Source organism: Pteropus vampyrus, unplaced genomic scaffold (genome assembly GCF_000151845.1).
Source record: "Pteropus vampyrus isolate Shadow unplaced genomic scaffold, Pvam_2.0 Scaffold653, whole genome shotgun sequence".
Lineage (NCBI taxonomy): Eukaryota > Metazoa > Chordata > Mammalia > Chiroptera > Pteropodidae > Pteropus > Pteropus vampyrus.
In genome coordinates, this window is record NW_011889434.1 from 448,662 (window position 1) to 510,374 (window position 61,713).

General features: G+C 39.9%; 1 protein-coding gene across 2 annotated transcripts; it reads left to right on the forward strand.

Moving 5' to 3' along the window:
- The first annotated feature begins 31,939 nt into the window (after nucleotides 1–31,939).
- On the forward strand, nucleotides 31,940–47,231 carry PLP1 (proteolipid protein 1). Of its 2 annotated transcripts, none has more exons than XM_011385085.1 (7): nucleotides 31,940–32,146; nucleotides 40,436–40,622; nucleotides 41,102–41,363; nucleotides 42,442–42,610; nucleotides 43,091–43,164; nucleotides 43,972–44,037; nucleotides 45,131–47,231. In XM_011385085.1, exons 1-7 carry the CDS (start codon nucleotides 32,143–32,145, stop codon nucleotides 45,200–45,202), a joined length of 834 nt encoding a protein of 277 aa, XP_011383387.1. In that variant the 5' UTR covers nucleotides 31,940–32,142; the 3' UTR covers nucleotides 45,203–47,231. The 2 variants fall into 2 exon arrangements, with proteins under 2 accessions (XP_011383387.1, XP_011383388.1); XM_011385086.1 differs by having other exon boundaries at nucleotides 41,102–41,258.
- Nucleotides 47,232–61,713: the final 14,482 nt, after the last annotated feature.

The following is a 61,713-nucleotide window of genomic DNA, read 5'->3' on the forward strand; positions in this document are numbered from 1 at the left end:
GTATCAAATGGTGTTCCTGTACCCCTAGTCCAAACCGCTTATTTATCCTAGCCTGGGAGTAGACACTTTGCTCACTTTTTAATCCTTCAAAATTGTATTCTCAGCTTCTAAGATCTTCATTTACCCTCACTTATATGTTGCTTTGTGTATACTCTCAAGTCCTTGTGTCCATGTTTGATTCTCCCAGATAGATGGCACGTTTCCCAAGGGCAGATTCTGTGTCACAAACCCCACTAGACTCCATTTTTAGGGCTTTGGATCACAATGGGAGCTTGGTAAATGTATCTCGACTTACTGTTCAAAAATTGAGGGCCGTGGGAAAGGTCCCTGCAATGTAACACTCGCATAATGTAGGACAGGAGAAAATTGGCTTATTATATAGAAAAAAATAAGATTAAATGCTTGTTTCATGCCATATTTAAAATAAACTTGAGTGGTATTAAAGACAAACATAAAAAGCAAAACTATACAACTCAATAGAAAGTGTAGGAGAATATCTTTGCAGCACTGGAGGGAGGAAGGCTTTTATTTTTATATTTATTTATTTATTTTTATGGTGACATTGGTTAACGAAATCTAGTAAGTTTCATGTGTACAATTTAGCAGTAAAGCATATATATATACACATGTGCGCGCGCACACACACACACACACACACACACACATATATATTTCAATCATTGTGTGTTTACCACCCATAGTTAGATTTCTTTCCGTTACCACATATTCGACCCCTTTTACTACATCTACTTCCCCTCCCCCACCCTCTGGTAACCACAAGAGAAAGGCTTTTTAAGATGTGGAGAGCAAAAATCATAAAGGCAAAAGTGTCTGGATTTGATTAAATTCTATTAAAAGTAAAGATTTATTTTCTACAGAGGACACAATGAGCAAATCAAACAGAGAGGTAACAGACTTGGAGAAAATATTTGTACTATATACGAGCAAAAAAGGTTGATATCCAGAATATGTATGGCAAGAAAGAGACTGGGAATCTGATGGGGAAAACAGCAAATGTACGAATAGGCAATTTACAGGAGAAGCTCAAATAAGCGAGTTATAATTATCTAAAGAAATGTTCAACCTCATTGTAATTAGGGAAAAACAAATTAAAACAGCAGGAAAATACTCTTTTACACCCATCAGATTCTCAAAACATTAATAAAGAGTAAGCTAATAAGTGTTGGTAGCAATGCAGGGTGACAGGGATCCTCACACATTGCTAGGAATTATTGGAGAGGTTGGAAGTCTTCAGAAAATTTAAGGTAGTACATACCCTATGACAGAGCAATTCCACTTCTGGGTATATAAATCTCCCAAGAAATGCTCTCGCAGGTACACAAAGTGGTTTGTATGAAAATGCTCATTGCAATATTGCAAAAGAGAGGAATTGGGAACCATCTAAATGTCTATAGACAGGGGAATGGATAAAATGCAAAATATGTAAATCATGGAATACTATTCACTAGTCAAAATGAACACACTACATCCATGTATATCAACATAATTAGCTCTCTATAATTGCGATGCTGCATGAAGCGATGAAGTAGAAAAGGATAAACAGAATAATATCATTTATGTAAATCAAACACACAAGAGTGGGTATCCACCAGGAAAGGAGTTGGGATTGGGAAGTGTGATAAAGAGAGAAAGAAATAAAGTAAATTATTAAAAATAGAAATAAAATAAAACAAAGTGGGCCATGCATGAAGTAATGATAGTGTGACTCTAACAGAATTCCAATCAACGCCATTCTTTGTATCTGAGGCACAACCTCCCTACCCACCTCGGGGAAAAAAAAAAAGGAAAATACAAAGAAATGGGAGAAGGTGTAGAAAAGTGCCCAAGATAGTGCTTGGCAATCAATACTTTCTCAGCAAATGTGGATTTACTTTGTCCTGATTCATTTTTTTTCTTTGAGAGAGGAGCAGTGGTGAGTAGGGAGTACAAAGAGCCCAGAAGCCAAACACATTGGCATTTGGACCTGTCTGTGGATGCCAATTGGCCTACCTGGAGGATGTGCCCCTGCTAGAGGACACCAAAAGTGAAACAAAGGCATGTGGTTTCCTGAATGTGTTTCATAAGGATGTGAGCTCCCTTTGCTCCTCAGGTTTGCTCCCCAATCCCACATCTTTGTACTGAGAACTTGACTCACGGAGCCCAATCAGTAGAGTTACCAGCCTGGCAGTCCTAGACCCAATGAAACTAGCCTCCTTGTTCGCTCAAGGGTGGAGAGAAGCTTTGCCTCTTCTGACTGAGCCAACACTGCACCTGCCTAGAGACCCCCTGGTGGCTCTGAGAGATGGTCTCCATAGCTCAGGAACCTGATGGCCAAGATACCTGACAGCTGGTTTAAAGAAACTGCCCTCTTTATATAGAGACACCGGATAAACTCAAAGGCAGTGATACTGTTGAAGAGACTTAGCCCACACACTGAGCTGAAGGGTCCCTAACAGGGAGGCACTCAGAGAGCCTGTTTTTCACTTGCTCCAGCCTTGATTTCTGCTGGAGGTCCACCTTCTCAGCCCAGCCTGGCTCAGCTTGAACAGGGTCAGTTATGGAGGTATTAGGCTTCAGGGACCTGCTGCCAAACCCAAGGGCATGGTTTCGGAAGAGCAAAGTGTGAGACTTGAGTAGTGACAATAGAGGCAACCAGCTAGGAATCCCTCGTCTCCAGTCTGGCTCTAACATATTTTGTAGCCAAGGGAAGATGTTTCATTGTAGAGGTCCCAAGACAGAACCAGGCCAGTGTTCTAAGAACCAGGTGAATGGTATAGAAGGAAAAGGAATAGACAAGTATACATGGAGGCCTAAGGGGGAAGGGCTTCTGGAAAGAGCAATTGTCTATTGTTCATTGTTTTCTCGCTCGCTCGCGCTCTCTCTCTCTCTCTCTCTCTCTCTCTCTCTCTCTCTCTCTCTGTCTCTCTCTCTCTCTCTCTCTCTCTGAACTAAGCTTCTGCTTGCTGGGATTTTCACTGGGCTAGTGTCAGGATTTGACATTGACCTTGGTTTTTGTGGTGCTAAGGGATATGAAGGCCTGGTCTGACCAAGCCACAAAACTGCTTGGCTGTCTGTCTGGGGGAAAAGGGACTCAGCCACATGGTGTCCATCCATATTTATACACACTTATCTCCTTGCTTTCATTTTGTCTTTGCATCCACCTCCTCCCCTCCCCCAAGCTATGGGGCTTTCAGTCCTCCTGGCTCATTCCTCTACATCTGTTGTCTATCTGTCTGTCTCTTTGCTTCCAAGGTCAGGCAATTGAGACTTGCTGATTTATTGTTTTTGTTTTTGTTTTTTTTTTTTTTAAATTTGTATTTCAAGGTTTTGCAGGCTGCCTGCCCAGGAACACAAATGACATGGGGAGTGCCAGTCAGCTCTGAGTACTCTTTCGCCAGTGTCCTTGGAGGATAAGGAAGGGAGGACGTGGTGGTGCCAGATGATAGGGGGATATTGATGGTTATGTGTTCCAAACCTCACTTTCTCAGTTTTTGTTATCAACTGCCCCTTCTCCTCCTCCCATTGGACTCCTTCTGAAAAGAGAAGCACTGAAGTTAGTGGGAGGGTGCAGATGGAAAGAAAGAATTACTAAGTGCTATGAAGTACTTACTGTGTGAGGTTAGTACTATTATCATTCCACAGTTTATAGTTGAAAATACTGAGGTTTAAAGAAGATAGATAACTTTTCTAAGGTCTCATGGATAGTAATCTGTGAAGCTGAGAGTCAAAGCCAGGTTTGTCGACTGCAGCGGTGCCCTTAACCACTCAGTTGCCTTGTCAGGAGCACTAGGTTATGCTCCTGGCTATGCCACTAATATTTGTGGCTATTAATGCAAAATCCTCTTTGGGCCTTAGTTTCTTCTGGTGTAAAATGAGAATGACAGTTGTTGTCCTGCCCAACTGCTAGGATTGCTGTGAAGATCAAATGGGTTAGGAGATATGAAAGAATAAAAAAACATTCCTCCTGGTGAGAAGATAGGAAATAGAATGAACGCTAGTCTGAGCTGGACTGCTGGGGTTCCAGTCATGATCTCTGGTTCTGTGACCTTGAGTAAATGACTTCAGGTCTCTGGGCCTTAACTGTAGAAAAAAGGAGGTGGCCTTGAAGGTCCTGTCCAGTTCTATGGGTCTGTGATCATTTCCCGTCTCTCAAGTCTTAGGCCATCTGCCTCCTGTTAGAGTGAAATGGTCCCACTCAGCCTTTTTTCTTCACTGTGCTCACACTGACTGGACCTGAAATAGTTTAGAATGAACACAACCCAAACAGTCTCCATGTCTCTTGCTCTCCCCCTTTTACCATCTACCACTGCAGTGTTGGTCCTAGGTATCGCCCTCCTCACCTGACCTCCTTGTCATTAATGGGAAGAAAGACTGTGCCTTGATCTGACTCCTTATAGCTCAGTACAGCCCTACTCCTAGATTCTCCTGAGGAAAAAATAAATGACATTGGCTTCACTTGATGTTATCTGGTACAGCTGTTGGGGATACGGGAAAGTCCTAGTCCTAGGCTTAGGCTGTGAAACAGCTTATAGTAACAGAGGCTTGACTCATTTGCAGTCTTAAAATGCTATACTCCAAGTCATATCTTGAATTCATGAAGTACCATTTTTTTGAGTATTTACTATATGCCAAATTCTCTTCTGGGCACTAGGAAGGAGATTCTCACAGGCTTACTCTCTCCCTGGTGGGAGAGGCAAACATGTCTCCTAGCACATGCAGCACTTTGTTTACTTTACAAGAGCATTCAGAACCTTATCTCAACAGATTCTCAAAGCTTCTAGGAGATAAGCAAAGCAGTATCATGTTCATTTTGCAGATGTGTAAATTGAGTCATGTAAGTATATGTGAGACCATGCGCCTGTAAAAGTAGGACAAGAGTAGGTGGCAACTGCAGAGATGTGTGATGATGTGAGGTGGACAGGTTCTAATGACAGGGTGGTGAGCCATTGGAAGAGAAGGACTATGGGAAGGCTTTGCTTGATGGTTAGCAAGCCGAGTCTCAGAGAACTGAGGGTTCAGTCACCAAGACTGTACATTTATGCAGAGGAGTCAAGGCCTAGGGAACTGACAGAGCTTGAGCGCTGCTCTCAAGTAGCCAACTGGTTGAGAAGTTGTATGGAGTCCTGCAGAGTAAGTAGAGTCAAAAGAGAATGAGGCTGCCTCTGGATATCCCTGTTGATTCTGTCTTAGGAAGGTTCCAGAAAGAAGCCTTAGGATTTGATTGGGAGTCCAGGAGGCTAGCTTTAAAGCTTTGCTCACAGAGTCTTGAATAAGTCAGTCCTGCTGAACAGCTGAGTGTCTTCTCAGCATCTGCCCTCACTAGGGGTGCTCCCTGAGCCCCAGGAGCTCTATAGGTCACCCAGACCCCAATGCTCCGGCCTCTTTTAAAAGCAGAGCTGGAGGGCATGTTTGCCAAGCTCCCTCTCTAATAAGCAATCTCTTCTCTGGCAGCCCTGCTCTGCCCTTCTGCTGAAATAATTAAGCACAGAAGTATGTGCATGTGAGTGTGTGCATATGTGTACAGCGGGGAGGAGCTTGGGGAGAAATTATATTGCCTGGGGAGGAGAGGGGATTTTCTCCCACCTTCTAGTTACATTACTAGCTGCCTCCTTCTCCATACATCTAACTGAGCTACCCTCCCTCATTTCCTTTCCTGGCCCTCCTAGGATTCCTAGGAGGGGCTCCCTGTTCTGTGGCCTAAGGCTACACTGGCTCAGGGCCTTACTATGGCAAAACAGTAGGATTTCCTCTTAGGTAGATGAAGCCCCAGGTAGCCCTGAGTGGAGAGGGCTAAATCAGGAGGTGGAAGGCAGGGGTGGGAGGTGGGTGGGGGGTGGGGGGAGGGTGTGTGTGTGTGTGGGGTCATCTATACATAGTGGTTGGGAGCATGTAATTTAGAGATAGATTGTCTAAGTTCAAACCTTGGTTCTTATCTTACCAGCTGTATAACCTCTCTGTGCCTCAGTTGTCTTGCTTCCAAATGGGGATAATAACAATACCTTCTTTATAGGGGTATTATTTTCCCTTGCCCATCTTCCACCCAAAGTCAAGGCAGGATGTCATGGATCAGGGACTATACTTCGGTCAGCCATACTCTTCCAAGGCTGGAACTTGTCTGCCCTTTGGGAATGTGTTATCTGCCCCACCAACATCCAATGCTATTGATGTCATTTTAATCTGTCTCCTAGGCAGGAGTCCTTAACCTTAGGGCTCCACCTCAGATCAGCATTAGATTCTCATAGGGGAGCACTGGTCTCTGGTGCCAAAAAAGGTTGGGGACCACTGTTCTAGGAGACAGGCAGGTTAATTTGTTCCCAACTCCCGAGCTGCAGAGATACATATTAGATGCCTGCCCTGATGAGGGGCCATGACACATTTCTAAAGATTTCTCTCCAGGGATCCCTGACTCAGCCTCAGCCCAGTGTAATCAGGACTGAAGTCTTGAAGACCTCTAGAAGTGCTGCCTGGGTTAGCTTCAGCATTGTAATTCCTTAAAGGCTTACAGCCCAGTGATTTACCTCACACAGAGGAGATTCAGGATGGAGGTAGGTGCCTCTGATCATCCTAGCCAAGAACAGCAGGAAATGCCAGAGGGAACTGGGGAGGAGGTCATGGCCTGCAGTGGCTGAGGGAAGGTCATCCATGTCCCCAGCAAGAGCATTCTCCCCACTGACACCCATCAATGTAGCCCTCTATAGAGGTTTCCTCAGGAGGTTGATCAGCCTAAGAGAATAAGAAAGTCTCAAATCAATGAAAACTCTAGCACAGAGGGAAGAGGAAAAACAGTTGAGAGATCCAGGCCAACTATGAAGAAGCAAATTAAAAATAGCTGAGCTTTTCATTTTTTTTTTTTTTTAAATTTTGAGGGTGGGAACTGAGGAGGGTGCTGGAGCTGGACAGGATGCAAGAAACATTTGTTCTGCCTGACCCAGGAAGAGATGAGTGAGTGTGAATTATTTTCTAGATCACTGCCAGGAGTGGTCACCTATCACCACAGATCAAAGCTTCCCTTGCCACTAGAATTATCTTTGTAGTGAGCACATCCCATCCCCAGCCCTCTGCTTACAGCTATTACAACTTCCTGCCTCCCCAAGGCCTGGGCATGCCCCTTTGCAGGATTCAGTAGCACTACATTGGTTGATACTTGAAGAACTGACATTTAGTCCCTGCACACTGAAGTTGGCATTAGATGGGACACTATGAGTAGAGAGTGGCAACAGCCTTGGCCCATCCCAGCCATTGAGTCAGCTCAGAGGACTCCAGAGGAGGTTAGAACTGAGGGCTTGAGTCTAGAAGAGGGACATTATTCACCTCACTAAGCCCTTTAAAGGAGCAGTTCCCCAGTAGAGAATCCTTTCATTTGAGGCTTTGGCATTTGTCTAGGTTAGGATGAGGATAGAGCAGGGAACAGCTCCTCAGGGTGAGGTAAAAGAAGGCTCTGCCAAGAAGACACTGGCTGGGAGGGAGCTTGGAGGGTAGAAATCCAGACGAGGTGCTCTCCAAGTCAAGCCAGCTCTTAGACTCTGGGGATGTGAGACAGAATTAAAGAAAGGGAACTACTTACTATTTATTAGGTCCTTATGAGTATGCATCAGGCAGAATGCCAGGGCTTTCCTGTAATCATAATAGCTATCTTTTAATGAGTACCTACTGTGCGTCAGGCACTTTATGTACATGATCTCACTTAATCTTCATAACTATTTTCTGAGTTTGACATTGTTGTCTCCACTTTTAAGTTAGGAAACAGAAACTCAGAAAAGTTGCCCAAAGTTGCATAGCTGGTACAAAACTGAGATTTCAATCTAGTTTTGACTGACTTTGAAGCTGATGCTCATTATGCTACACAGCCATCCTTCAGAGTAACCTCCTCAGAATCTTTGTACCAGGAAATGCTCTATGAAAAAAGAATTTCTTGATTATATTAGTTAGGATATGATGAATATGATAACAAACATTTTCCACAACTCATTAGTTTAATGCAATCGATTACTTTTTTATCCAGGTCACAGTCCAGTGCTGCTTAGAAAGAGTTGGGCTGGGCTGGGCTGGTGGACTTTGATCTACAGTCATCCAGGGATCTGAGCTTATTTCATAGTATATCTTGGCCACTTTTATGTCTTTGAAGTCTTTTACTGGATCCTCTACATTCTGCCAACAGGCAAGGGAAAAAATATAGAGGAGGCACACCCATTTTTAACTGTCTCAGCCTGGAGAGGATACACATCACTTCTGCTCACATTCCAAAGGTGAAGACTGACCATTTCATTGAAAAGGAGCCTGGGAAATGTAATTTGGTAGTGGGTCCTGTAAGAAGAGGAAATAGGTTCAGTGAGCATCTGTATAGCCTCTGCCACACTGATTCCATACTCTATAGTGTAATTCCCCAAAGTATCAGCTCTTCTGAGTACTAGCTTGTGACCCTGGATGGGTTACTTGACCTCTCTGTGCTTCCATTTTTTCACGTATAGACTGAAGAGAACAGTAGCATCTACCTTATGTAATAATTACACGAGAATTAATACATGTGTAGCACTTAGCACAGAGCCTAGCATATAGCAAGTGCTTGATAAATAGCATCTAGTTTCAAACTATTTCTTCCATCTTTTAGAGAACAGAATGCACATTAGCATATTGGAAGTTCCGAGAAGTCTCAAAGTAGAAACACTTTTTTTATTTTTAACTTTGGTTAATCAAACTTTTCCTAAACATATTTGCCTGCAGATCCCTTTCTTTTACATTGCGTCTTTCAACATCCAGTGGAACTGGAATCCTCTGAAACATGCTTCGGGAAAGTCTCCTCTCCTTCCAGTGAGGGACTCCAATAAAATGTGTCAGTACTTTGGAGAGGTTTCCATTTGATGTTATGAATGCTTTCTTTTTTATTCATTATCTACTATTTGGAGGAGAGGCAGAGGGAGGTTCATTTTTGAAATGCCAGCCTGTGTCAGCTGGGTTGCTGAGGACAGGAAAAGCGATATTGTGTTTTTGTTGGGGGTGGGGATTTCTAAGAGGAGGAGCAAAAACTGAGCTGGTGGCTCTGGTGTTTGTGGGATAAACAAGAGGATGGAAGTCCAAATGGACCAACTCAGCTCTTCACTCTAACCTTCCAGATTAAAGCTAAGAGGATCAGATCTTAAGAATGCCATATATCATTCCAATGATTCTATTACCCTCTTAAATCTATGAGTGGAGATGGGAAAATGTTCTCTGATTATCTAATAAAGGCCAGCCATGAACAAGGCACCCTACTAGGCTAGGGCTTTGTGGGGAGAGGATATCTGGTCCTTATAGCCCTTACACACGGGCTATATACAGCACACTCTCTGCCCCTGTCAGCCACAGTGTCCTTTTGGGAAGGCCCTGAATATAGTCATGGGCAGTTCATAAACAGCCATCTGAAATGATTTGCCTCCCTCCTCCTTCTGGCTGTTTCTTAAGATTCCAGACTCTCCTCCTTGTCCCCATCTTTCTGGCTTCCTCTGTTGCCTGCCTGGCCAGGGAAGAAGCCTCTCTCATCACATCTGAAAGCAGGAGTGGTTAAGAGCAGCTTTAGCTCTACTCTCACTGCTATAAGCTGCCACCTGCTCACCAAGCCATCCCAAGTGAAGGTATAATCTAAATAAAGTGCCCTTAAACAGATGCAGCCTCCAGGCAAACTCCCTCGCTCCCTTAATACACATTTCAGATTGCTGTCCCTACACCCTTGCTGCATAAAAATGGCTGGAAGTTTGTACCTTGTCTCCCTCCCTTTCTCCCTCATCACTACCCCCTGAGGCTTTCTTGACCAGTAATTATCCAAAAGCAGACATGCCTAAGTCAATGAATGCTCCCTTTTCTCCATCAGAGGGCTCTCAGGGTTGTGTCTCATGTCCACATCAGCCAGCACATCTGCCCCTCCCCACAAGCTTTCTTTAGCATCTCAACACAAGGCATCAGATGGGAAAGAGAAGAGGAGGCAGGGGACGTCTCATGGGAAGAGGTTAAGGTAACTTCCTCAGGGCATAAGCTATATCTTAGACCCCTCTGAATCCCCTTTTTCATCCCTGTGCCCAGCACAAGGTGGGCAGGAGGATAACAGCAGTAAGAATTCATTTCATCCTTGCTAGATGACTGACATCCGATTCTCCACTGTCAGAGGCTCTACAGTGGCAGCTCTGACTACTTCATTCACGCTCCCTTGCAACCCCTGCAGTGAGCTATCAGCCTCACCAGGCCTTCCTCAGCTCCTCAGCCTGGAAGGGGCCTGAAGAAAGAGGTTTGCCTGGTTTTGTTCTGTGCAGATATGGTTGGATGATTCTGGTAAACAGGCATAGACTCCAGGACAAATCACAGGACACATCAACATACAGTAGTCTCCCATTATCTGTGAATGCCTGAGTGAATGCCTGAAATTGTGGGTAGTATTGAACCCTATTTATATTATGTTTTTCCTATACACACATAACTTTTCACTTAAAGGAAGCACTTTATGGCTTCTTTTTGACATATCTGAATTGCCAGCATCACTACTCTTGAGCTTTAGGGGCCATTAGTAAATAAAATAAGGATGACTTGATTACAAGCACTGTGATACCTTGACAGTCCATCTGATAACCCAGATGGCTACTAAGTGACTAAGGGGCAGGGAGCGTCTACAGCATGGAGACACTGGACAAAGGAAAGATTCAAATTTTGGGTGGAACAGAGCCAGGCAGTGAGAGATTTTATCATGCTACTCAGAACAGTGTGCAATTTAAAATTTATGAATTGTTTATTTTTGGAATTTTCCATTTGCTATTTTGGACTTCGGGTAACTGAAACTCTGGAAAGAGAAACCACAGATAATGGGGAACTACTGTACATCACAACCCAACCACTTTTATACTCACAACCACACAATTTAATGAGCAACTACTGTGTACAAGGTTAATGAGAGTATTTGAAGTGGCCAAGAATATTCATGGAAAGGATGATATGTCAATATATCAATTAAGAGCAAGATGCAACCTAATGGAAAATAAAATTTTCTGTAGAGGAATTGCCAGGAACCTAATGGAATTTCCCTTTAGGCACTACTGCAAAGAACAAGTCCTGGGTTCTTGTGTAGGTTTCTCTGCTTATTAGCTGGGTAATCTCAGGAAAGTTATTTAAATTCTCAAGTCTCAGTTTCATTATTTACAAAACGGTGGTGATTACAATTTCTCTTTTGTGGGATAAAAGTGAGAGAATGTATATATTAGTTATTGCAGTGAGGGAGAATGCATCATAGGGTATCATGAGGTGCTTCAGGATTTCAACTTAAGTAATTTTGGAGAGGAATTAAGGAGGTGGGGCTTTATTCTGAATTGGCTGTTGTCAGAAAGCAGGAGTAACTCTACAATTGGGTATCTCAACAAGTCTTGTCAAAAAAGAGGAAAGGTTAGGGCAAAGATAAAGATGTAATCAAAGAACAGTAGTCACTCATGTTACCTGGAGCAGGGGGAAGTTTGGTTATTTCTATGGCTTAGATAATGTTCATGTTTTATGTTCAGATATGTTGTTGTTGCTTTTTTTCCAGGCCACCACTCTCCCAGCTGAGCTATTTCTGTCCTCACAGGGGTCTTTTTTTGGTCTTGATCCGACATGGTCAGAGTGGCCTTGTTTAATGTTATGTTCTTTAAAACTGTTTAGCAGGAGAACAGCAAGGCCCAACTGATGATACCAGCCCAGGTCCTAACTGTCAGAGGTTTCTTGTTTCTTTCCTAGTGTCTCCCTTAAAGCCAAGAGGAAATGAAGTCAGGGTGCAGGATATTAATCAATGATGTCCACATTGTCACCTGTGCCAAGATTCTGCTCACCAAGAGTAGTTTGGAGAATGCAGTCTGTAGTAGGACTAGGGTTAGTCTGTTCCACTCATTATGTTGCAGAATGAGTTGTTGAGTCCTCTGATATAACAATGATTAGGTAGTAGCATTTGAAACGCTAAACAGGATGCATCAGCCAACTGTAACAGTAACAATTATGAGAAATAAAATGATGATTAGTCCAGAAAACAAGTGGCTTATCTCTCCAGCTGTTTTACTTATCTCGTAGTATACAGGCACAGCAAGAAGTATTTGCTTCTTGACTAACTGAGAGGAAATCAAGGGTAATGCGATTGTCTATAATAGCTCTGGCTACTGGATTTAGACTAGTTTGTTGGGCTTTCAGAGTAGAAGTTATGTTATTTGTGACTTTTTCTAGGGTCAGAAACACGTTTTGGACCATCTTTGCCGGCTGTATTATTCCTAATGTGGGTATCACAGCTTGGATAATATACACGCATGAAGAGACAATCAATTATCCCTTATAGGAGTTCTCCAAAGTATCTTGTGCATGCCTCATTTTGGAGGTAATTGAGTAAGTTGGGGGTAATTTAAAAATTATTTCTAGAGAAACATGATCCTCTAGAAGATTGGTAAGTTTAAACATCTGAAAGTTTCTAAAAATTATCCTGAATACACAAAATAAGTTAGTGTGTGATACTGAGGTCTGATGTCTACACATGAAGTAGTACCCTAGTGGAGCACAGATTGTATTGAGAGCAAAAGTATCATTTGTGACAATAGCAGTGCACTCATTTTGTGTTCCTCTAAAGTTAACAGAGTTTTTTGAGTCAAGGTAAACAGTTCTTACAAAGCAGGCTGAAGTGTCTCGGAAGGTCTCCGTAAGATATGAAGAATTCCCCAACAGAAGTAGGCAATTGTAGGTTTTTCCTTTTTCAAATGAATGGAGAAGCCTGATTAGGTTTCAAGTGTCACAGCAACTGACAGTGTGAAGGGGAAAGCAATATTTCCTAGGAGATTAGGCCACTAGCTGAAAAGTGGTGTTTCTTGTCAATAAAAGAGTTTGCATAGCATGTGGAACCACTGAGTTTAGTGGAGATCTAAAACTAAGCTAATTGAAGTTTTACAGGTTTTTCTATTGCTATTATTGCTCTTAGAAAAGCTGCTATGTCTTAGCTACTTGATCTATTGAAAGACTGAAATAAGCAATACACCTCTGATCATTCTCATATAATGAAGTTAGTATCCCTAGTGTCTATCCAGAAACTCTATGAACAAAAAGGGAAAAAGGTTTTGTGAATCTAGCGTCCTGGAAAAATTTTTTGGTAGGCAGATACTATATCAATCTTTGTGCTTAAATACAGTATGTTTCTTTTAATTTGAAAGTTATTCAACATGGAAAGATATCTATATTTGCATATATATGCAAACTCCATTTTTAATTTGTTAGGTTATCTTAATATTAAGTTTGGTAAACAAAGTTCTCATAATGGTCTGACATAATTACAAGTTGGAGACATTTAGACAAATCTAATTATTCTTATTGTGTTTTATAGGGTGAAGGAAAATCTTTGTGTTACCTGATGGCCATTTCAGGAAACCCAAAGATCATTTAGGCATAACAAACATCTTAATAGTTTTATTATTCTGCATTTGGGAATGGCAAAATTAAGAATAGTTGTTAGAAAGGACAAGATATAAGTCATAAATATGTAAAGCAAGAAATATTTATAGTTAACATTGTAAAATCAGTCTACTAGGAAATTAACTTTTTTTAAAAGTAGGGAATCTTAAAAAAAAAAATTTTGAAATATGTCACAAAGCTCCAATAGTTAACAGAATAATTTGGTGACAAAAAGTAACCTCTACTAATCTGGGCATACTACATAAAAAAAGTCATTCTACATAAAAAAAAGACCCAAATTTTAAATTTCCTTCTTTGCTATATTATCATGTAATAATTTGGAGTAAAGACTTTATTAATATACTTATATATATGCATTTATGCATATACAGATATATAAATATGATAATAGATAATAATTTAACACTTTTAATATAGCTTTAAATATTATTAACTTATTAATATATTAAGTAAAGTATACATCACATTAAATTTATCATATAAATAAACTATGACAACTTTTTAAATAAGCGAACTGAAAACAATATCCATTATCTTATATATATATTTCTATTTCTCTGTAATTATTGTACCAAGTGTAGCTAACCATTTATATTAATCCTTACCTTTAATCAAAGTGACCAATTTTTCTTTCTCAAAACATAAGAGAAAACTAGAGAACAGAAAATAAAGAATTGTTTGGCTTTTTTTCTCTACAAGCAATTATATTATAAAATATCATCAAAAACTTTTGCCTATTTTGTTAGTTGATTGCCATTTTAAAAAATAAAGCTTTCTTTGTATCTGGTTTATTTATTTATTTTCAGAACTGTCAAGATAGCCAAAGATTATTTATAATAAATTTAAGTCTAAGGTCTTAATGTTAGCTAAGAATCTAGAAATTATAATTTAGTTAACACACTGAATTCTTATGATTTATAGCATTTTAAGAATTTCATAAAATTAAACTTTTAAAAAGATGTCAATTATTATCATTCTATTTAATTGAATACAATTTTATACATATAATTTTAATTTAAAAAAGTTATGGAAATAGTAGTAACTTATTTAATTCATAAAACAAATGCAGGAAATTTAGAAGTTTGAATTATGAGAAATTTTAATCTGCTCTTTTTAAAAATTTTATTTTATTAGTTTCAAGTATATAGTACATTGGTCAGACATTTATATAGTTTATAAAACAATCTGCTAAAAACACCGAATCACATCAAAATTCTTTTTTTTTATCTTGAAACTAAAGCCTCTTATTTTCTTACAGTGGTAGTAATAAGGCTATTATGTAAATATACTTTCAGTGCACACAAAAAGTAACAGTTTAAACATTTAAAAATATTTTAGACAAATTTGACTTTATTTAGACTAGATATTCCTAGAGTATATACAAAATAACTAAATTATTTTTGATAAGTTATTTAAAATTTCACAAGATAAGAAAAAGAATTAAAATGGAAGATAAAAAATAGAAATAAAAGAGCCAGCTATAGTCAAATATGTAATTATCACAGTAAAGAATATTTATGTTTCCTCTCAAAGAGAAGAAAGTTAAAATGCAAAAATACAGATTTTGAGGTATACATATACAAAAGAGAGTGGCATATAGCTGGTTTTGATATAACATGGATCCTTGACAAGTTTATCAAGCCGTATAATTAAAAAAGTCAGCATTTCTTAATCTTCCAAGTATGGAAACTGAGGAGGTGATATCTCCTACATTAAACAACCTGATCTCTTTTAGACAAATATGATAATCTCCTCAGGAGGATTTCTTTTGCTTTTTGTTCTAAAGTACTTCTCTTGTTCATGTTCAAATCTCCTCAAAGGGGCCACTGCAATTTTAAATTGTCCTTGCTGAATTGTGCCTATTAGAGAGATAAGCATACAAGTTAGCATTATGGGGAGAAAACATGAAGGAAGCCGGTGTTTAGCTTGGAATGAGTACATTTTTAGACTGAGAAAACTCCATGAGAACTCAACTGTCTGTGAAGATGGTGTTGGTGTCTCCAGAGTTTGGTCAAAGGTCAACCACTACTAATTAGTGGCCAAGCCAAATCCCCCGATTCTTGGTAGATGAAACTAAAGAAAGCAGGTCTCAGGGACAAAAACAAGATTGAAAAGCTTTTGTAAGATTTTGAAGTGATAACCTGAGATAAAATTTGTCTGAGGGACACTGGTCTGAACTCAGTCCCCAGGGCCAGCTCAAGGACAAGTTTATTGAATCTATGCCATCCTCTCCCTATAGATTTTTCCTCTTATAAACAAATAACATTAAAGACACTAGACAAGCAGACAGACTATAGAAGCATGTGTTAGTCTAGAAAACAATTTCACTAAGGAATAGATGAATAGATGACTAAAAATACCCCAAGGGATCTCATTCCTAGAAAAGCAAAATAAGCCCCAAGCTGAAGGACTTCAACGAAAATATCAGAGCTCAGTCCAACATGAACTTACCTCCCAGATATGGGTAGATTGGCACCTTAAACAGGTAGACACAAGGGGTCTCAGGCGTGATCACTATTACTAAGTGGAGGATCTGGGCCCAATGCAGTGGGAGCTTCAGCTGAATCTCAGTGAACCTCTGTTTCTGTCATTGCCCTCCAGTAAAAGACTACCAGGAGCACACCTAGGGTTGAGGGAGTTGGGCTTATTGCTCATTGCTGTAAAGTAGAACACACACCTTAGGTGACAGTGAGGTGTTAGGGTCTCTCCCTTTGCTGCAATGAGCAATAAATCTAACTTGATCAACCCCAGATGTATGACTGGTAGTCTTTGGATGAAGGACATTGGCATTGCATGAAATCGGAGAGCCTGCCTTTTGGCTTCTGCCCCTTACTAGCTTTGTGACTTTAGGCAAGTCACTTGAGTTCTCTGATACTCAGTTTGCTTGTCTGTAAATAGGATATAGTAATAGTATCTACTTCTTTGGGCTGCTGCAAGACCTGTAAAGTTTATTTAAAAACAAAACAAAACTAAAGTGTGACAGCTAGGTTGTGTGCGAAGTGGCTCCTAGGCTGAACAACTCAGGAATTCAGTGGCCTAGTGAATATGTGTGCCTGTGATTTTGCTGTAGACAGAAAGGGCTGCTCTGCTGGCTGTGGAACTGGCCTGAGGGAGAGGCTTAGAACTGATGGGAAACCCTTTTCCTCCTGGTCAGGGACCCCTCCATCTGAGAGCAATTTCTTCAACCTCCGTTCTTTGGAGGTTGTTAATTGTTTGGAGTACACAATTTAGCACTTTCTGATATATTCCCTCTGCAGCAAAACTCTTGAATAATGAAAAGAACACTAGACTTGGACTAAGAAGAACTGGGTTTGAATCCTAGCTCTTCCAGTGCTAGCTGTGTGCTTTATTAGACTCAATTATCTCATGTGTAAAATGAGTATAACAATCCTATCTCATGTATTGTAGCATTAACAAGTATGCATTTGTGCAAGAGGAGGGGGTGATAAAATGACATCAATGTTTCTCTTAAGAAACAGTCTTTTTAAAGGAAAATATTCTCATAAGCCAATTTAGGGAAGTTAAAGCTCCGATGGAAAAGATTGGAAGATAACATATATATAGCTAAACTACTCTTCATAAGAAGTAAGCATGAATTTGGGGTGGGATAGAGAAGAAAGACAGGACATGGGAGAAGAGAGAAAGGAAGAAAGGTGATCCATGGCAGAAGCTTGGAGTTTGTGGAGAAATTCCAAGTAGCAATGTAGCCAAGGACCTTTAAATACGGGAATATCTAGTAATCCGTTTTTAATTGTTTGTGTTGCTATAACATATGTCCCTTTCATCTACCCAAACCTTGATAAATCCTGTTACTTGCACAAATTCTTCATGCAAATTTTTTTTTTTTTTTGTAGAAATCCAGGAAGAAAAGCAGTGTTCCCAATCTGGTGTGACAAAAAGTAGAAAGAAGGGAGTGGCCATGGAAAATAAACTAGGGCGAATCAGAAGTGTTCATTAGGAACACCAAATCAGACCAGAACCAGAATTAGTCATGGGATTCTGAGCTCCCTCAGAATTCTGAGAGATCTTGGAGAAAACAGAAGACTTCCCTGACAAGGGGTGGTATGGAGGCTTGAGCCAGTTTATCGACTTTGGAAGGACAGGCTGACTCTCTGCTGATATCTGGCTTATATGTGCACATAGGGCAGGCCAAGCACAGCTCAGTGTTAGTTGTGTCTGCATCTCTATTCGGTTAATGTTTCTAATGTACCTTCCAGATGAGGCTGTAAGGTCTCTCAGGCAAGGGCTGTGTCCAGAAATACTCCTATTTCTCTGTATTCCTCTCAAAGCCTGGCAATGTGCTGCATGCAGGATAAGAAGAGAAGATAAATAGGGGGAAGGTTGGGTTTGAAGTATTTAACAACAATCGCCACTTATTGTGCTATGTCTTAGACTGGAGTGTGGTATGAACCTAATCTGGCTTGCTACAAGGCCCAAACCTCTAACCGCACTGTATTATGCCTTAAGGCCCATGGAATCTTGCCTTGCCCCAAATGATCTTCCCTAGAGCTAGGTGGGGCTGGGGGGCCAGTAAGGCTCACAATATGAAGGAATTGGTAGCTGAAATACAGAGTAGAAGTTGTGTTTATAGGGAACTGTGATTTCTTGTTTGAGGTTGCCCTACCAATTCCCCTGGCTCCCTCCCAAGAAGCCAGCTTGGTTTGCTACGGAAGACTGACCTTGCTTTTAGGGTTGACAGAATAAGCAAATAAAACATACAGGATGCCCAGTTAAATTAGACTTTCTGATAAACAATAAACAATTGTTTAGTGTATTTTCATGTGGTATTTGAACATACTTATCCTAAACAATTATTCATTGTTTATCTGAAATTCAAATTTAATTGGGCATCATGTATTTTATGTAGCAAGCTCATTTCAGAGAGTAAGTAATGGGAGGCTTTTGGAATTTCCCTGCTGTTTTCAACAGCTCTGGAGGGACTGCTTTAAACGCAGCATTTATGGTCATGCTGGAGTGCTGATGTAGGCTGACCAACTTGTTCTGGTTTTCCTGGGACTTCCTCAGTTTTAGTACTGAAATTTTCACATAGCAAGAAACCTTGGCCAATTGAGTCAGTTGGTTATTCTGAGGGACATACCTAGAGGAGCCGGAGATGTTGGAAGACAACTATATGGCTAAACTGCCAGATGAGTCTTAGAGTCTCAATACTTCTAAGCACATTTCCTCAAAGCCATTTTAAAGATGGACAAGTTCTGGAGAAGTCTAGAAATCCTGGATCTAAAAGGCATTGGTTCTAGAGATTACTACAATTCAGTCTCTATCTGTTAAATGTTTATTAAATATTTCCAGAAACACTCTGTCACATCACCCAGTTATTAGCATTACTATTATTATTATACCTTAGCATAAGCCCTTTGCTAAATATGTTGTGTTCATTATCTTCGTAATCTTCCCTATACCCTGTGAGATCACTACTATTATCATACCTTTTTCATGAATGAAAATATGGAGACTCGGAGAGGTTGAATTGCCCAAACTCACAAAGCTAGTGCTGGTATTCAAGCCCAGGTGTGTCTGACTTCAGAATCTATGTTATTTTTTTTTCAATTACAGTTTTCATTCAATATTAATTTTATTTTTAATTTGTTTTTATTTTTTATTAAGTTTATTGGGTAATATTGGTTAATACAATTATATAACTTTCAGGTACACATTATAAATTGACATCTGTATATTCTATTGTGTGTTTACCACCCAAAGTCCAGTTTTCTTCAGCTACCATATATTTGATTCCCTTTACCCAATTTACCCTCCTCCTACCCGCTATATTTGATTCCCTTTAACAGTTTACCTACCCACTCCTTCCTAACTCCCTACCCTCTGGTAACCACTGGTCCACTGTCCATGTCCCTGAATCTGTTTGTTCTCTTCATTTGTTGCTTTTAGGTTTATGTCCCACATATAAGTGATATCATGTGATTTTCAGCTTTTTCAGTCTGGCTTATTTTGCTTAGTATGATTATCTCGAGATCCAACCATGTCATCGCAAATGACAGTATTTCATCTCTTCTTATGGCTGAGTAATATTCCATTGTAAATATGTACCACAGCTTCTTTAGACAATCATCTCTCATAGGACACTTCGGTTGCTTCCATGTCCTGGCCATTGTGAACAATTCTGCTATGAACATCGGTGTGCAAATAACTTTTTGGACGTGGGTTTTTAAGTCTTTGGGGGTAAATACCTAGTAGAGGGCTGGCTGGATCATATGGTAGATCAATTCTTAGTTTTTTGAGGAAACTTCATACTGTTTTCCATAGTGGCTGTACCAATTTGCAGTCCCACCAGCAGTGTATGAGGGTTCCTTTTTCTTTGCATCCTCTCCAACATTTGTTATTAATTGCCTTATTGATTACAGCTATTTTAACAGGTGTGAGATGGTATCTCATTGTAGTTTTGATTGCGTTTCCCTAACAGCTAGCGATATTGAGCATCTTTTCAAAAGTTTCTTAGCCGTTTGTATGTTCTCTAGGGAGAAGTGTCTGTTCAAGTCCTCTGCCCATTTTTTGATTGGATCATTTTGTTGTTGTTGTTGTTATTGAGTCATATGAGTTCTTTGTATATTTTGGTTATTAGACCTTTATTGGAGGCGTTGCTTGCAAATATATTTTCCCACTCAGATGGTTGTCTTTTTACCTTGTTGATGATTTCTTTTGCTGAGCAAAAGATTTTTAGTTTGATGTAGTCCCATTCATTTATTTTAGCTTTTACTTCCCTTGCTTTTGAGGTCAAATTCAGAAAATCCTCTTTAAGTCTAAGGTCCTTGAGTTTAGTTCCTATGTTTTCTTCTATGCATTTTATTGTTTCCGGTCTTGTATTCAGGTCCTTAATCCATTTTGAGTTAATTTTGGTGTGTGGTGATAGACAATAGTCTAGTTTCATTCTTTTGCAGGTGGTTTTCCAGTTTTCCCAGCACCATTTATTGAAGAGGCTTTCCTTTCTCCACTGTATGTTTTTGGCTTTTTTTGTCGAAAATTATTTGCCCATATAAACATGAGTTTACTTCTGGACTCTCCATTCTGTTCTATTGGTCAGTGTGTCTGTTTTGCTACCAGCACCATGCCGTTTTGATTACCGTCGCTTTGCAGTATAGATTGAAGTCAGGCAGAGTGATGACTCCAGCCTTGTTCTTTTTTCTCAGGATGGCTTTGGTGATTCGGGGTCTTTTGTGCTTCAATACAAATCTGATGATTTTTTTGTTCGATTTCTTTAAAAAATCCCAATGGGATTTTGATGGAGATTGCATTAAATCTGTATAATGCTTTAGGTAATAAGGTCATTTTAACTATGTTGATTCTTCCAATCCAAGAACATGAAATATCTTTCCATTTCTTTGTATCTTCTTCAATTTCTTTTAATAGAGTCTTATAGTTTTCATTATATAAGTCCTTCACATGTTACGTTTTATTTATTCCTAGGTATTTTATTATTTTTGTTGCAATTGAAAAAGGAATTATTTTTTCCACTTCTTTTTCTAATACTTCATTATTAGAGTACAGGAATGCTATGGATTTTTGAACGTTGATTTTGTATGCAGAGACTTTACTGTATTTGCTTATTGTTTCTAGTAGTGTTCTTGTCGTTAGGGTTTTCTGTATAGAGAATCATGTCATCTGCAAATAGTGACAGTTTGACTTCTTCATTTCCTATTTGGATGCCTTTTATATTTTTCTCTTGTCTGATTGCATTCACTAGGACCTCCAATGTGATATTGAATAACAGTGGCGCTAGTGGACAGCCTTGCCTTGTTCCTGATCTTAGAGGGAAGGTTTTTAGTTTTTCACTATTAAGGATAATGTTAGCTGAAGGTTTGTCATATATAGCATTTATGATGTTAAAGTACTTCTATGCTGATTTTGTTAAGTGTTTTGATCATAAATGGATGCTGTATGTTGTTGAAGGCTTTTTCGGGATCTATTAATATGATGATATGATTCTTATTTTTTAATATGTTTTTGTGGTGTATTACATTAATTGATTTGCATATATTGAACCATCCCTGTGCCTCTGGGATGAAGCCCACTTGATTGTGATATATAATCTTTTTTAATATGTTGCTGTATTCAGTTCGCTAGTATCTTATTTAGGATTTTGGCATCTGTGTTCATGAGAGATATAGGTCTCTAGTTTTCTTCTTTTGTGTTATCTTTACCAGGTTTTGAGATATTGGGAAGTATTGACTCCTCTTCGATTTTTTGGAAGAGTTTGAAGAGAATAGTTATTAAATCTTCTTTGAATGTTTGATAGAATTCACTGGTACAGCCATCTGGTCCTGGACTTTCACTTTTTGGTAGTTTTTGATGATTGTTTCAATTTCTATTCTGCTGATCGGCTATTTAGATTTTCCAGTTCTCCTTGATTCAGTCTAGAAAGATTGTATTTTTCTAAGTACTGGTTCATTTCTTCTAGGTTATTAAATTTGGTGTTATATACTTTTTCACAGTATTCTTGTATGATCCTTTGTATTTCTGCAGTGTCTGTTGTAATTTCCCATCTTTCATCCCTGATTGTGTTTATTTGTGTTCTTTCTCTTTTTTCTTTAGTGAGTCTAGACACTAAAATTGACAGGGGGATGTCAATTTTATTAAACTTCTCAAGGAACCAGCTCTTTGTTGCATTTATTATTTTATTGTATTTTTGTGTTCAATTTCATTTATTTCTGCTCTAATTTTGATTATTTCTTTCCTTCTTCTGATTTTAGGCTTCATTTGTTCTTCCTTTTCTAGTTTTTTTTTTTTTTTTTAAGATGAAACGTTAAGTTGTTTATTTGGTCCTGGACTTTTATTTGGTCCTGTTCTTGTTTTTGGAGATAGGGCTGTAATGATATGAACTTTCCTCTTATGACCGCTTTTGCTGTATCCCAAAAGTTTTGATATGTTGTACTATCATTATCATTTATTTTTATGTATCTCTTGATCTCTTTATTTCTTCTCTGACCCAGTTATTCTTCAGTAGTATGTTGTTTAATCTCCATGTATTTGTGGTTCTTCCTGAGATCTTTCTGCAGTTGATCAAAGCATTATGATAAGAGAATATGGTCAGTATGATTTCAAACCTCTTCTATTTGTTGAGGCTATTTCTGTGTCCCAGTATGTGGTCGATTCTTGTGAATGTTCCATGTGCACTAGAGAAGAATGTATAAGCAGCTCTTTTTGGATGAAAAGCTCCGTAAATGTCAATTATGTCCACTTGGTCTAATGTGTCATTTAAGGATGTGATTTCCTTATTGATTTTCTGTTTGGGTGATCTGTTTATATCTTTCAATGGGGGTAGTGAGGTCCCCTACTACAATAGTGTTTTGGTCTGTTTCTCCCTTTAGTTCTGTTAGTAATTGTTTTACATATTTCTGGGCTCCCTGATTGGGAGCATAGATATTAAGAAGTTTTATGTCTTTTTGGTGCATGATTTCCTTTATCATTATGAGGTGTCCCTCAGTATCTTTCTTTACCTTTTTTTATTTTGAAGTCTATTTCGTCCAATATTAGGACCGCTACTCCCGCTTTTCTCTGATTACCATTTGCTCGAAATATCATTTTCTGCCATTTTACTTTGAGTCTATATTTGTCTTTGGAGCTGAAATGTGTCTCCTGGAGGCAGCGTATGGTTCGTTTTGTTTTTGTTTTTGTTTTTTTTTTTGATCCATTCTGCCACTCTGTGCCTTTTTATTGTTGAGTTCAGTCCATTTACATTTGGGGTGATTATCGAAATATGAGGTCTTCTTATAGCCATTTTATCTTTTGCTTACTGGTAGCTTGGTGTTTCCACTGTTTCCTTGTCTTTATGTTTCTGTTTTCTTAATTTTGGTTGGCTCTTGTGTATTTTCCCTCTGGTCCTTCTTGTTTTATATTATATACTTTGGTTCTGAATCTTTGATGTGTAGTTACCATTATAAATATGAAAAAAAACCATATATATATTATATATATATATACAGTCATTCATTTTCTCCTGCATGTGTCTTATCTTCATTCTTCTTTGTGAATTTGGATCTTTGAATCCCCCCCTTTTTAGACATTGTTATCTCAATTTGTCCCTATGTATGCTGAACGTTCATCACTATCCTGTTATAACAATTCTCTTCTTACTATTTAAGCTAATAATGCCCTGTTCTTCGTAAGGGTTGCACTTCTCTGCTTCTATTTGCCTGATAGTCACTTTAGCTCCTAATTACGTATATTATTTTGTCATTTTGTTTTAGGTGAACTGACCCCTTTCAGTATTTCCTGTAGTGCAGGTCTCATAATGGAGAATTCCCTCAATTGTTCTATGTCTGGATAGGTCTTAATTTCTCCTTCATATCTATAGGAGAGCTTAGCTGGATACATTATTCTAAGCTGGTAGTTACTTTCGCTTAATAGTTTAAATATTTTATTCCATTCCTTTCTGGCTTGTAAAGTTTGCACTAAGAAGTCTGAGGATAATCCAATGGGTTTACCTTTATAAGTTACCATTTTCTTCTCCCTGGTTGCCCTGAGAATTCTGTCTTAGTCATTGATTTTTGACAATTTTAATTCAATGTGTCTTGGTGAAGGCTTTTTCTAGTTGAGATATTGGGTGTTCTGTTGACTTCTTGAATTCATAGCTCCAGCTCATTCCTTAGATTTGGGAAATTCTTGTCAACTATTTGTCTGAAAATGCTTTCTAGTCCCTGCTCCTTTTCCTCGCCTTTGTTTCTTCTTTTGATGATGTCAGCTAGTTCTTGTATTTCTCTTTCATTATTTTTCATTCTTCGGTTTCTCTCTTCTTCCTTCTGATTTATTTTTAGATTTCTGTCTTTGATATCACTGATCCTTTCCTCCATTTGGTCGACTTTATTTCCTAAGCTTGCTATTTCATTTTTCAACTCTTGCAGTGTGTTCTTCATCTCCAGAAGTTCTATTCGGTTCTTTTTGAGAGTTTCAATCTCCTTGCTCTGCTCATCTAGTTGTTTTTTCAATTTCTGAAATTGTTGATATGATTTGTTACAGATCTCATTGAGTTTTTTCAGAAGTACCATCCTGAATTCTGTCATTTAAGTAGCATATTTCTATGTCTGTAAGCTTATTTTCTGGAGATTTTTCTCTTTCTTTCAGAGATGCCTTGTCGCCTGGTTGTTCATAGTGTTTAATGGACTATTTCTCCACCTGAGCATTAATGGAAATGTATTCGGCTTTTCTTTTTTCCAGAAAGAAGATTTATTATATAAAGGTCTCTCTTTAGCCTGCTGTAAAGAAGATGCTTTTCTTTTGGTTTCCAGTAGGTGGCGTTTAAGTCTCTTGTATTGCTGCTTTATATAAAGCCTTAATAATGCCTTTATATAATGTCTTTATTTTCTCGTAGATATTTAATCACGCTCACTACCCTCAGTTTCAGTTCCTGTCAGTGTTAGCAACAGTTTCGGCAGCGTTTGCACAGATTCCCCTGGGGCTCTGCGGTGTTTGGTCTCGGAGGTTATGCAGGGAGGGACCCTCTGGTTTGAAGGTTAGGGGCTGCGGCTCAGCCTTGATTTTGCAACTGCAGCTGGTAAAAATCAACTGCTGTTTCTCTGCCGTCTGCTTCTCCGCTTTCTGCCCTGATGACTGGGCCCTGCCGTTGTCTGGGTGGAACTTACAAACTCTCCCTGGCAGGGCTGTTCAGGGAAGGCCCTCAACCTTCTCCCCTTCCTCTCTCCCTACAAGGAGCTCTGGCAGCTGCGAGAGGCAACTTCCTTATTTCTCCCAGCGCATCGCCCGACACCTGGGGTTCTGACCTGTGGTAGCTCTTCTGTGCAGATCCCTCGCTCAGACGTGCTGGTGTGCAGTTTGGATGTTTTTTTTGTTGTTGTTGTTGAGTTTTAGATGTTCAGCTTATTGTTGTTTCAAGGAGAGTGATCTGGGGATGTGTCTTACTGCGTCATGTGTCAAAGATTCTCATTCAATATTATTTTATATTAGTTTCAGATGTACAGCATAGAGATTAGACATTTATATAATTTATGAAGTGATCTCCCCGATTAGTCTAGTACCCATCTGGCACTATATATAATTATTACAATATTATTGAGTGCATTCCCTATGCTATATTTACATCCCCATGACTATTTCATAACTACGAATTTGCACTTCCTAATCCCTTCACCATTTCCCCCATCTCCTATCTCCCCTCCCATCTGGCAGCAAAACAGAAAGACTCATAGATACAGAGAACAGAGTCAATGTTCTTAATCAGTATACATCACTGCTCATAGAGAGCCCTGATCATCTGGAAGGTCCACTTGATATCTAGCTAAAATCTTTCATGCTGCAGTTCTAATGACTTCCCTCTATCTTAGTTTTCAGCAGAGAGAGGATGGCTACTCAAAGGAAATCCAGAATTTAGCTACTCTTTCCAAACCTATCTTTAACTGGAATAGTCAACCCCACACCAGTATTCAATAGCCACCTCCATGTCTCCCTTTTTGAGGAAATTTGAGGAGAGCTGGGCAGTTCTTGTCTCAGGATGGAGAGCCCTTATTGGCTCTTTAGGCTTGTAGCTTAGGCTCATGGCTCTAAGGTCAACTCCTTGGAGGGGCTCTCTCAGGCTGAGAATTGAATAGACCTTCTGCGACTGGGCAGCAGTGGTACAGCCAGGTTATAGAGGATAACCTAGTGAAGATTTGTTTCTCTTACTGAAAGTTCCTGCTGTAGGGAGGGAGCAGAAGCTAAGGGGAACTGCTGTCACTCTACACTTTGAAAGCTTTCCAAGAACTGCTGGATTCAGCCTGTGGAAATAATTACAATGTTTAGAAATTTTGACGGATTTTCAAGGATAACCCAAGGAGCATGTAAAACCCTCTTCAGAGGGTCCTTGTGGGTATTGTTCTTTTGACTTCATGGTTTGGGACTAATGGTGCTTTACAAAGAACCTCTGAGGTTCTATTTTTCTCTGAGGGCCAGAGTAGATGTCTGCAACCTAGCGCTGGGGCGGGCCTGGATGGAGGAGTGCAGTAACCCTTCTGTGCTTTGAGGGCTGGGGTGGCAGCAGCTCAAAGGAGCCTGCAGACATCTTCAGCTCCAGAGTCCAGGGCCCCTTATGCACTCTTGGTCATCACAGTGAAAACCCTACAGCAATGGAGTGCTTAGGGGACGGATAGTAGGAGGATAGGTGCTTCCCATGGCTAGAGTCTGCCCCATTCTTTTCAATGACAAGAGCCCATACTAGTGAGGGGAGCAGCTTCCCAGGCCAGGGTGGGGGAGGATGGTGTCAGCCAAGAGCCTGGGGCAGGCAGAATGGTCTCCCAATTTGGGCATTTTCTCTAAGCTCTGGCATCATGATCTGTGCTTATCAAGAGTTCACAGCTCTCAGCAGGGAGAACTGAGGCTCCCCTTCTTTATCCTGGCTGCTGGCACATTTTCTCAAGGAAAGTACCTTGGCCTTGAGGGTTAGATAATCTACTCCAGCTTTGGGTTGAAGTGTCATCCACAGCTCACAGTAATACATCTCTGAAAAGGCAGCCACTGCTTTGAAAGTAAGAGGCCTGGGAAGCTGCTTGAGTGGGCCCTTTTAATTGTAAACATAGCCCTCACTATCTGCAAGGCCAGCAAAGGGGAAAGGATGGACTTTGTTTGCCTGGAAGGTACAGGGAGTGACCTCTTGGGCTGAGAACCTTTCTTACTTTCAGAGACTCATGCCTCCTCCCTTCGAGAACCAGGCAAGAACAATCCCTCTTCCCTATCTAGCTGTGCCTTGGGAGGTTATTCTGAGAGTCCTCTCCTGTGGCTGTGGGCAGCCCACATTTTGGAATAGGTCGATGTTTTGGAAAAACAAGCAGAAGAAGGGAGTGGGCAGTGTGGGTGGTGTTGAGGGGTGGGCCTGGCCAACCTGCCAAGGTGAGGCCTTCCTTTTCATGATCCACTTGCCATAGTTGAGCAAATGTGAGGGGCCTGTGGACTACTGTCCCTCAATCTGCCTGAGGGACTTTTCAAATGAGATTTTTCCATAGAAAAAGAAATGCATATAATTTCAAATCCCTACCATACAAAAGAGCATATAGTGAGAAGTTTTCCTCTTACTCTAAGCCCCCAGTCCCCATCTCCAGAAGCAGCCACTCTTACCAGGCTGTATGTATTCTCTCAGAAATAACAGAAATTTCTCTTGGAAATGTTCTCTTTTTTTTTGCTTCCGAGCTAGTTTGAACTTTAACTCTAATAACTCCTCTTTTCTCACCTTGAGTTTAACCATATACAAAGAGGTGAAAATAGTATAATAAAACTCCCAAATACCTATCACCCAGCTTCGAAATTTTCCAATATTTGGCCAATGTTATTTCATTTAATTTTGTTGCTGTAATTTTCTGGGGAGGAAAAATCTCAGACTTCATGACATATCATCTATAAATCTCTAACTGATAAAGAACTTACAAAAAACATGCTATTATCACACCTGACAAATATAACAAAGTCCATAGTATCATCTGGTCCCCACTGACTGATTTTAAATCCCATTGATCCTACAAACTACAGGCAACTTGACCTGCCTGGTTTTCTAACATGGTCCTCCCGCTTAGGCTGAGAAGTAGAGTTGGCGGCTCAGGACACAGCAGCCTGAAGCCTGTTCATCCTCTCTGTGGCTCTTCCTGCTCAGGGCAGAAGCTCTCTGTTCAAACATTTTTTTGGAGCAGAACAATCTCCCAAGAAACATCAAAGCAATGTGAGTCTGGAGAGAGGCCTTCTTTAGAGGTGGCTCTGTCCTTTGCCTGTTGGAAAGCTGTCTCTGTACCCCACAAGGAAAATGGAACATGGAACATTGGTCCTCAGGAGTTAGATGAATATTTGACAACCAAGGGTAGTAGTAGTATTTCTGTTGTGCTCAGAGATTGTTTCAAACATGCTTTCTCTTTGCAGGGGCTACTGTGCCAAAGCTGGCCGAGTTTTCATGTTTGTGGAGGTGCATTATGTGGACAACTAATTTCTTCACATTGCTAGTAGCTGACTGGTGCTCCCCAGGCACTCCTTTCCTGAGTTTATTAATCTGATTATTTTGGCTTTCAGGCTGCCCTTCACTCCGCAAGCCATGGTCATCTCCTCTTCCTGAATACACATTAAACTCATCACCCACTCCCATCCATCCTTACACTGCTCCCTAAATCTTCAGGTGAGGAAGAAGAACAGCCTCCATTCCTCCACCTATGCCAGCTCAAAGTATGTGACATCTCTGGCCCTCAGCCCTCAGTTCTCTTGGCCAGAAAGGCATGACGAAGCCAATCAGCATGACATAGTCACCTGGCCAAGCCCCTTGCCCATCCCTGGGCATAAGAACAAGGTGGAGACAGGAAGACATGCTCCATCAAGAAGTATAGAGAGAGAAAAAGAAAGAGACAGAGAAACAGATACACGAAGAGAAACAGAGACAGAGATAGAGAAACAGAGAAACTGTTCTATTGGCAGGCACATAGGGAATAATACATTGCTCGCCTGCCAGCCAGTCAACCTTCTGTGCCAGGGCTAGAAAAACTGTAGAAAGAAGCCACTTGCCTCCTAAGTTTGGTCTGGGAGAACATTATCTTGGGGAAAAGAAGCAAAGCCTCAGCTCCAGAAGTTCCAAATGTCAGCAGGTAATCCCTGGCTTTCACTGATACTGTGTCTTCTCTGTTCTCCTTTATGATCTTCTACATGGACATGGAGAAGTGGGCCACCAGATTGGACACTTGAGCCCTTATTTAGTTTCCTGGGAGAAATTCACTGTACTTCCCTGAGTTTTAGAGTTCAGTCTATACAGTGAAGCAAAGAGAACCGACTTGCCCAGTGGGCTTCAAGAATCAGGCACGATGGGATCACAAAGCCAAGAGTAGAGGCAATACCCAAGTGTTTTGGAATTATTTGTAAGAAAGCTGTACAAACAATCAAAGCAAGCTATGATCAAGGGGGTCTAGATCCTCTGAGGTACCAGCAGAATTACATGGAGCCAACTGTTTACTAGTTTCATACAATCCTGCATTGTTCCCACAGGCACCCAATGCAAGCAACAGGCTGCTACCAAGAAGGCTGGCAGTGCCCTCTTGAGGAATCCCTGGGCACTGCCGGGGACCCAGCTGGACTCTGGGGAACATTTTACCAAGGGCACCCAGCAGAACCATTTGGAAGCGAAACCACAGAAATAGGTGTGTGTGTGTGTCGGGGGGAGGAGGGTGGATAAAATAAAAAGCCCCCTTGGGGGTCTGGAAAGAAACCCTGTGAAGGCTGTGAGAAAGGCTCAAGAGGGGTGGTGAGTGGGTGCTGAGGCACAGTGTCAGGACTATAGAACAACTGCAACATACTAGATTCTGGGGAGCTGGGAACCTTAAGGCACCAGGGACAGTGAGCATGATGTAGTGACCTGGCCAAGCCCCTTGCCCATCCTTGGCCATAAGAACAAGGTGGAGAAGGAAGACATGCTCCATCAAGAAGTATAGAGAGAGAAAAAGAAAGAGACAGAGAAACAGATACACAAAGAGAAACAGAGACAGGGATAGAGAAACAGAGACACAGAGAGATTGAGACTTGGAGAGAAGGCAAAGTGAATAGTAAGGCAATAGCAACAGAGGAAAGGAGAAGAGAAATGTGTGTTAAGCAAATGTGTTTGAAAATTTGGTGTCTGTGGGTTTATTGGGAACACATCTTTTTTTTCTGAGTAGCCTAGCAGTACCCAGACTGCACCTGAGAATCCAGGGGCAGATTTGTGAGAGGGCTCAGCCTGAGCAATCTCCCCTGCATGCAAGGCTACCTTATCTATTCAAGCTGTGAAAAACCATCTCTCTCATCCCTAAATCAGAACCCCCAAAGTTTGGACTCAGTTCCTTCTGTCATCTGAGGAGCTGAGGGCACGCATTTGGGGAATTCTTGTTCTTGGTCCATCCTCTGTTCCAGAGCCATTCTGACAAAAACCATCTAGAAGTTAATTTTTGGTACAATCATATAACCCAGCTTCCTCAGCATATAGAGTCTATGGCTGGAGAGCAGGGTTGGTAAGGCCAGGGGTCTTGGGACACTCTACCCTCAGTCGTATGGCCTTAGTGTGGTCTGCTCTGGTCTTGGTCAGCAAAAGGGGCAGCAAAAGATATAAATGTTCTAGGACTCTGAACAAGCCTCCAACATTGCAGGATGCAGGACTCTGGTGGACCCATTAGGGCCTCTGCAGAAGACTCACCTTTTTCCTAACAACAGAGCCCAAGCCAGAAACAAGTCCAAGATCATAGCTCAAAGAGAAAACTGTAAAACACAATCTTGCCTCTCTCCCACCACAGGAAGATTCTAGGCTCTTCTCAGTACCTTCTTCTTCTCCTCTCTGACACCAAACCAAAGCCATAGGAAAAATTCTAGGGGCCCATACCTTCTTTTCCTGGAGTCTTCCAACAGGTCCCCCTCCACTTATATGCTAATCCATTTCCTCAAAGCCCTCCCATAGGAGGATATGGGCCTCAAGTTTAATAGAGTTATGCCTTTCAGAAGCTCCTGAAGGGTTAGAGAACACTAACAAGAAACCAAGATAGACATTGGTTAAGATTCACCTCTTCTAGACAACCTTGTCAGGCTAATCCCACTTGACACTGGGCACTCAAACACCTTCATAGTCTTTAAAAACAATTATTATTGATGAGGCAGGTTTCCCTATTTTTGCTGCTTTGCCATTTTTTCTTAGTGTTTCTTTCTCTGAGGCAAGAACTATATTTTCTTTCCCTTTCTCTCCACCCTCATTGGTGCTCGCTGCTTCAACCCAACCCACTCCCTGCCTCTCACTGGCCTGCCCTCAGCTCTCTGATAATACTACATTCTCAGAATGGGATATTGGCTACCTGAATCTCAGATTATGTTCTTGAGTCAATTACCCTCTTTGAAAATCACCTACATCCCTAACTCTGACCTTTTTCTTTAGCCTATTCTGTGAACCTGCACAAGTCTGGCCCCATCTCCAGGTCTCTGTTGTCCTCTTGATAAAATTATAACAATTCTAGCCTTTCCCAGCGTGGTCAAAATCTGTTTGTGGAATCAACAACTTGTATTTTGTCCTCATTCTGTTAGAGGATTTGGAAGAAATTGTTTTAAAAGACAAATTTTTCTTCTCTATTGTGTTTCCGGAGCTAGGTTGGGGAAGGGTACTTATTTGCCAAGGAGTGGGGGGAGGGGAAAGGTGGACAGGGCCAATGGCAGCTGTGAGTGAGAGGTAGGGTTGGAGCCAGAGTTGAAAGGACTCTGGGAGATAGCAGGTAGGTTTTTGACCTTGACCCCCTCACCAGAGCTACTATTTCCATGGCTTCTGACACTTGTGCTGCCACATCCTACACCAAATAGATCCAAGGATCAATTGGAGGCTTCCAAAAGCTCTTCTTTTTATTTCCAGCCCCAAACCACATTTCCAGATGTCTCTGCAGCAAAGTGAAATTCCACACAGACAGCCTTAGGGAAAAAACAAAATTGGCAGTGAAAGGCAGAAAAAGAAGATGAATCCCTTAGAGAAGGGAATATCTTTAAGTAGGTGGGGGCAAGAGGAGGAGAAGGGGTGGAAGAGAGGAAGAGGAAAGCAGGCCTGTCCCTTTAAGGGGGTTGTCTGTCAATCAGAAAGCCCTTTTCATTGCTGGAGAAGAGGACAAAGATACTCAGAGAGAAAAAGTAAAGGACCGAAGAAGGAGACTGGAGAGACCAGGATCCTTCAAGCTGAACAAAGTCAGCCGCAAAGCAGACTAGCCAGCCGGCTACAATTGCAGTCAGAATCCCAAAGATATGGGTGAGTTGCAAAAATTTTAGCATGGAAGACTCAAATAGGCAGAGGAATGTGCAAGAGAATTTTCAACTTTGAGATTTCGGGGTTTTCAATGGTTTAAAAGAGTTGTGCTTTGGCACTTGTTTTCTTTTTAATTCCTTAGCACTCAGTTAGATTAACTCTTTCTCTGCTGTATTGAGAGTGATGCTTTATTGCCAAAGAATTCCAGCAGCATGTGTAGAGTCTCACAGGTCCTTGGAGAGAGTGCCCAGTGAGCTGGATGTGGTCATGTGTCTTCCTACCTCTTCACTTCCTTCTACCTTCTCTTTTACCCTGGTTCCCAGGCTCTGATAATGGGTGTGTCAGCTAACATCCCTGGTTCTGCTGGAAGCAACTGAGTGTTGGCTAGCCCTCAGATATACTAAATAACTGCTTGCTTAATACAAAATTTAGACCCTGTTTGATAACGATAGGAAATTGGGGAATTGGGCAAGATGGATTCAGGCTTGGCCATGACTGAGGAGGCCAATCTTAAGTTTAGGAAATTAAAATAAAGTCTTCAATGGCTTTACCATGGGGGATAGATATAAGTAGGTATGTGTGTATGTACCTGTGTGTGTCTGTGTGTGCACATGTGTATGGGTGACCATATCTAACAAATATCACAGACAGCCTTCCTGAGGGCATGGCCTGGATTCTAAATCTCTCCCATGACAAGGAGGCTGCTGGGACCTCAGAGCTCTTGCTGATTTGGCTGAGTACTGAGGGCTTTGACAGGTTCTATAAATAGAGAAGCTATGAGGCCTGGTTTCTGGTAGTGTCTACTCAGAGCAAGCTGTGCAGAGCACAGGGTCTTTGTCCACACAAGATGCCACACAGGTGTGTAGACATTGCTCACATCTGGAAAAACAAGAGCAGCAGCTAAAATGCATCCTATATGAAATGAAAATCAATTGCCCTGTGTATTCGCCATCAGATGTAGTACCCAGAAGACTCCAGCAACATCCTGGAAGATAGGTTTCAATTCTATTAAGCTGGTGTCAGCCTTTAGGTTGTTTCATCGTGAAATGCCAAGAGAGCTCCTTGAAGCATGTATTCAGGTAGGATAATTAAGAAGGTAGAGCACTGGACTAGAAGTCAACACAACCAAATTTTAATCCCACATCTGCCACATATAAACTTTGTGAATTTGGGTAGGTCATTGAATTATCACTTCTTCATCTGGAAAATGGAGACCACAATAATAGTTTTGTATACTTTCAGGGTTGTGAAAATCAAGTTATAATGATGTGAAAGTCTTTTGAAAATGGGCAAGCAAGCTCGATAACAATTGTAAATCATGATAATACTGATTATTATACAATCCCTTGTATACAGGCTGACTTTTACTTTTTCCAAAGTGGTTGGGTTTTCTTTGTCTGCACTTGGTGCTCTGGGTAAGAATTATTTGACCAACTGAGAGTGTCCAGGTGAGAGGTGCATGTTTGAGAAACTCAATTCCTACCCAAAGTAACATTAGAAACCCTACCTAATGTCAGGGCAGCTGCTTGGGTAGGTTGTGAATTAAAAACAAAGAGTGAAAAATGATGCTAAATATAACTTTCTCAGAGTATTAAAGCCCTGAGGAAAAAGCAGGAACAGATAAAGTGACCACAGGGACAGTTTCCTGTTTTGGAGGCTGGATGATTTCCTCCAGGGCTGATTGCCACAGATAAGGGCACTGTTGAGGTCATGTATTGGATCCCAGATCCTAGTAGTGGGCGATACGTGGGCCAGGTGTACATGACTTTTCAGTTATTCAATAACAAAATATTTCAAATATTCTGTAAATAATAGACCATCTCCAACAAAGAACTGAATTGCTACTACTTCTGACATGGAGTGTATGGCTATTTAACAATCATAGTAGACACATAATATCATGGAACTTGGGGTTGGAAGGAACTTGAGAAACTGAGTGAAATTGCAGTTCAGGAGTCCCTTCAACAACAGCCAGTTAAATATTCCTACAGCCTCTCTTTAATCACCTCCAGGAACAGGGAGCTCACTATCTCAACCATATAGAATCCCATAAGATTGAAAGCAAAGGGGAACAGTGAATTTAATAGTGTCTGCACAAAAGGTTTATGAGGGAAATAATAGTTCATTAAACCTTGTTCCAACTTGGGAGGAGGATATTCCAAATGAGTCTTTGAGATAACAATGGAACCAGAAAAGATCCAAAGAGCAGTAGCTGATTACTCTCTGCTCAGTAACACAATGCCATTACTGAATAGCAAAACGTTGGCTCCTGCTAGCTTGTTTCTGAGAACAGTGACTGTTACCCTGGTAACCAAACTGTGAGGCTTCTCTCCAAAGGTGGCTGTTTGCCCAGCAGTGTAGTTTTGGCTGGCTGAGAGTGAATGTAGCCCAGGCAAAAAGTGACAAGGCAGAACAGGGGTCTAGTTTTACAAAATGCCTGAATGCTGACTGAATCCCACCAAAAATGCCATTAGAATTCCAGGAGCTAAAAAGAAAGAAGACCCAAACCAGCACATTCACTTACTCTTAGAGACACTGACTGGAACGAACACAGATAGTCTTCCCCACTCCACCTCTCACCTTGGCTCTGCAGAGCCAGAGGAGTTATTGGAGAGCCAGGCCAATTGAAAAGTCTGCTCTGCTTCGAGGGTCTTTCATCTTGGCTCTGGGCTAGGAAAGCTAAGTTTACTCAACAACCTGACAACCAGAACTGCTCTCCCAAAGCTATCTCAGTGTAACAAGGCTCAAGAAACACCTGGGAGTTGGATGTAGGGGGAAGTATAGTTTCCAAACCCATCAAGGCAGAACCCCAGACAGTGGCATCTTTTTTCTCTTGTTGACTTTTTGTGTATTATCTCGAAGCCCTGAAAACCATACTTAGGATTTAGTTCTTGGCCTTGAAAGAAAGCAGCAGTAGGAATGCCCTCATTGTCCACAGAACTTCAGGTCTAGCGAAGATCTAGTCAGGGCAGTGAACTGATCAAGAAGGCTCACATCAGCCATGGCAGGCAAACAGCAATTTTCCTTTCCCATTGTCAAGGTCTACCCAGTGCCAAACTTTCATCAAAAGCTTAGCAAATACTGATAAATTAATTCCTCCTTTACTATTTTTAAATGGTCCTAAGGGTGATCTCTCAGCTCTGTGTTGACCTCTGAGCTCTCTGTCAGACATGACTCTGGAAAAGAGTCAGTGACATCCCAAAGAAGGTAACAAAGTTCCCCAGATCAGCTTCACACTGCAACCAATGAGAGGAGAAATTGGTGGGAGACTGACCTAAGGAATAAGGTATGGAAACTGTTGTCTCTTAGCTTAGTGTCAGGTGCTTCTCTTTCACCTTTCCACAGTGTGTCAGGGAGAGTTTAACAATCAAGCTTTTACCCCAGCCTCCCAATGTTTGGGCATAAATCACTACATGTGCGTGTGCATGTGCGTGTGCGTGTGTGTGTGTGTGTATGTGTGTTTGGGGAGGATCAGGGAGTATAGTAAACAAGGTGTTCCAGATGTTGTTGCTATGGTAATAATAATTCATATTCAGAGAGAAGGCTGAGATTCCTTTTGGTTTAACTCTGTCCGTATGACTTGACTATCCAGCAAGACTGGATAGTCTTGGATTCCCATGCCCCAGTGGCTGCAGGCTCTTTCTAGCCCTTGAATGTGGTGTCAGTATTGATTTCATGTAGGAAAGACAAAATTATAGGCGGGGCTTTGTCTGACCAGGATAAGGCCAGAAGCAAAATCTTTGTATCTAATACCTCCTGATGACTGTTGTTTTACTCCTAGAACCCACCCACTGATCCCCATCCATTCCCAGTACCAGTCACGGCTGTCTTAGCATCTTGGCCCTGTCAACTGCTTATAGGCCCTGATCAAGGAGTCCTCTGTTCAATGGGGTGAGGTTAAGGGGTGGGTTCTGGGAGGAGGGTAAAACTGTAGTGCAGATTAGAGACCTAGGGAGATGGGGCCAGTTTTTTACTCAATGAACTTGCCTGTTGTTTAGCTCTATTGTATAGGGTTCTATCTCCCCCTTTGTCAGCTGGATTCAAGGGACAGGCTGGGAATTGTTCAAGGAACAATTGGTCTCTTTCTACCATCCCATTTGATGAAAGCCCTTCCTCTCCTTCCTTTGATAAGTTCACAGACTCACAGTGAATTTCCATCATGGAGCTGGTCCTTGAGGCGTGCCCAGGGCATGGGAAAGGAGGGAGGGCTTGAGAGCTCTTGGCTCTTGCTTAAAGAGACAGTATCAGGATCAACACAGTCCCTTCGTTAGACATGGATCTGGATAAAAGTCACAAGGGCCTGTCGATATTTGTCAGACTCCTGTGAAGATCATTAGTGAGAATGGCTTGAAGTTCTATCACAGATTGATTAGACCTAGTTTTGAGAATTTGTAGATAAATCTAGCCAAAAACAAACATTTCCCTTTTGCTTACATTTTGCCCACAGATTTTGGTTATATAGTTTTAAACATTAGATGGTAGGTAGCTTTAACCTTTGATTCACAGACATAAGTTTCTTCTCAAAAAAGCTGTACGGTCTTTGAAGAAAGGAACTGGTCCTTATAATTCCTTTTTTTTTCTCATAGTATCTAGGTTGCTGCTAACGTGCTTAATAATGGCACTGAATACACATAAATAGAAATAAGAGGAAAGTACTTTCTCTATGACCTCTCATTAAAGTCAGTTGGTTTAATCCAATTGGGTTGTATTGAGTAATATTATTACTATATAGTTCTTTTATGCCAACTCTCTATGTCCCAGGCTGTACTTAGTCTGTAAATGTGAGAATGTCGCTTAAGAAACCCAAGGAACTTCTCCAGAATCTCTCACAGCCTTCCTGAATCACACCAATATCCCTTCAATCATAGTGTTCTGAAATGGGGAGCCTGTGGCTTTAAGCTCTTCTTCTTACATTCCCATGTACATTTCTTGGGCTGTGAAAAATGAAAGTGAACCCAATGAATCTTTCTCAGATGTTTTGGTTGTCTACTACTTTAATGAAGACACAATTTCTTGCATGTTATGAGTTTTTCCTAGTTGGAACCCCAAATTTGATTTTTTACTTGAACAGACTGACAAATTCTTCACTTTTGATGAACTCATGTACCCCGAGAACAAACATTTCATTTTGATTGCAAAGACATGGCTGTCTGATGCTTATGCTGATATTGTTGAACTGTTTATAGCTCAACTATCCAGGGCTGATTATTTCTGATTCCATGTTAGAGATTCATTAAAACCTATGTTCTTCTTGTCCCTTGCTTTGAGCAGCAATTTTGGAGCAGAAAAAGATGTGCTAAGTTATTTGAGGTCTAAGAAAATAGAATAAAAATGGGTGTACGAAGAAAGAGTATCATTTGGTGATTCAGAGTTGCTCCAGAGGCCTAACCCTTTATTACCTAGTAAGAACACTACATATGACACTCTGGTTTTTTGGATGATGATCAAAGGATCAGATACACTAAAGAGGATTTTCCTTCTTCTTTACAGCCCTGGAAGGGGGCATCAGCTAAAAATTAGAGTAGAATTATCTGGTTAGCAAGCATTCAAGTTCCTTCACCCCTGATCGCACCTGCACCATCATTTAGCCCTTCCCAGGATGAAAAAGCTGGAGTGAGTGAGTGGGCACAGGATGTTCACTTGTTAGGATGGATGGCTCTCCTTACTCTAAACAAACAGTTTTGCCATTGTTCACTGGGTCTAACTCCCTCTCCACCCTCAGGCTTGTGGGCCCCTGTAGAATACCAATGAGGTTCCTGAGATCTCAGAGTAAAACAAGGCTTCTTTGTCTGGGGGAGCTATGGAGGGCTCTGTCCAAGTGCTGACCCCGTGTTAGGGAGAGAAGGAACAGTGGGGTCACTGACCTTCCCCTCCCTCCACCCTCAGGCTTCAGAGACCTTCTTTACTAGAAGAGTCTAAGAGTTTTGGGGGTGGGGAAGAGTTGGATATGCAGAGAAAGAAAATGGCAGCACTGTTTATTTTCAAGCTCCTTTTCATGATTTATAAGATGCAACTAGTATCTTAACCTGTTGTGAAAGAGGAAGATCAATTTCTGAAATGTTTCAACTACTATGTTTTTCTCTCTGATGTATACATGCATGTGTGTGCACATTTGCATGTGTACATGTGTGAATGTGCATGTGCACGTGCATGCATGCACACATGTGTGTGCACAGATACACACACACACACACACACACACACACACACACACACACACACCCCGTGGGCCAATTCTGATGAGACACTCTTGCCAAGCACTATTGCAAAGTTCAAAGTTCATGCTAAGTAAACTCTGCCTCCACTTAAGGCAGCACAGCTAGAAATTGCTTCCAATAGAGGCCGTGTTTTCTGACATCAGTGCTTCAGTTCTTGGAAAAGGAAAGAAATTCAGCTCTACTGCAAATGTTAACTACTTAATTTGCTTGGCTTGGGCTTCCAAGCCTCATCTCTGGTGTGATATATAAGAATCTTTGAGAAAGAGGCTCTTTGAGGACCAAGGAAGGGCTGTCATTTTAGGAAACAGTGGAAAATAGGACTCACTCATTCTATGGTTCTGAAAACAGAGACAAATGCCTCCACCTCAACTTTCCCATGATAGAGAAAATTTGGTCCTTCGGAATCTGTTCACGTTGATGCAGTTCAGCCATGTAAATCACAAGATGGTCAAGCATTCAGGGCTAAAAGGAAACAGTACTAGTGTTAAGAGGGTCTGGCAAAGGACTCCCCTGGTCCCTGTACCCTGGTATAGACAAGTGATCTTTGCATAAAAATCGAAACCTAAATATTAATACGATTTATTTTGTTTTTATAAGGAGTCCCAACATGCTTTTCCAAAATAGCAGCTCCTCAGCATATTTGCTGATTATTTGTGTGTGCGCATATATGTACATATGTACAAATAATTCATGCATACATATAATATATAAAAATACAGAAACAATTCATATATTATAGGTATATATTATATATGAATAGATATATAAATTCTGTGTATATGTGTGTATGTGCATATATATGTATATGTGTGCATATATATATATATACATATATATATATAATCCTTTTCTGAAGAGATTAACATTTTTATTTCTTCTACTTTTTGGAGATCAGGCCAAGAGGCCAGAGGGAGCCATCCTTTCCCCATCTAGTCAGTCATCTACTTGAAAATTGTTGTTTCACTCCATGTGACACTTTAGAGCATGGGGCTGGTACTTGGGGCACAGCTATTCCCGGAGTCTGTGATTTCTTGTGTGCCTTTCCTGTTTCTCAGCCGGTCTGGGAATCTCAGGGACTGTTAACATTTTAGGACACCTGTGCTCCCAAGCCCTGGTGTGTTTTCATCATGCCAGGAAGACATTTCATGCTTTGCTGACTTTGTATAAAGTCTCTTTGTAGCTATTTTGACAGAACTGTAGTGTAAGACTGAGGATGGGGACATTGGCTAAGCTGTAGTATATGGGGACAAATCAGCCATACAAAATATTCAAAAATTATTAAGCCTGCCTTTTTATTACTGGAAATAACAATAGTAATTCTCCCATTACCATCTCCTGTCCTCTGCCAGTTCCCTCCTTCCCTTTGGGCTGCTTTTCACGTATCTGGACTAAGAAAAATCAAGCATTCTATGCAGAACATACAATTTTTGGGAATATCCAGGAGCATGCAATCTCCAAAGTTACCCCTATCTGGAATGCTCTTCAAGGCCCAAATCCTATCTGGCTATACTTATATCTCTGGCTTGCACTCACTCCTTCCTGGAACTCTAAGTGCTTTAACTCTTTGTAATCACTTCCTTGACTGCCTGGGATTGTTAATTGAAAATATTAGGTCTACCTAACTCATTCTTCTTCAGTAAACAAGACTCCCATATGGTTGAATCTGTCTTTTATGTCTTCACATCTCACATAACATCTAGCACAATGTTAGGCACATAGTAGGTACTCCTTAAGAGTTGATTAATGACTAAATCAAACAAACCAGAATGATAAGAAAGGAGAGAATAATTGCATAATCTCTCTGGCTTGCTACTTGAATTACTGATTATTAAAAAAAAACACCTCAATTTCTGGGAAAGGTAAAGATTTATTTTCAAGAATGGAACAAAGTATGGCTTGGGAGTCAATCTCACATTCCAGAAGCCTAAAGTTCTAAATTCTCCTACTTTTGTATTCTGGGGTGACACTCTGTCCATGCATGTGAACACAGGGCCTGACTGGTCTGGCAGAGAGGTCTGAATGACATGAGCTTCCTATTGTACATCCATGACTGTTTCCTGTTCTTTTTTCCTAGGCTTGTTAGAGTGCTGTGCAAGATGTCTTGTAGGGGCCCCCTTTGCTTCTCTGGTGGCCACTGGATTGTGTTTCTTTGGGGTAGCACTATTCTGTGGCTGTGGACATGAAGCACTTACTGGTACAGAAAAACTAATTGAGACCTATTTCTCTAAAAACTACCAGGACTACGAGTATCTGATCAATGTGTAAGTACCTGTCATTCCACTTAAACCTCCTCTTTTCCCCTCTCTCCATGTTGTAGATATAGAACTCATCAGTACCTTAATGGTTAGTGGGGGATTGGTGTGACACCAGAAATGATTCCTGAATTTTTCCTCTGTGTGCAGATTCCACCTGTGCCACATCTGAAGCCCTAAGTGAGGGGAAAGTGCCAATTTCAGAAAAGAGGGGTCTGCCTGCCCACTGCCCCCTGCCCTTGCTTTCTCCCATGTATTCTAACTTTTGCTCGGTAAGGTTAACATTGACTGAGTTGGAGCCTCTGCAGTGGTAGGTATGGAGAACTCGGGTGAAGCCCAATGACTAGACGGAGGAGGAACCTAGTGATCCTTCTAAAGAATCCCTATCCTTGTTTAGGTGTCCACTCAAGTGTCCACTTATGCGGGAAGGAAACTAGTTCCTCAATTAATAAGATTCCCTGGTCTCTTTTGTTGATCTGTTAATGCAGGATCCATGCCTTCCAGTATGTCATCTATGGAACTGCCTCTTTCTTCTTCCTTTATGGGGCCCTCCTGCTGGCTGAGGGCTTCTACACCACCGGTGCAGTCAGGCAGATCTTTGGCGACTACAAGACCACCATCTGCGGCAAGGGCCTGAGCGCAACGGTAACAGGGGGCCAGAAGGGGAGGGGTTCCAGAGGCCAACATCAAGCTCATTCTTTGGAGCGGGTGTGTCATTGTTTGGGAAAATGGCTAGGACATCCCGACAAGGTGATCATCCTCAGGATTTTGTGGCAATAACAAGGGGTGGGGGACAATTGGGCGTTAGTCTGTGGCCTCACCCCCACCCAAGGCTGGGTCCTTTCCAGGGACCTGGCTTTTGAGTGAGGAAGTGTTGGCTACAGCCCAACGAGAAGGTCAGGAAGAACGTGGTGCCCAGCTGGCTTAGCCTTGCCTTTAAAAAGTTCCCTAAAAATTTTCATCTCAAAATGAAAAGCATGAGTTTTGTGGGATGCTTTGTACAATCAGACCATTTCTAAGCCATCTGTTGGTATCCCTTTACTCCCCCCAAGAAGGGACCAAAACAAGAGTAGATCTGACTGCCCAAGAGTCTAAAATGCTGCCCATGAGATTGAGATATAGGTATCTGATTTGAGAGAGAAGGTGGATCATGGAAATTAAATAATTGACTCCAAGGTGGAATTCACAATATTCTGGGGTCCTACACATTTGGAGGTCCCAGAGGGAACTAGGATAAATCTGCATATTTAATGCTTCATCTTTGTCTGAGGGCTATCCGTGCTTCTACTGAAACACACATTGGTTTTCAGTCTCTAGAGTTAAAGGTCCTTTGGGGGCTGAACATCTGTTGGTGATGGTGATGTCTTTTGTGTCTAGCAGTTGGCTTAGAAAGGTTTTATTTTTTGGATATGAAATTCAAATCTCCTATTGGCTTTGTTCAATGACTAGGGATCAAAAATCCGGTGACAAGAAATATTTTTTAAGCTCAGCCTAAGGCGATGAATGGCACAACTTTCTTTCAAGATCTGTTTTGATTTCTTCACACCTTATCTGCCCAAAAAATCTCCTGAAGCCTCTCTAACCCAGGGATCCTTCTCACTCCAACCTTTACCCATTCCCATCACCCTCCGTCACGTCTGGGGCCAGTTCTCTAGTAGATACTGCCAATGACATTTGACAGAGGTGCTCTGCTTACTAATTTTATTTGGTGGAGATCCTTGGAATCTGGTTTCATGTCTGGCACATGCCACTCCAGGATCTCTCAGTTTGTGTTTTGACATCTGCAGGCTAATGCTGATTTCTAACCACCCCATGTCAATTGTTTTAGTTTGTGGGCATCACCTATGCCCTGACCATTGTGTGGCTCCTGGTGTTTGCCTGCTCTGCTGTGCCTGTGTACATTTACTTCAACACCTGGACCACCTGCCAGTCTATTGCCTTCCCCAGCAAGACCTCTGCCAGTATAGGCAGCCTCTGTGCTGATGCCAGAATGTATGGTGAGTTAGTGCATGTGTACCTTGGCACCTCAATCTTCTTATGGAAGAACTATGTATTTGGTTCTTCACTTAGGGTAAAGAGGGTGGTAATTATGAGAAAAAATAAGAATATGGATGCCTGGATCTTAGCTTGTTAATCTTTCTCCACTGAAATTGGAAGGATTTCTTCCTTTGGAAGGAAACTTCTTGGAAGTGAGGGGAGTTTTCTTGGCTGCACACAATGCTCTACCCTAGTTGACTGCTGTTCCCAACCCAGTAGCAGCACGTTTCAATAACAAACTCAAAATTTCACAACTATTCAATACCATCTGCTATTTTTTTTTTTTTGTAAATCTTTAGAAAAGAGGATCCTGATTGTTAGTAGGGTCCACCTTTTCAGCCAAGATAATTAAAGATGGAAGATGGGCTCTGAAGGAAAATCTCTATATGGCCCCACAACTCCGTGAAGCTCACCTCAGTTGACTTGTGTGTCTTACTTAGGTGTTCTCCCATGGAATGCTTTCCCTGGCAAAGTGTGCGGCTCCAACCTTCTGTCTATCTGCAAAACAGCTGAGGTGAGTGGGCCATTTGGGTTACTTTACAGAGGAATGTCTAGTACCACACAAATTCCTACACATGGACTTCCATTTCAAGGACCACAGTTTCTCTTTGCTGGATTTTGTCTTTTACAAAATATTGGCTGAGTACACCTGAGCCAATGAGCATAATGGTAAAAATATCTATATTCCTTAGAACTACATAGAAAGCTTTCCATTCCAAGATTTCCTCCCTTAAAAGAAATTTGTAGCTTTAGGTAAATATAGAGCTTAATGGTAAAATCCCCCACATGAAATTTTTCTTTCTTTTAGTTAAACACCTTATCAAGAACATGGGTTGTATACAGAGACATTCATGGATTTTACAAAACACCTTCAGTTTGGAACTTTTCAATCTCTTATGAGAAGTAAAAAAACAGTACATTTGAAAAAAGAAAACACTGTATTGAGAACAGATAATGTGCACAAATGAGGCAGAGGAATAAAAGCAAATCCCAAGAAAGAAGGCAGTAAATAATTTATTTGAAAATAAAATGTTGGCTTTAAATTTTGCATTCTTAGACACAATTGTAGAAAAACAATTGATTAACATGTTTTATGAGTATTTTATGAGTATTCTGTGTTCTGGGTTCTATGGGGCTAGGTGCTATGGTGTACATTAAGGAACGGGAAGACTAAACTAAGGGAAGTGACAACTTAGTTAAAGATGCAGAATTAACACACAGAAAGAGAAAGATATCAACACATTCAGAAAGCTGCGTTCATGATCTACAGTGGACCATATTTTTGCTGTTGCAAGAAACAATTCTCTGCATTTTCTTGCAGTTCCAAATGACCTTCCACCTGTTTATTGCTGCATTTGTGGGGGCTGCAGCCACACTGGTTTCACTGGTGAGTTGTCTTTGAATGATCTTGGCAAATCAATGGTCCTGGGATAGCTGGTGTCCAGCTATGCTGAAAGGCAAAAAGATAGACTCTTTCTAACCTTGAAATGCTGGTAGGAAGCTACTCGGAAGAGAAAGAGAAGTGTAGAGACTGTGCAATTCTACTTTGGGTTGCCAAGGCAGAAAAACTTCAGAAATTAGACAGGAACAAGAAAAATGGTGTGAAGAAAGAGGAGGTAAGAGATTCATAGTTAAGAATGATATTATTTAGCATTTACAGAGCATGTAATATTGCCAGATGCTTTACAGTCATACATTACAATGAATTCCCAACACATCCTCATCAGATCAATGACAAGAACACTGAAATATTATTCAATATGGGTTTTCCAAAGCCTGGGATTCTATATACTGTAAATAGAACTCTATCTTGGACACTCTTTAAGGGATTTAGTTACTCTCTTGAAAATACCTAACAGTATGTGAGGATTGTTATTACTATAATGTGATTCTATGTCCCAAATCTTGCTGATGGTGTTACAATGCAGTGTCAATGTAGTGTGTTTATGGTTCAGATTAAAAACATAGGGTGAAGCAATTCATCTGAAGTCATTGAATAAATGGTCAATGTTTAAGAATAAACTTGAAGAACTCCTGCCTCCTACTGCTGAGGTTTTTATAACAGAGATGAGTTGTTTCTCATTTTCTAAAATAAACTGATGCATTAAGCACAGGAAGGCTATAATGCATAATGTGGTGTTGTGTCTACAGCAGGAACTGTGTGACTCCAGGTCACTCAGACATGTAGTTAGAATGATAGCAGAACCCATGTATTGTTCACTTACCTCAGTGCTAGGCCAAGCATAGGTGTGGAATAAATCCTTGTCGAGTTTCTTCTCTGGGCTTGGACCATTGAAAGGAAATGTCTCAGAGAGGACTTCTAGTCAAGTATACAGGGCTTTGTTGCTTTTTATGGAACAGAAGTTTTTCCTTTATTTAGCTATGATTTTATTTCGACCCTTCCTCATTCCTAAAAGGATTGGAGGAGGGAGAGCTTTCTTTTCTACTTTCACTCATATTCTCCCTTCTGTTCCTTACAGCTCACCTTCATGATTGCTGCCACTTACAACTTTGCCGTCCTTAAACTCATGGGCCGAGGCACCAAGTTCTGATTGCCTGTAGAAATTTCCTTTTCTCTAATAGTGAGACTCTAACCACACAGCCTAGAATATTGCATCTCCCATTTTAACTCTTTGCCTTTGTCACTTACTGGCCCTCTTCTTGACAAGTGTAACAGGAAAGGAGAGTCTTGCAGTGATTAATGTCTTTCTGTGGACTCTTCCCTCTTACGTACCTCTTTTAGTCATTTTGCTTCACAGCTGGTTCCTGCTAGAAATGGGAAATGCTTAACATGGTGACTCCCCAACTGCAAGTTACAAAGAAATGGAGGCTCTAATTCAATTTTCAAGCATCTCCTGAGGACCAGGAAGCGTTTTCTTTTCAAAGGGCACTTCCACTGATGGAAACGAAATGGAGAAAAATATGTTCAGAGAAGGGATATACCTGGTCCCTTGTCATCTATAGGGGGCAAATATATTCTCCTTGGTGTGCAAAACAGAGAACTCACTCTTATCTCCCTATTACCACTGAAGATAGAAGAAAGAAAAAGAATGACAGCAAAACAATATGAGCATTTGCCCAAATCTCCCTATTGCATCTGGGAAGGGGTCAAAGCAAGGATCTTTCACCCATAGAAAGAGAGCACTGACCCCAATGGCAAAGGACCATTTAAACTCTAACTCAGCCAACCTAACTTATAGCATAAGGGAGCATAGTGTCTGTGTAGACAAAGGGGATACCTGGCCTTACACCTCGTTAGAGAGAAACAGGTGCTGCCAGAATCTTCTCCTTGAGAACAGCTACCATGACAACCCTGGGGTTTTCAAGGAGCTGAGACTAGAGAAACTAGCTCAGCTGAAAAAAGACTGGCTTGAGCAGCAGTTGTTAGTGGCTAACAGTGTAAACTGAGCCAGCCCTCTGGTAGACACAGGATAGATAACTCTTTGGATTGCATGTCTTTTTTCTGTTAATTAGTTGTGTACTCTGGCCTCTGTTGTATCTTCACAATGGTGCTCTTTTCATGGGGTATTATTCATTCAGTCATGGTGGGTGATTTGAAGATCTTGATTTGTTTCAGAATGATGCACATTTCACGTTTTCCAGTTTGTTTATCACTTGGTTGGGGTTGTACCAAAAAGGTCTGGAGAATGATTCTTTGAATATAATTCTTTAACAAATGGAAATTGGATGTTAAAAATCACCAGTGATATGTAAAATTGGCTTGTTCTATGCATCTATTGGGATTTTCTACAAATTACTTTGTTTTTCGAAGAAATAGATTTGGTGACTTTGAACCTCAATTTGAATAACCTATTATTTTAAACATTGGTTGATCATTCTTTCCGGCTAGTGAGAGATGGTTTGATTTAGCAATGATACATTGTGTGTTAAAGAGTCATATTTAACATACAGATTATTCTTTCCTGGTATAGATCTCGTAGCTGAATGTATTAGTCATCAGCTATTCAGTTAGCAAGCTTCCACAGAAAAGGAAAGATGGAAAGAGTGTGAAACCTGAATAGCTCCCAAGTTTCAGTCTTCTCTTTCTTATTTATTAACTTTGGGTTAAAAAATAAAAGGCCGATTGGTCTTTATTGAAGAAAAGATTTTAGAGATATGACTGTAGGTGCCTCTTTTGTTGTAAAGAGTTGTTTTGTTGTTTTGTTTTGTTTCTCCCAAAGTGGTTTCAGCAATGTTTAAGGAGATGTAAGATCTTTACAAAAATACACTTGATATTCATTTTCAGACTGGTATACCAGATAAGCTTCCAGGCTGCATAGAGGGAGGAGATGGAAAAGTTCTGTAAGAAACCAATCAAGATCAAAGAAAGTGAAGTAATCCATACCTTGTATTTTGTTTTGATTTAATAACATAACAAATAACCAACTCTTCCCTGAAAACCTCCCAAGCATACATACATACATATACACACAGGAAGAAAGTTAATCAACTGAAAGTATTTCCTTCATTTCTGATATAGAATTTCAATTTTAACACACATAAAGGGTAAACTTTTAGAAACTTATCTTAAAAAATGTATTTTATAAAATTAAAGAAAATAAAATTAAGAATGTTCTCAATTAAACATTGTGTCCTTTGAGTGAAGTATTCTGTTTAACTCCACAATAGAACTCGAATAATTGTACTTTTATTGTGCCTTGTCCAAGAAACTCATTTATTTTTCAGGTTGCCAGAGTCATTCTCACAAAAATTCTCTATAATAGAGTAAATAAATTGCTTCTAATTTTACGTCTGGAAACACTAAGAAATAGAGGCAAAATAAATTACCCAAAGAAACCCAATAAATACATATTTGAACTTGGACTAGAACTCAGATCTTGATACCAATTCATTGCCTGTTTTAAGGTTTCTTTTCTCTTAAGTTGGGTTTTAGAGTGTTCTGCTAATTCAGGGTCAAACATGTTTACTTCTTTAATATGATAATGGTGCCCAGTACTGGTATGTTTAGGATTAAGTTATTGTCATCTTTTCTTTGAATTGTTTGAATTTTCCAATAATGAGCCCTTAATGCTTTATACATAAATAATGCTTATCTTTTTCTGAAAAGTACTGGATGAAAGGTTTAATGTTGGGAGCAGAGCAGATATGGTAAGGGCAATATAAATTTAAACAGCCTGTGGCAGGACAGTATTAAAATAAATTAGTGACATCTAATACCCTGATTGGCCAGCCCAGTAGCCCACTTGGAACACTGCATTAATTTCCTGTCACAACCTGAGGCTAGAATCTGGCACTCTTGGACAGCACTCTAACCACCAGCCTAAAGAAAGCTGACTTAAAATCTGCTGTAGATTCATTGCCCTGTAGTTGAAGCCGGTAAGGAGCATGGCTGGAGAGAAAGGAGACTAGCTGGGGGCAACAAGTCAGTCATCAGTTAATAAGCTCCATTTAAAAGTAGCTTCAATTTAATCTGATTTCTGTTTCACCACAATTAATATTTTGCAAGCAAGTCTGGTTGGATGACTTTAAGACAAAAATAATAAAGATATGACAGGGACTTATTTTTAAACACTGGCAAACAAGGACACAACACTGTACTTTGGAGAATGGATTCAGGATGCTATAGAGTGAATGTATTTTTGCCTCAGGAGCAAGAAGTCAGTTCCCAAGAAAGCTGTGTTCTCCATTTGCCCTTATTTGGCTCTGCCCTCTGGGATCCATCTATAGATGGAGTTTTCAGGCTCTCAGAAGCTGAGAGCATCTCCAGTATATCAATTGAGCCCATTGTTCTTAGCTCTCCCACACACCATAAACCTCAGTTCTCTGAACTGAAAGAGACCTCTTTGTATTTAGACCAATCAAAGATCAAGATGCAGCCATATAAACAAGAAACATTTTCTTACAGCATCAGTTGTGTTGCTTTTCCTATCTTCAGGGTCAGTACTGCATGCAGTTATGCAGGGCATGGATGCTGCATCTTTAGCCAGAGCAACACTTGTTCATGCATTAATTCAGTCTACAAACATTTATGGAGCACCTACTAAGCTTTTTGCTAAACTCTGGGATTTTGAGTTTGGGAGTGGTGTGGGTAGAAAGGTGATAAAGATATTATCTTACATTCAAGGATGTCGCTTAGCCTCAATCACAGCAGAGAGGTCTCCCAGAGTGGAGTGAAGTGGATGCAAGAAGCATGCAAGAAGCAATCTGACCAGCTGACTGCATTGGGCATCTGAATTCTCCTCTCAGTATGTGGGAGAGGTGGTGGTTAAGGGCCATCACATGGCTCTCGTTCTCTCAGCCCCTGAAAAAAAAACAAAACTTCAATTTAGAGTCCTGACAACTTGTGACTTGCTCTCTTATGTCACCCTGCTTCTGGCCTTACATGTGACAGTATTATGCACACACTGTCACAATGCATGTGCATGCTTTCACCCACTCAGTCATCTGAGGAGTCAAAGAGCAGGCACATGGGTCAGGATTTACACAAATACGGGCTATTTATCATGGTTTTTATTTCCAACCAGGCTAAATCTCAGAAGCCATAGAAGAATATGATAAGATACAAGGTACTTCTCTCTTTGAATTTCCTTACTGTGAGCACAGAGTGTGTCTATTTTGACATTAACAGTTAGCTTGATGAATATTAAGTAACAAATGGAAGAAACATTCATAAATAAATAAAAACTTGACCTTTTCCTACATCAGTAACAGGTAAGGAATTCAAGTCAATATCTACAAATTGGGAAAGATATTCCCAGTTTACTCACTTGCTTTGAAACAAGCAACCATGTTCTGCACAAATTTTGTTGTCCTGCAAAGTTTTGATGTCTGTGTTCCCATTCTGAAACTCTTTGAATTGACCTACTTTATTCAAAAGGAAAAAAAAATAAGATAAAGTAATGAGTATTTTCTAGATTATGAAATAATCAAAGGAAATCCAATCTTAACATTTTATTCAAACCTTCAATAAATACTTATTTAACAAGTTATTTGTGCCGGCTGTTATACTAGGTGCTGGTAATACAGCAGTGATTAAAACAGACACAATCTTTTCTCTTGTAGAACTTAACTAAAGATAAAAAGGGTTAGGGAGGGAAATAGTAAGTGTGGTGAAGAATGAGACTAATGCCATTTGACAGGAAAGATAGAAAAAATAGAATCAGGGAGAAATTGTACAGTCCTATGAGAAACAAAAGGTCAAGTAAAAGAAGATGTAAGCATGAAAGTCTGTATCTAAAGAAAGAGGCTTGGCATGCTATAGTATTTAGGGTCAAAAAAAGTTAAATGGCCTTGTACTGTTTTGCTCACCAATGTGAACAGTAAGCCAGCTCTGGGTTTCAAAGGAACTAGCTTCATTGATACTTTATGTACTTTGTGAACTCTACCTTTCAAACATGAAAAGGTTGTGAACTATACCTTTCAAACATGAAAAGGTTGTGAACTCTACCTTTCAAACATGAAAAGGGAACACCACAAAGCTGGATCTGAGGGTTACAATTTAAAACTAAACAAGCCAACTGATATTTGAAAATGTGTAGATGGCTCTAATCCTATTTGATGACTTGAGATCACATGTAGAACTGCTTAAAAAGAGAAAGGAAGTGTGGCCCTTGCAATCAAAGCTCTCTTCCAAGCACTCAAATGTATCAGATGTGAATTTTGTAGAACCTTATTTGATTTAAAATCTGAAATCAGCCCACATTAACAACAAAACATGTGAACAGAAACATAAGCATTCTCCTATATGCAGATGATATTATTATCACAAGGTAGGAGTGGTCTTAGTAAACCAATGGCTCAGCTAATTATTGCTAGGAAAAAAACCTACTTATCAAATGTTCTAAAAACAAATCGTAATTTTCTGTAGCTGTTCTCGAATTCTTGTTGGTGAATAGCGTAAATAATTCTGTAGAGCAAGTACCACAGGATATATTCTGCAGCTAGTGTATCTCGGAGGACACACTAGTAAGTTACATTTCTCAAAACCAGGTGTTTGTGGGGGCTTACTGAATTTGTATGTGTATGTGTGGTGGTGTTGTCTGTTTGTTTTTAGTAGCTGAGGTGGTTACAGTTGCTTTAAAATATTTACATGTTAAAAAAATTTTAATGTCATGCTTTATGACTTGGGGTTATGATGGCCTATTTGTCTCAACATTAGAGAAGACCCAAAATAACTCTGAAAAGACTCTTGGCCCAGTCCACAGGCAGCCATACATCCAACAATAATAGCTGCACTTTACTGAGCCTTCTACAAAGTACTTTAGATAACTTATCTCATTTAACCCTCACATCAGTCCTATGAGGCAGAAGCAACTATTATTTCTTGGCTCCAGGCTGGAACACGCACCATTATCAGTCATATCAATTTGAATTTGAGGATGTCGATCCTATCCCAGTTCAGCTGACTGCTGAAGTGGCAGAGTGAGCTACATCCGGGGGTTGCCAGGGGGCACAATCTCAGTCATTGAATCTCAGTCTCTCTGGAAACTCCACTTAGAGAAGCAGTAGCTATAGAGGAATGGTGGAGTAAGGCAGACTGTTGTTATGATTACTGATATTGTTGTGTTTTGGAATTTTTTTCTGGAACACATTCATCACTTTAGTAATTTAATCCATTTTTGAGTTGTTGAAACCATTCCAAAATGACCTATTGCTTTGTTGTTTTTTTTTTTCTTTCCTTCTTTCCTCTCTCATCTCTGTGGAGGTGCACAGGGTAGTAAGGACTGAAAAGCAAAGAAAAAAACAGTTGTAGGTCTGCTTTTCCCCAGCCTTCACTTCAAACTCCAGAATTAAAAAACATTTTAAAATAATATTTTTATTTTTCAATTATAGTTGACATATAATTTTGTATTGGTTTCAGGTGTATAACATAGTGATTAGATATCTATGTAACTCACAAAATGATCACCCCAATAAATCTTGTACCTATCCGATGCCGTACATTGTTATTACATGTTTCTTATGCTATACTTTATATCTTCTCAACTATTTTGTAACTACCAATTTGTACTTCTTAATCCCTTCTTCCTTTTCACCGACACCCCCAAACCCCTCCCATCTGGTAACCCTCAAAATGTTCTCTGTATCTATGCATTTGTTTCTGTTTTTTTTAATTATCTATTTTGTTCTTTAGATTTCACATGTATATGAAATCATATGGCATTTGTCTTACTCTATCTTACTCCACACAGCACAACATTCTCTAGGTCCATCCTGAAATATCTTTTTCCATCCCTTTACTTTCAGTCTGCGTGTGTCTTTTAATCTGAAGTAAGTCTCTTGTAGGCAGCCTGTGTCTTGTTTCCTTATCCATTCAGACACCTTATCTTTTGATTGGAGCATTTAATTCATTTTTATTTGAAATACTTGTTGATAGATATGTAGTTATTGCCATTCTTTATCATTCATATTTTTGATACATGTTTTCTTCTTCTTAAAGAATTTCCTCTGACATTTCCTTTAATACAATGATGAACTCCTTTAGTGTTTTCTTGTCTAGGAAGCTCTTTATCTGCCCTTCATTTCTAAATGATCACTGTGATCACTGTCCTGTATAGTTGTTTTTTCTTTTTTTTTTCTTTTTTTGAGAAATCAGCTTCCAGTCTTATGGGTGTGCCCTTGTAGGTAACTAACTGCTTTTCTCTTGCTGCTTTTAAGATTCTCTCTTTGTATTTAAGCTTTGGCATTTTAATAATTATGTATCTTGGTGTGGGCCTCTTTGGGTTCATTTTTTGGGGGACTCTCTGAGCTTCCTGAGGTTGTATGTCTATTTCCTTCACCAGGTTAGGTGAAGTTTTCTGTTATTATTTCTTCAAAAAGGTTTTCAATTCCTTGCTCTCTCTCTTCTCCTTCTGGTATCCCCATGATATGAATGTTGTTATGCTTGATGTTGTCCCAGAGTCTCCTTAAACTATCTTCACTTTTTTGGATTATTTTTTCTTGTTGTTTTTCTGATGGGGTGTCCTTTGCTACCCCATCCTTTAAATCACTGATTCAATCCTCTTCATCTAATCTGTTGATTCCCTCTAATTGTACTCTTCATTTCAGACGTTGTGTTATTCATCTCTGACTGGCTCTCTTTTGTTTTCTCTCTCCATTGTTATGTTTTGTATTTCTTTGTTAAAGTTCTCACTTAATTCATCTACTCTTTCCCTAAGTTCATTGAGCATCCTTATAACCAGTGTTTTGAACTCTGCAGCTGGTATACTGCTTGTCTCCATTTTGTTGAATTCTTTTTCTGAAGCTTTGTTCTGTTCTTTCATGTAGGACATGTTTTTTTGTCTCCCCATTTTGTCTGCCTCCCTGTGTTTGTTTTTATGTATTAGGTAGGGCTTCTAAGTCTCCCGGTCTTAAGTTGAGTGGCTTTAGGTAATAGGTATCCCGTGGGGTCCAGTGGTGCAGTCTTCCCTGGTCACCTGAGTGAGGTGCTCAAGGTATGTTCTTTGTGTGGGTTGTGTGTGCCCTCTTGTTGTAGTTGAGCTTTGTTTGCTATTTGCATTTCAGTGGGATGGATGAACCCTTGGGCTGATTGTGAGAATTGGCTGGTGAAGAGCTGACCGTATGGAGCAGAATTCACTTTAGCAGGGCTGTGGTGCCTGCCCAGTCTGCCCTTCAGGTGTGTTCTCCTTAGATGCAACCCTGGGTGGAGATCTAGCTCCAGCGCTGGTCGAAACAAGCCACTGGGTATGCCGGCCCAAGGGACTCCTGGGAGGGGCCCAGCTGCAGGCCAAGTTCAGATGCAGCCTGTGCACTCCTGGGGCCACCTGGTAAGTGTCACCAAGCAATTTGCAGATAGCTGCCACCTATTCTGGGCTTGTAGGTGCTTTGAGATGCCAAGTTAGGAACCAAGAGCGGCTGCCACTGGTGTGGAGTTTGCGGCTGCTCAGCAAGAGGTATGGGGCATGCTGATGATGTCGGATGCGACTTTTTTGAGTTTTGCGAGCCTTTAAGAGATTTTAGGAAAGTCTGTAGCAAGAGCCAAGACAGGCCATCTGTATGGAATGAACCATTGGAGGCAGCTTGGGTGGGTCTGTAAGTTGTGAGAGGCAGAGTCTCAGGGAATCACCTAGGTGGAACAACCTGTGTTATACAGGTTGATGGAGACTGATATGGTGGCCACTGCATCCGCATACTGGAAGAGGGCAGAGCTCAACAAAGGAACAATGGATATTGCCAACACTTCTGTCAGGAAGAAAGCAGCCCCTCCAGCCCTCACCCCAAAGCCTGACAACTCAGTGTCTCCCATATGTACCTGGAACTCCTCAAGCAACTGCCTCAGAGCTGGAGCTCAGAGTGAATGAGTCCATCAGCGAGTAAGCCGGGGCATGGGCCCTTTAAGAGGAATGTCGGCAACTTCCGCAGCCCTCTGTCTTACTCAGCCACAATCTCCACTGGTTTTCACAGGCAGAGGTTCTGGGGGATTCTCTTCCTTGCACTGGAACCTTGGGCTGGGGAGCTCAGTGTGGATCCGGGACCTCTTGCTGCTCAGGGTCGGGGAGGAGGCTCTGCAGCCAAGAAAGCTCTCCCAATTTGCAAGCATCACACATAGTTGTGGAACTTGGTGTCTTGAGGTGGCCTTTTATGTATGTCCTCAGTTGTAGGACTTCTGTTCAGTCATACCTCAGGCAACACCTAATGATGGTTGCTCTGTAGTTTCATTATAATTTTGGTGTGGTTGCAAGAGGAGGCGTGCACAGCATGTACCTTCTATGCCATCTTGACGTGTCCCCCCATAATTCATAAACTTTTAAAACACTAGGCTTAGATGTGATTTCGTCAGTGAATTAATATTGGATTTAAATATGGTGAATTAGCATTTTCTCTCAAGCAGATCTGGGCATATGTGATACTACAACCCTAATAAGAACTCCAGGATCTTCGTCATTTTGATATATCAGCCTGGAGGATACCCTGTCTGACAAACACTTCTAGAAATAGATGAAAATTTGAATTAAAATGGCTCCATGCTCAAAGCTTTTACTTTCACAGGTTAGGGAGACATTTATAGTGTTCTTTATCCCTTTCCTACAATAAAAGCTCAGGGGAGCTTATTTCCAGGGCTGTTTTCACATTCTGAGGTTCTCCAATTGTTTCAAGGAGTATTAGGAAAATGATAAAAATAAGATTTTAATGCAATTCAAATTTTAAAGGCATATGCCATACATATTTAGGAAAATAGAATGAGATAAACTAAAATAAAAGAAGCAATAGATTCCAATGCTAACATATCTGGGGATTACTGCTTTAAAACAGAGTTATCGAAAGAGGAGATGCCTTGTAGGTTCTGCCTCATTCCCTTTGCCCCTGCCTTCCTGGGCTTACAGTAGGGTACAATGATGTCTCCAGGACTGGGCTTTACTGTGACTCCTATACTAATACTCATGGTCCCTCCTCTGTAGTGTTCCTGCATCCCACTCTCCCAATCTGAGTACTCACCTTATACATCATTTATAGAAAGATTGTCCTCATTTCAGATCACCACAGCAGTCACTTCTTACACTAGTCCCCTACTAGGAGTGTGGTTCAGACTTACCCTTACCAGTTAGTCCCACCACCTTCTCAGATCCCCTGTTTCTGTTAAACGGTGACAGGCCTTCTGATGACCACTGCCAACCTGCCTGGATCTCTCTAGAAGATTTGTTTACTACTGGGCCCAATTTCTTTACTCTGCTTACCCTACTGGTATATAAATAAATTACTTGTTTCATCAGAGAATCCTGAAATATGATGAACAAACTATAAATATAATAACAGCAAGCACATATAACTTCTATGTGCCAGCATTGTTGTTAGTGCTTTGCAGATATTAACTTATACAAGCCTCATAACAATTCAGAGGTCAGTACTATTATTATCATTCTGATTTTAAAGACAAAGAAACTAAGGTAAGAATAGGTTAAATACATTGCCTAAAGTTACAACTGATAAGTGGTGGAACTAAGACTTTTTAAACCACTTTATTGAGGTATGATTAACACACAAAAAGTAGTAGATATTTAATATATTACTACTTGATGTATTTGGAAATAAGTATAAACTGTGAAGCCATCATCATTATCAATGCCATAAACTTAGCTATCACCTCTAAAAGTTTCCTTCTACACTCTCTGTTTTGTTTTTCATTTTGTAGTAAGAACACATAACATAAGATGTACCTTCTTAGCAAAATTTTAAGTATACAATGCAGTATTGTTAATCATAGGCCCTATGTTGTAAAACAGATCTCCAGAACTTATTTTGCATAACTGAAACTCTGTACCTTTGAACAACACTCCCCATTTCCTACTTCAACCTCTACCCCAGCCAGTGGCAAGATTTAAAACTAGGTAGTCAGATTCCAGAATCTCTGCACCTAATCACTGCTCTATATTTCTCCCAGCATAGGGACATAATCTATCATAGGCAGCAGGACTTTAAAATTAAGAAAACCATTTCACATCCCAAAACTGTCCTGTTTGTCCTAGAAGGGAGGAACGTTGAGGACAAAATGAGATTAGTGAGAACAGGATGCTGAAGGCCAGAACAGGATAATCAGAACTTGGAACATCCAGTCTCCACTATGAGGAAGAATCCCATAGCATAATTGCCACTGTACATAGCTACAAAGTGCAGAACAAGTTTTATCAAAAGATAAAACAGCTAAAAAATACATACTACATAAAACACTAGCACATAATTTACAAGTATACCAGCATGTTTAAAGGCTATGTTAAGTACACAAGAGTGGGTTCCTTGAGTGAGAGTGGAAAATGGAAGTAGGGATCATGGAAGAAGGGATCACAGAGACAGGGAGAGGGAGAGAGGCCTTGCCCAGAATGATGATGAAAATTTACTAAGAACTGAGGAATATAACAAACTCAATTTTAATAAACAAATAAATGATTACCGTGCAATGGAATCCTTTGTTCTTGAGGATGCTCATAATTTTTCTGAGTGGATGTGTAGAGTTTCTGATATATCTCAAAGGTAAGCAGGACTAAAATCTAGGAGGTGGCTGCTCAGGAAGGTACCTTGATGTAGCCTTTGCTTTACTGGGAAATGACTAGGCTATTCTCTGCCTCTTCTTTTCTTTGCAGTTATATGTGAAAATAAACTCATACCTCAGGCTATCTGTGTGTGATAGATTACTTTCTAACGATTTTATGGAGATATAATTCACATGCAAAGAACTGACCCATTTAAAGTGTACAATGCATTAGGTTTCCGTATGTTCACAGAGTTGTGCAACAAACATCACAATCAATTTTAGAACATTTTCATCAACCCCCAAAGAAACCCCATATCCATTAGTAGTCACACCCCATTTCTCACCCCTACCCTCCCAACTCCAGGCAACCACCAATCTACTTTCTGTCTCTAAGAATTTGTCTATTTAAATTTTTTTTTTTAGAATTTGCCTATTCTGGACAGGTTGTTTTCCACAGCGGCTGCAATACTCTACATTCCCAACAGCAATGTATGAATGTTCTGATTTCTCCACATCCTCATCAACACTTGTTATTATCTGACTTTTTGATTATAGCTATCCTAGTGAGTGTGGAGTGATATTTCACTATGAGTTTGGTTTGAATTTCTTTGACGACTAATGATGTTGAGCATCTTCTCATGTGCTTATTGGCCATTTGAATATCTTTGGAGAAATATCTATTCAGATCCTTCGCTCTTTATTTATTTGTTTGGATTATTTGTTTTTTATTATTGTGTTGAAAGATTATTTTATATATTCTTGCTACAAGTCTCTTATCAGATACATGATTTTCAAATATTTTCTTTCAATTTGTGTTGCCTTTTTACTTTCTTGATGGTAGCTTTGAAGCAAAAAGTATTCAATTCTGAAAAAGCCTAAATCATCAATTTATTTTTTCTTTTATTGCTCTTGCTTTTGTTATCATATCTAAGAAATCATTGTATTATCCAAGGTCACAGATTTTCAGTTATGTTTTCTCCTAAGAGTTTAATAGTTTTAAACTCTTACATTTAGGTCTATGATACATTTTGGGTTAATTTTTGTATATTGTGTAAGGCAGGGGTGCAACTTCATTCTTTTCCATGAGGATATCCAGTTGTCCCAGCACCATTTGTTGAAAATACCATTCTTTCCCCATTAAATTATCCTGGCACCCTTGTTGAAAAGCAATTTACTATAAGAATAAGGATTTATTTATGCGTTCTCAATTCTTTTCCATTGATCTATACATCTATTGTTATGTAATTACCACACTGTCTTGATTACTGTAGCCTTGTAGTAAGTTTTGAAATCAGAAAGTATGAGTCATCCAAATTTGTTCTTTCTCAAGATTTTTAAGCTATTTTAGGTCCTTTGCACTTCCATATCAGTTACAGAACCAGCTTGCCAATTTTTGCAAAGAAGCCAGCTGAGATTTTGCTGGGGATTGTGTTTATTTTCTAGATTGATTTGGGAAATATCGCCATTTTAACAATATTAAGTCTTCCAATTCATGAACACAGGATAACTTTCTATTTATTCAGGTCTTTAATTTCTTGCAGCGAAGTTTGTAGTTTTCAATGTACAAGTCTTGCACTTTTTTGTTAAATTTGTTTCTAAGTATTTTATTATTTTTGATGCTATTATAAATGGAAATATCTTTTTAATTTCCTTTTTGGATTGTTCATTGCTAGTGTGTAGAAATACAACTAATTTTTGTGTGTTGATCTTATAGCCTGCAACTTTGTCAAAATTTTTATTAGCTCTAATAGTTTTGGAGGTTTCTTTGACTTTTAAAATATGTAATAGTATATCATCTGTGAATGATATAATAAAGAGATAATATTAACTTTTCCTTTCTGGTGTACATATCTTTTGTTTCTTGTTCTTGCCTAATTGCCTTGGTTAGAACTTCCATTATGATAATGAATAAAAGTGGAAAGAGTAGACATCTTGTCTTGTTCTTGATTATAAGGGGAAATAATTTAGTTTTTTTCCCATTATGTATGATATTAGTTTAGGTTTTTTTATAGATTTCCTTTATCAGGTTGAGAAAGTTCACTTGTATTCCTAATTTATTGAGTTGTTTTTTTTTGTTTTTTTTTGTTTTTTTTTGTTTTTTTGTTTTTTTTTTTACTATGAAAGGGTGGTCAATTTTGTCATCTGTTAAGATGATCATGTGTTTTTTTCTTTATTCTAGTGTATTACACTGATTGACTTTAGTATGTTGAATCAGTATTATGTTCCTGGGATAAATCCCACTTGGTTATGGTGTATAATTCTTTTTATACGTTGCCTAATTCACTGGTATTTTGTTGAAGATGTTCGCATATATACTCATAAGGATTATTAGTCTGTGGTTTTCTTTTCTCATGACATCTTTATCTGACTTTGGTATCAGGTGAGTACTGGCTTCATAGAATGAATTGGGAAGTGTTTTCTTCTCTGTTTTGGGGAGAATTTGTGAAGAATTGGTGTTAATCCTTTTTTTAAAGTTTGGCGGAATTAATTAGTGAAGTTATCTGGTCTTGGGTTTTCTTTGTGGAAAGTTTTTGGTTGCTAATTCAATCTCTTTACCTATTACAGATTTATTCAGATTTTCTATTTCTTCTTGAGTCCTTCTAGAAATGTGTTTCTTTCATCTAGATTACTAACCTAGAGTTGTTCATAGTTTCTTCTATAATCTTTTTAAAAACCTTTTTGTAAAATGATTTTTCATTCTTGATAAACCGAGTCTCCTTCTTTTATTTTTATTTGTCTAGCTAAAGTTTTGTCAGCATTTTTGATCTTTTCAAAGAACCAACTTGATTTCATTTATTTTTAAAAATTGTTTTCCTATTCTCTATTTCATTTATTTCCATTCTGATCTTTGTTATTTCCTTCTTCCAGCTTGTTTAGGATTTACTTTACTCTTTTATCTTAGTTTTTTAAAGTGAAATGTTAAGTTATTGATTTGAAATTCTTTTCCTTTAATATAAGTGTTTACAGCTATAAATGTCCCTCTAAGCACTGCTTTCACTGCATCTTCTAAATTTAGGCATGTTGTGCTTTCATTTTCATTCATTTCACAGTATTTTCTAATTTTCTTATAATTTCTCCTTTTACATATTTGTTATTTAGGTGGGTATTGTTTAATTTCCACACCTTTATGAATTTCCCAAATTTACTTCTGTTGCTGATTTCTAATTTCATTCTACTATGGTCAGAGAACCACAGTCTGTGATCAGACTACTGTGGTCTTTATATAATTTCAATCTTTTAAATTTTATTGAGACTTGTGTTATAATGTGACATATGATCTATCTTGGAGAATGTTTCTTGTGTCATGGAGAAACATTTCTGCTGTTTTTGGGTGGATTTTTATATAGATACCCTTTAGGTTTTATTGGTATAGAATGTTGTTCAAGTCTTCTATTTCTTTGAGGATCATCTGTCTAATTGTTCTATTTTTGAAAGTTGGATCTTGAAGTCTCCAAAGATTACGGTTGAATTGTTTATTTCTTCCTTCGATGCTGTCAGGTTTTTGCATCATGTATTTTAAGGCTCTGTTGTTAGATGTATACATGTGATATATTCTTGAAGGTTACTCAGCTCCCATCTATGCCAAAGCAATAAGAGAATGTATTCAGACCTCAGGAAGAGATTTATCCAGGTCTCTTCATGATAGTCTTGAGGATAAGGTGGAAAAAGTATTGATTATTGGATGATATAGTTCAGTGGGTTTGTAATAAGTTGAGAGATTGTACTCTAAAAGTGCCAATTAGTGGGTTTATGTCATTCTGAAGCGCTCTGTCCTTCAGCACATCCAGTTCAAATTTTTAACCAATGACTTATGTAAAGATGTAAAAGCTTTGTATATTAAATCTGTGGATAACAAGAGCTGAGAATGATAGAAAATGCAATGGCTGTCAGAATTAGGATAAGAAATCATCTTAAAAAATCATGAATATGGGCAGGTCCTAACGAGATAGGGCTAGATGTATTCACACAGTATTAAGTGCTATACTGAATATAGTAATATCCTCCTATCCCTATCATTAGATCATGATAGCAGCAAAAGATTGAGCACATAAAAAAACACCTAGAAGACATAATTGATAATGAGCTCCTTGTGCCCAGTCCAGTTCTTGCCAGCAAATAGTTGAAGAAGGGAAAAAGAAAGGGAAGGATGGAAGGAAGGAAGGAAGAAGATGTAGTTGCAAAGAAAGCTAATGTAATTTTAGGTTGAATTAGCAGGAGTTGATTATCTGAATAAAATTCTATAGCAATGAAGTCTCTGGGGGCGAGGAATAGTTGGAAAGTGGACGACTCCTTGAGGCCCCAAACTTACCCCATGTTCCCTCTATGTGCCAGGACATAGGCTGTCAATACAACTCATACTGGTGGGGAGAGTACGTGATAGTCAAAATTTTATTCTATGGTCCTCCAAACACACCTAAAATGATACACTTTAAGAGAGAAATTAAAAATTAGAGTTTGTTCTGAGATTATTGCTCAAAAATGTAAATATCATCCTAGATACTTCATGACCCACATTAGTCCTGTCCATTCCATCTTTTCCTTCTCATATATTTGAAACTTCAATGATTACAATAGCATACTCACTGCTCTTCCAGGCTTTATTCTAGCCTCAAATCCAATCCACCCTCCTCGTTAGAGTCATAGGACACATTAAAAAGGCAATTCTATCTCCAGTAACTTTTTGTTTAAAATGTTTTACTGAAAGCTTATGCTGTTAGTGACTCCCGTGTAGCCTTTTTCCTCTTCCTCTCCTGTACCATTCTGTACCTGACTCCCATTCCCCCATAATAAGATTCAGTCCTTCTCTGCCTCTTCCACTGTCAAGGGACTCTTCTCTGAAAGACTAACATTTCCTATGCTTCCTTCACTGAATTATTCATCTTCACTCCCTGGGCATGACAAGACTTCTCATTTAAAGCCCTGGATGGGAGTGACCTACCCTGCCCAGCACCCACATCTAGCCAGAGAAAGCCAAGGGAAGGAAGAGGTGCAGCGGCAGGGGTGGGAGGTTTCACCGAAGGGCCTGTTCGAAAAGGAGTCCCTGAGACCCAGGTGGCAGGAGGGTGGTGGGACATATGGAGGCTCTTCACTTCAGCTAGTCAGCTGTGTCATCCTTCTCAAAAGCTGTGGACAAAC

Excerpts from the sequence above, each read along its gene's own strand:
- PLP1 (XM_011385085.1), top strand. Across the intron at positions 42,611-43,090 it reads TGCTGATGCCAGAATGTATG|GTGTTCTCCCATGGAATGCT; the intron begins GTGAGTTAGTGC and ends TGTCTTACTTAG. Across the intron at positions 43,165-43,971 it reads CTATCTGCAAAACAGCTGAG|TTCCAAATGACCTTCCACCT; the intron begins GTGAGTGGGCCA and ends ATTTTCTTGCAG.